Here is a 72089-nt window from a genome sequence, read left to right as displayed (position 1 = left end):
GGACAACCCATAAATCTGTCCTCTCTGCAGTAATTTTTAATCTCATAGAAATATCATGTGGTGGTTCACTTAATCTAAGCAACAGAATACTTGTCCTGCAGAGGCACAAACTATAGCATGTCAGCTTCTTTCATCTTAATTGCTCTCTTTTTTGCTGCATGGAAATGAACACTTGAAAATGCAGTGACCTCTTGAACTGATCTGCAGGCCTATATGGAATATGCATCTCACTGTACTTTATGTGATATAACAAAATGACCCTGAAAAGGAATCCAAAGTAGATTGTGTCAATGCTATAAAGGAAGAAATGCCTAGGATAGAGGTAGTAGGTTTTGCTCAGTTTAATTCCATTTCTTGGAAATTTGTTTTGGATTTCTCAAAGAATCCCTCTTTACAGAATGTTTGCACCCTAAAGAAAGAGGTGTACTTTCGAAGTAAGGTAATAATGATGCATAAATTGCCTGCTTTGAAGCTTTGTTAAAAACTCTTTGAAGCTTGGGGCTAATCTGGATAAAGGTACTACAGAGACAGGCAGAGTTGATCAGACAAAATAGAAAAAAACCAGCTTTCAAGTTCTTCTGCTCATTCCTATGCACCAGTGCACCTAATTCACATTTCTTAAGCAGTCTGTAACCTGTGTCAGTCTCCAAGAACAATGATGCTTCTGTAAGAGCTGATTTAGCAGAATGAGAACTAGCAAGAACAGCCCTGCAGTATTTAAAGTCGTGAATACAAAAATCAAACGAGGGCTTGAACTAAACTCCCTGCTCTGAACTGCTCCAGTGCAGAAATACCTTTGTTTTGCATATACTCTTACCAATGAGCTGTGTATAAACAGTGTCAAATTTAAAACATTATAAATATTACAAATGTCTTCAGCACTTAATTTTTATACACTGCTGCTGTAAGAGTTCACCTCAAAAGAAAATGTAATCTCAAAGAGTACATGCTAATGAAAGGAGGAGAATTCTTCTTTATTTTACTCACACTCGAGTGTCTTCTTTACTGGGCCTTGTCACTTCCCTGCAGCTATAAACCGATGTCTGATAGAAAACTGTAAAATCTGAATGACAGATAATTATGCACTACCATAACCACATGGGAGAGTTCTTTTTGCCTTCACAAAACTAGTGGGATGCTTGTGTCCTAAGTATGGGATTGTCTTTTGCACTCTTCTTCTGCCATGTATATCTACTGACATTCTTGTAAGTATAATAAATTTAAAATGAAAATAATAAAAATGAGAATATACACATTCCTTAAAATTCTTTTAGCACATTAGAGATGCTGTCAAAGCTGTGAGCAAAAACGAGTTACAGTGATTGTATGTATAATTCACATGACCAGATGCAGATATTTAGAATACAGACATCTAATGTGAGCTAATCATCTTAAACTTCCTTTATAATGGGGACAAAAAACCCAGTCTTCGGTAGGATATGACTGATCTCATTCTAAAGTAAGTATCTCAAACTGGTCAGAAGAGCCAAAACCAAAAAGTTGTTTGGTTTGGTTTGTTTTTCTCTATTGATTACGAAGGATTTTGAAGGTGACCAGCACAGACACTGCCATTTTCCCTGCAGGCATTTTAGCTTGGGTAAGATGAAACTTTCTTTGGCAGTGTGTCCATAGATTTCACTGAATGTAAAATAAGAAACTATGGAAAATTAAGAATTAAGTATGTTTCTGTTATATTTTGTTGATATACCTTTAAGGCATTTACTTTTAGAACTTTGTTTCATTCTAATTATTGAATGATATTTTCTAGAATAATTAAGGCCAACATACTTCTGTGAATGTCGCTTTCTCTCCTTTCCATATTATCTATATGCATATATCCAGATTCTTTTACCAAAGTTAACAGGATTTTCTCATGTCTCTATTATTTCAGTAGTTTTGTTGTCATTATCTGCATTTAAACTGACAATACATTTTTATAAATACTACATTTCAAAAGCTAAAGTCACAAGAAAAATAGCCCTATGAAAAATAACTAATTATGCTTTGGTGTTAAAAGTATTTATATGCCTAAATTTTATTTTTTCTGCATTGTAGGGAGACAGATTGCTGTACTTAAAGAGATATGAGAAGGACAATGCTTATGTTCATAAGACCTAAATCACTCATCTTCAAGTTATCTTGATGATTAGTTCACAAAACTATACTGATGGTACTCTCAGGTAACTGGCTATATTTAAATTCCCAGATGGATTGGGAAAAATTTGCTTATTATAAAAAATAGTAACAAAATGTACACGTAAGTTCATCCTGTCTACCTCCGGCCAATGCACTGTACTTAAGTTCACAAATCAGTGCTTTCTCACAGATATGTCCTCTCCCAATTCTCTCATAGGGAAGACGGGACTGGCAGGGAAACTGTACGGCAATGAAATCATAGCATATGATGATGCATTACCTGCTGTATGATCTCATGAAGATCTGAGGTGTCCTCACCTGCTGCATGCTACAGCTTCTCTCCTGTTGTGCCAATCTAGTCACCATGAAATTAAGGTCAACATGCCAGTGAGCTGTGTCTAACACAGAAGCAGGGAAATGTGAGCTATGTGGGGAGGGATGATGGCTAACACCCCTTTACTTCTATTGTAAATCCACAGCTGTGTCTGGGAGTTTCCCTGGAGTAATTATCATTACTTCTTCAGCCTTAAAATGGTTTTATCTCAGATTTTGTGATTCATGGCCCTGTTTTACCAAAAGGAGAGGACAAATTACAGTTATCAGTGTTATCTTAGTAAGCAAGAGAGCATAAAAAAGAAGAAATACAGAAAAAACAAAGGTCAGACTGGCACGTTAGTGTGCTTTAGATCCATTTCAGAACATAAGGGATGCCATCCAGAGGGACCTTGACAGGCTTGAGAGGTGGGCCCATGTGAACCGCATCAAGTTCAACAAGGCCAAGTGCAAGCTCCTGCACATGGGTTGGGGCAATCCCAAGCACAACTACAGGCTGGGCAGAGAATGGATTGAGAGCAGCCCTGAGGAGAAGGAATTGGGAGTGTTGGTTGATGAAAAGCTCAACATGAGTGTATTGGGTTTGCATGGCAAGGTTTTGGTAGTGGGGGGGCTACAGGGGTGGCTTCTGTGAGAAGCTGCTAGAAGCTTCCCCTGTGTCTGATATAGAGCCACTGCCAGCCAGCTCCAAGACGGACCCACCGCTGGCCAAGGCCAAGCCAATCAGCACCTCTGTCATAACATATTTAAGAAGGAAAAAAAAACAAGCTAGAGAGAACTTTTGCAGCCAGAGAGAGGAGTGAGAAGATGTAAGAAACTCTGCAGACACCAAGGTCAGTGCAGAAGGAGGGGGAGGAGGTGCTCCAGGCACCGGAGCAGAGATCCCCCTGCAGCCCGTGGTGAAGACCATGGTGAAGCAGGCTGTCCCCCTGCAGCGCATGGAGGAAGGATGAGGGGGTGTGGAGATTCCACCTGCAGCCCATGGAGGACCCCACGCCAGAGCAGGTGGAGGCACCTGAAGGAGGCTGTGGCCCGTGGGAAGCCCGCGCTGGAGCAAGCTCCTGGCAGGACCGGTGGACCCGTGGAGAGAGGCGCCCAGGCCAGGGCAGGTTTGCTGGCAGGCCTTGTGACCCCGTGGGGGACCCACGCTGGAGCAGTTTGCTCCTAAAGGTCTGCACCCTGTGGCAGAGACCACACTGGAGCAGTTCGTGAAGGACTGTAGCCCGTGGGAAGGACTCACGTTGGAGAAGTTCATGAAGGACTGTCTCCCATGAGAGGGACTCCATGCTGGAGCAGGGGAACAATGAGAGCAGTCCTCGCCTGAGGATGAAGAAGCAGAAGAAACAACGTGTGATGAACTGACCGTAACCCCCATTCCCCGTTCCCCTGTGCTGCTGAGGGGGGAGGAGGTTGAAGCCGGGAGTGAAGTTGAGCCCGGGAAGATGGGAGGAGTGGGGGAAGGTGTTTTAAGATTTGATTTTATTTCTCATTCCTCTACTCTGTTTTGCTTAGTAATAAATTAGATGAATTCCCTCTCTAAGTTCGGTCTGTTTTGCTCGTGACGATAATTAGTGAGTGATCTCTCCCTGTCCTTATCTCGACCCACAAGCCTTTCGTTGTATTTTTTCTCCCGTCTAGTGAAGGAGGGGAGTGATAGAGCGGCTCTGGTGGGCACCTGGCCCCCCCCTCCAGGGTCAACCCACCACAGTCCAAGAGAAGGACTTGGGGGTGTTGGTTGATGAAAAGCTCAACATGAGCCAGCAACGTACGCTTGCAGCCCAGAAAGCCAACCGTGTCCTGGGCTGCATCAAAACCACCATGACCAGTAGGTGAAGGGAGGTGATTCTGCCCCTCTATTCTGCTCTCATGAGACCCCACCTGGAGTACTGCGTCCAGCTCTGGGGTCCCCAGTACAAGAAAGACATGGAGCTGCTGGAGCAAGTCCAGAGAAGAGCCACAGATATGAGCAGAGGGCTGGAGCACCTCTCCTATGAAGACAGGCTGAGAGATTTGGGATTGTTCAGCCTAGAGAAGAGAAGGCTCTGGGGAAATCTTACAGCAGCCTTCCAGCACCTGAAGGGGGCCTACAGGAAAGCTGGAGAGGGACTGTTTGCAAGGGCATGTAGTGATGTGACAAGGGGTAATGGGTTTAAACTAAAAGATGGTAGATCTAGATTAGATATAAGGAAGAAATTTTTTTATTGTGAGGGTGGTGAGGCACTGGAACAGGTTGCCCAGAGAAGTTGTGGATGCCCCCTCCCTGGAAGTGTTCAAGGCCAGGTTGGATGGGGCTTTGGGCAACCTCATCTACTGGAGGATGTCCCTGCCCATGGTAGGGGAGTTGGAACTAGATGATCTTTAAGGTCCCTTCCAACTGAAACCATTCTATTATTCTGTGAACATAGATGTGAAATCATCAAAGACAATAAAAAAACCCCTACACTGTCTTGATATGTCCAAAAACCCTCAGAGGGGAAGAGAAGTGCAAGCTGGCACCTCATTAAGGTTGCCAATCAGGCCATTCTTGCGAAGTGCGAGGTCACAGCTTCAGCACCTGACCATGGACTCGAAGCATTGTCTTTGCTGATGACATCAGGGTCACAGAACATAAAAGTGGCTTCATCTAGAGCACAACCCTCCCAGCCCATTAATGTGCATGTCAGTGAGTAAATAGCTATTTACTCAAGAGCAATTCATACAATCATGCTTTTAAGTCTCTGGGATTAGTAAAAACCATGCAAATCAAGTGATTCCAAGATTGGAGGACTACAGACCTTCATGAGAAAGAATTTTTTTTGTAATTAATTTTGCTGACCTTACTGAGTTACATGAACTAGGCAGAAATGTATAACTGTAGTTATATTTACAGAAGCTACTCTAAATTCTTAATTGACCTCATTGATTAAGAAAAATAAAATTGATATTATTTTATATTAAGAAGACTATTTATGTTGCATACTAGGACCATTCTTAATTCTTGACTAAAAAGAAGCTAAGTCAAACTTGCTACTAGTAATAGGTTAATACATATCGAGGGTATAAACAAAATAATTTAATAAGCATTGATGCTCATTTGATTTCTGGGAAATATAACAAAAATAATTAGATATTTCTATATCAGCTAACTTCTTTACAAAATGTTTATACAGAGTTGGTAAAATATAGTATAAAAGAAATGTTGAAAAGGTGGGTTTGGGGAGCATTCCCAAAGTAATGTTATTTTAGAACCAGGCTAGTCTGTTTCAGTTAGGCCATGTCAACAAAGCAAGATAAATATTTCTATGACTTATATGATTAATATGCCCTGTTTCTGATACATACTTTAAGATTAAATTAACCTTCTATCTAGAGGCCCTTATAAAGAGGAGTCTAGACATGTAAGGCAGATGGAATGATCTGCTGTTAGTCATAGAGGCCTTCAATCTTCTTTCCATAGCCTCACATCACTTACATAAGGTGTCTGGTCTTGAGATCCCTTAGCTAGTGCTGACCAAACCAGCTCCAGAACTGTTAAACCTTATCCAAATGATTCTGCCTCTGAGTTAACTAGCCCTGGATTTTTTTGGTTTGGACAATTGAAACAGTTGTGACCAAAGAGTTAATATTTTTATGTAGAACACATACAGGTATGGTGCTTGATCCAGTGCATCAGGTTAGGCTTCCAAACTAGAATTTAGATCTCTTGCATGAGTGTTTTTTTTCTATCATCAGCTGGGTTATACATACTGTTTTTCACTATTATGACTGTTACGGATTTCATTTTCAGATGTTCAGATTTCTTCCAGTGAGTTGGGAATTTAGAAATCTTAGATATATAATTTAGTATTTAACAGTTAATTACACTTACAACCCAAAACACATATGCAGTACATACTGTGTATCTAAGCCATACAATATTTAAGTCCCTATTTGGAATTATCCATTTCTTCCTAATGTAGTAACAGTTGCTTTTTTAATGTGATATTTGGTGAAATGGTAAGTCTGATAGCTTTTAGGTTTATGAAGTAAAGATAAACACGGAAATAAAAGATGCCTTTCTCTTAATGTGATTTTCTGTCTTCTGTTGTCCAAATCAGAAAATCTTTTATCCTTGGAAACTTCTCCTTACATAGATAGTCTACATTTTGATAAATGTTCATGTGAATAACTACTAATTGTATATAATCTAAGATTAATGCCAGAGACATTAACCCCCCAAAAGATGAAAATTAGTATAAGCTTAAGTTTTTAAAGCACGGAAAAGTACAAAGCAGCCATGAGCTATATTGAGATAATCTTGTGTTTAAACTGAGACAGAAGACATGCAGAGTTGGTGTCTCAGGCAGTCTTACTAGGGAGGTGATAAAACTCATAAATATTTCAATTACTACCTAACACAAGTGGCATTCTAGAACTGTCTGATTCAAACAGACTAATTATAATTTCAGGGTATTTATATAGTCTGCCAGTATCTGTACTAGACTCTCCATAAGAATCATTAGTTTCAGTGCATAAGCAGTGGAGTTGACTCATGACAGTTTATAAATAATTTTCCAGTTCTAGTCATAAATATTAAGTGAAACATAAAGAATCTCTAAAATGTAAATTAAATTAGATTTGAATTGAGCTGAAATACCTACAACTATTGCTTATAGATATGAATTAAAAAGAAGAAATCTTGAACTGCATGGAAATTAGGGTCAAGTTCAGAATTGTGATGGTTTTGGCTGGGATAGAGTTAATTTTCTTCATAGTAGCTAGTATGGGGCTGTGTTTTGGATTTGTGCTGAAAACAGTGTTGGTAACACAGAGATGTTTTAGTTACTGCTGAGCAGTGCTTACACAGAGCCAAGGCCTTTTCTGCTTCTCACACGATCCCACCAGCCAGTAGGCTGGGGGTGCACAGGGAGTTGGGAGGGGACATAGCTGGGACAGCTGACCCCAACTGACCAAAGGGATATCCCATACCGTATGACATCATGCTCAGAATATAAGGAGCTGGGGGAAGAATAAGAAAGGGGGAGGAATGTTCGGAGTGATGGCGTTTGACTTCCCAAGTAACCATTATGCATGATGGAGCCCTGCTTTCCTGGAGATGGCTGAACACCTGCCTGCCCATGGGAAGTGGTGAATGAATTCCTTGCTTTGCTTTGATTGTGTGCGCAGCTTTTGCTTTACCTGTTAAACTGTCTTTATCTCAACCCACGAGTTTTCTCACTTCTACTCTTCTCTCTCCCCCATCCAACTAGGGGGGGAGTGAGCTAGCAGCTGCGTGGTGCTCAGCTGCCAGCTGGGGCAAAACCACAACAGTCCTTTTTGGTGCCCAACGTGGGGCATGAAGGGTTTCAGCTAACAACAGATTTGATTGGAATATGCTAGATCAAATTTATAGCTATTACTGCTATTATTGCTATTTAGCTATTAATTGGCAGGCTCCTGTGCTGCCATGGGGCTTGCTTGCCTTGCTGTACAGTAGAGCCTAGTGCTCGTTAGTGGCTGCATTTTGCTTTCACCGCTCGCTGTACTGCTGATCATCTGACTGTGCTGTGCCTGGGAACACTTTGATAACAGCGATGGTGATGTGTCTGGGCTGGCCCATGGCCAGGGCATCGCTGCTGTTTCTGTGCTGCTGTCCCGGACGGGCTGGAACTCCAGCGTGAACTCAAGTTGAAGGGACTGTGACCTGTGGATGAGTTCATGTGGCAGCAGGATGCCCTGAAGCGTCTGTGGCCATGAATAAGTCCACACCAGAGCAGGTGTATCTTGAAGTGTCTGTGACCCAAGGTTATGTCTGTGCTGCAGCAGGTATACCTCTGCAGGGATTGTGGCCCAAGGCTAAGTCCACACTGGAGAAGGTACACCCGGAAGCATCAGTGGCTGTGCATGAGGTCATGCTGGAGCACCTCAAAGCGTGTGGCATAAGCCCATAACAGAGCAGGTACGCCCCTGGGGGGACTGCAGCCATGGGTAAGGCCATGTTGGAGCAGGTTTATGTCTGAGGGGACAGCGGCTGTGGGTAAGCCCACGTGGGAGCACATATCTCTCTGAAGGCATTGTGGTCCATGAGGAAGGCTACGCTGGAACAGGTGCACCTCAGAGTGGCTGTGGATAAGTCTCTGCTGCAGCACGTATACCCCTGAAGAGACTGTGCCATATGGATAAGGCTCCACTTGGAGCAGGTACACCCTTAAGGGACTGCAGCCTGTGGATAAGTCCAAGCTGGAGCAGGTGCAACAGGAGGAGTTCATTTCAATGTTAAACCCAATCATCTGTTCCAAAGGGACCAGGGGTGGAGATTGTAATGGATATACCTTTAAATTGTTGTAACCCATGATTTGAGTTGCATGTTATAGGAATTACTATAGCAGGAACCACCTGGACCAATGGAGGACAAGCCTTACAAGAAGCAGTGCAAGTGCAGCAGTAACCTGACCTGAGCTGGCTTTGGTGCCCCATTATTCCATGCAATGCACCACCTCTCCTGCTCTGAGTGACTACCATAACAGATGGAGCCCAAAGTCATGGACTAAAGTAACTCAATGGACATTCTGTGGACATTTTATGGATATTTGTGGACATTTTATGGACATTTTACAAGGGTTGTCCATAGACCAAGGGAATGATATCTGCATATTATATCAAAGAATGAGAAAGGGGGTGGTGGTTAATGAGGTTATATTGGATAGTGTAGGACCTGAGCATGACGTAACTGGAATGGAATAAGGGGTGGACAATGTCCTGGTTTTGGCTAGGATAAAGGAGGGCTGTTGTATCTGATTCTCTTATTTTTTTTCTGTCTCTTTAGACCAAAAAAGTGATAACATTTATATATGAGGTCAGCTTCATTAATTGTGTAGAAACTGCAAATAGTTTTTCAGTTAAGATAATTTGTAAGCATTTCCAGGTTTGAGGACTTAAATTATAAAGCTTTTGGGGATAAGTGCCGCTTTCTGTGCTTTTGGGCTGCTAAGTGCAATGGAACCTTGATCTTGATCAAAGTTTAGACAGTATTTAATATAGATCAAATTCATTACGTTGATAGGTATACCAATCAGCATTCACTTGCTAGGGAAAGTTTCCCCTTTTAAGCCTGGCATTATCACAAATTGGACAAATACCAGTCATCTTACCTTGATGCTTCTTGATTCAAGGACTATTAGTTGCTTGCATTCTGATTTTTGGAGGATGACTTTTATGTCTTCGCTGAACAAAGATAATAAGTTAAATACATTTATGCAGCCTTAGCCACTCAAAAACCTATAAATATTATGGACTTAAATATTGTGAACTATTTAAGAGACTTAAGATAAAAGTGCAGTCACTGAAGATAATATAATTACACAAATGCTATTTGCATAAGTGGTAACAACAGAAATCAGGGAACTACACACCTGAACAACTTTTGAAGATGTAGTGTCCCAACAGGCAGAACAGCCTGGAGAATAAAATGGCCTTTGTAAAATGAAGACAGTGGGGGAAAATTATCAGTGAACCTGTACCTGCATCTGTCAATCTGCATATTCATCATTTCTTTAAAAGAGGGTAGCAAGATTTACAGATATTGATTGGTACAGTGAAGCTTACACAGATCACATAAATGTGTAGATGACCTAACAACATGGGGCATTAAAATGAGTTACCAAATTCAAGTGCTAAGTAATATGTACGGGAGGGACTGAAAGAAATTAAATTACAAAGAAACTGTATTAATCTCCTGAATTAATTATTAATACTCAGGCAAAAAAGAAAAAAAAAATCTTTAAGGATCAATGCCTATCCTTGCTTAAAAAAGGTAAAGGAAATCTAACAATTGTTAGAAAAAGCAGTGGAGAGCAAATCAGAAAACATCATAAAGTGTTTTCATCAATCAGTATGAACCCACATCTTGACTATGGAATAGGTTTATTATCATGTCATTGCAAAGCTAATAAAAAAAAAATGTGTGAAGAAAGGAAAAAGAGAGTCAGAGGTATCGAAAAGCTACCACTACCAGGAGAAACAGAGGAGTTCAGAGCTCTTCAATTTGGAATATATGCTACAGACAGGCTTAAACAGAGGATATTAAATCATGAATTGCATTGAGAAACTACAAAGCAAATAATTTTTCCTGGTTTTGATGTACTAAATTCAGGAACTCCTAACTCACCTAATGGTGAAATTACTAGGCAAAACCAACAATATTAAAAATCATAGAGTGGAAATTAATTTTGCCAAAGGATAAAAAGATAAAAATTAAAAAATGCATTAGGTAAATTCAAGAAATACACCTCATTAGGATAGTAAAAAAAGGACAATAAATAAATCAGGCATAACTTCTCATTCTGGAAGTCCTTAAATAGTGATGAAACAGCCAAGACTTTCTGGCTTTTGACCTGATTTGTTATGGCTGGTTTTGTCTGTTTATATCATGCAAAACTCCACATGTATCATGAGAGTAAATACTTCTAAAGTTGTATCTATAGTGCACTGAATTAAAAGAAGATGCCCTTTAATACTACATGAATATTTCTATAATAAACAACTCATTTGTCTTAAGGCATTCTTAACATAGCTATTAACAGATAAATATTCAAAAGAGATCAGCTACATTTTAACTGCATGACTCCCGTTGAAATCAATTAGTGTCCTTGAAGGATGATGATGAGAACTGTTGTAGAAATAGAAGAAATAAATCAGAAGAAACAGCTTAGAAATAATTCTTGCTACATTTATTTTTCACTGGGCTTCAAAAGTCTTGCTCTCTTCTCAAGCATGTATCTTAAGGCTCTGGAGACATAGGAGGGTATAGAATTAAAATACCACTTACTAGCCAAGATGCTGCCCATCTAATTAATTGCAATAAGATGGGGGTTTTTTTACTCAAAAAACACCTTACAGAGCTAAGGTATTCATCAGAAAATATATTTGAACCCTTAAGAAAAAAATAAAACTCATGTCACATTAAGCATATCAGGGTCTTGCTCTTTTAAAACAAAGACGATGTTTTCCAAGGCACTAAATCGCTACGTTTTGGTTTTCCCTTAAATTCAACTCATTTGAAATATATATGGTTTCTAATATGTTAATTTTAAAGAAGTGAGTCTCCATTTGGGAAAAGACAACGACATCTTATGTTTTATTCATCCATTTCCTAGTGTGCAGAATGGATTTTGGAAGGAAAGAGCAGGAGGAAAAATCACTGGTCTAGAAGATATATTACATGTATAACATAAGAAATGAAGCTGCCAGCAGTGGAATAACAGCAGCAACATTCCGATTTTCAAATGCCAGACCATATTCGCCTGTGGTAGACAGGTGTGAAGAAAAAATGTATTTTGTTAAAAAAAAATAATTGATTACACCTTGATTTATTTTAATTATTTTTCCCCAATCACCCTAACAAATTTCTAAAGTATTGTTTAGTAAACTGTTTTACAAAAGCATGAAAATATGCCAGAATTTGAAAAGGTGGTTGTTTTTTTTTTTTCTTTAGCACTTTAACAGGATTCTTTCATTCAGGAGACCCAAGCCTGGGCATTTTTGGATTATCAATATTTTGGCAGCTTTTCTCTAGACCAAAAGGAAAAAAAAAAAAAAAGAAAAAAGAAAAAAAAAGACAAATCCTGGTTGAACAGCACACCTCAATTTTTCTGGAATTGGATGTCCTTATAGGACATTAATGAGCTTGTCACATATCCAACCAACTTTATTTTTAATCTCCATTTCACCCATCAGATTCCACAAACTCAATCAATAGCACAGTATCCAGAATCCAGAAATCAATAAATGCTTAAAAACAGCTGTTGAGAAAAAAAGATTATCTCTAAGGGAAGTAGTGAAGTCATTCACAGCAATGAAGGTGAGGGAAGACACCTTACACTATTTCCCCAAGAGCTACTAAGTGTAAAAGGGGAAGGCTGCACTGACATTTATGTATACTAATTTCCTGCCTTTTATTATACAGCGACATTCATCGCAGTGAAGAATCCAATCTTCCTATTAACTGCACTACAAACTAGACTGTTATAAAAATCATAGGGGGAAAAAAACCAACAACCCTCAGATACAAACAACTGTTACCTTAAACAAAAAGATATTATTTTAACTTGTTTTAACTTTCTAGATCAGAATACCTATCTGGTATCTATAAATATCTATAGTAAGCATTATTTTTTTTAGTTTTGTTTCGGGTTTGGTTTCTGTTTTTAAGAAATAAGGAATTTTCAGGAAAACAGGAACATGGCTTGTGCTATGTTTCTAGCATTAAAATTCTCCTCTATTATGACGACTTATTCATTTTAAGATTTTACAAATTTTCTTTCTATAAAACATGATTAATAAAAAAAGGTGACTCCTGTGTGTTGGTGAATGCTCATCTTCAAGCCTGCCTTCTCTGGATGATCATACATGCTGAAATTCTTATCTTCAAAATCACTGCGATGATAGTGTCTGCTCTGGAAGGAAAATAAAAGTTTTCCCTATTAAGGTAGAAAAAACTTTGATTGGATAGTGCCATTTCTTTTTTCTGGCTTGGAGAAGTTCAAAGATCTAAACTGAATCTAAAAATGGTTATTGTTGGTTTAACCCAGAGCAACTGTGCCATTTTCTTGTAGTCAATATAATGCTGGATCTTGGAGTCAGAGCTGCTTTCCAAGCTAGGAAAGATTTCCCTCTAGGGTCTTTTGGAGGGTATTGCTGCAGTAATAGTCAATGGGAAAAACAGAAGGAAATGTCTGAAGCTAAAACCGTATTTTAGAAGTTCAACTAGTCAGTAACTTAAATGCTTGCTCCTGTCTAAGATCTTAATCTAGTTCATTGTTTTTAAGTTGACCTTTAATACAGCAAGAATTACTTTGACATAAAAATTGTTCAAAATGGTATCTCATCCAAAGAAGAAAATTACTAAGTAAAAATATCACTTTACTTGAATCTACATTTCTTAAAACTAACACATATTTATGGAAATTACTTACTATATTTAATCATTCCACAAAGGAATTTTAAAACAGGAAGTCTACAAGTACATTCCTGAGAAAATGAATTAATTAGAATGTGTTAGAAATTGCTATCAATTACAGAAAATCATCTCTATAATAAAAACAATTATTTTACTAGCATTAACAACTTTAAACACCAATTTTATGTGAGAGTATTGTACTCATGTATATGCATAAAGTTATAACACTGAGAAAATTCAGCTGTTTTTTTCTTTTTCTTTTTTTTTAAGCTTCTGAGCGTATATCATTACTGTAGAAGTCAATCAGAATAACAGCACTTTTTTTTCCCCCCGTTATCCATACTTGAGCTTCATTCATAAAAGAAACATTTCTTTGTTTTGCTTTTTCTTAGGCTTATTTATAGTTCAGAGATAACTCTTAGAAGACACATAAAATAAAGTTCCAAGAAGGACTGTATGAAGACTGTATAAAGTTCCAAGAAGGACTCTGAACCTTGGCATTCCAGAACATAAGTTCAAGCTCAAGTAGCCCATATTATGTTTTGAGAACTAAAGAAGAAAACATTTCAGCACTGTTTTATTCTCTGTGGACTATAACAAAGAATCTGGGGCTAAAGGAAAGGAAGGGAAGGAAGGCAAGGCAAGCAAGGGAGAAGAGAAGTGTTCCTTGCCAAAAGTGAGCTTTGTTCATACTTTATATCTGTATGTTCTAAAAAATAATCAGGTCAGCGTTAAGTACTCAATTTCTGAAATTAAAAGATGAACACACTCCTACTGGTGGGTGAGCCCTGGTGCATTCTAAGCAAGCAAAGTTACAAAAGAAGTCATGTCTACTTATGGTAAGATCATTCAAACAAGCCTAAAATACATTTTCAGCTTGAAACCTGACATTATTTCCCAGACAGCAGTTTTCCTTAAACATTTAAAAAAAAGATCAGAGAGTCATTAATATTGCTTATGATCTGAACCTCCAGAGCCAAACTTGAATTAGCTTCTTTATTAAAAGGCATTCAAGCAACTTCTGTGATTTCCTGCTAAAATGGAATAATTTGTTACAGAATTACACAGTTGGTGTACAAAATTATTTTATGTAAACCAATGTCACAAACCTACTATGCAGGGTCACTGATGATTTTCTAGAGGAATGATTCTCAGCCATTCTAAGGTGGTGATCTATTAGTTGAAGAAAAAAACCCAATAAATTACATTTACTATGAAAGCAAAAGTATATTGTTAATAAGCTCAGTTAATTTTCATATATTTCAAGAAGCTGGCAAAGACTAGTTGAACTAGAAGAATAAAATGCAATGAAAATGGAAGGCCTGGGGTTTTCTTTGCTTGCTTTTTATTTTAGTTTGCTAAGTATTTTTGAAACCCAATTATCTTTTGTGATCCACTGCTGTCATGTTTTTGACACGAGAGCTAAGAAACACTGCTCTAGACGTAAATTTTTATTAGTAGTTTAGGGTATTCCCTTTTGAATGTGCAGACAGTAGGAAATCTGTGCCCATAAGAAACATAAAGATCCATTTCTGCAGTATAAAAAAATCTCAAAGTTAATTTCAGTAAAACAAAGATCACGTCCTCAGACAATGAAGAACAATACAACACGTTTATAAGATTTGTATTAGAGATAAAAGACAAAAAGTCAAAAGGCGGATGTAGGTATGAGAAATAAAAATTTTAGGTAGTAGTTTCTCCCTGATTTCAAAGTTTATTTTACTCCTGTGAAAAGCACTAAACTGAGCCATCCATCTTTACAGACACATAGCCTCACATCCTTTTCAGAGAGGAATTTAATTAAAATCATTGGCATGCCCCCCCCGTAAACAAAAAAACAAAACTCCACAGTGCAGAATCTAGCAGTTCCTTCATCAAATCAAATTTCCCACAGGAAATGCATTACTTCTGTCATTTGACTTTCTATCTACCGGCTGATTTTAGGTAACAGTTTAAGGCATTAAAGCCTTGAATGGTTTCCTGTATTTGTTTAGACAACCAGCATAGCATTGATCTAGGTTTACCTTTCTGAGTGGCCATTTTCCATGACTCCTTGACAGTTCTGTCCAAGTAATTGTTGAATTGATGAATAAGGATTTTCTGAGGGGTTTTTTGTTTGTTTTAGTGTTTCTTTTCTCCTGCCACATGCTGCTTCTTTCCCACAGCAATTAAATCATCTATGACACTTGAGCTAATGGCTCAGCAGATTAAATGGAGTCTTTACACAGCCCAGCCTTTTTGAGGTATAATCAGCTCTAGAAATTGGTTTGATTAAAGTCTGATTGTCTTCAGACCATGAAGTAATACTATACCTTGGAAAAAAAAATCTAGCATATCTGAAAATGAGTAGTGTTTCCATGCAATTTGGTCTAATAAATTTTATTTTTCCCATTACAGACCTGCTCTTATTCAGAACATCACTGCATCCAAATATGACTGACAGCATTGTATTTAGATTTAGTATGAAACTACTGCAGTCTCATAGATGACAGACCATGGAGCTGAGTGGCTGGTAGAGTGACTTGGTACAGCTTGGAGAGTTTGATTTTGCGTGGAATTTCTGTGGGCTAATGTGCACAGATTGCTTTTAACACATTCATATGATCTATATCACAAACACTCTCATGGCTGTACAAGATTCTTGAGCATGTTTCAATCCTGCTCTCAAGCAAAGCACCTCATCAAATGAGATAAATATCATCTAAGTTCAGACTTTCACTTGGCAGTTTAGCTTCTCTTCAGAGCTGGTGGAGAAAAACAGGCTGTTTCAACAGATGATACATATAATCCTACATATAATGTAGGATATTTGCTCCAAATGAATAAAATGTAAGGAATCACGTATCTCAGGCTGCTAAGCTTAAGGAAGTTAGTAGCTTTTTATAAAGAATCTCTAAAATCTTGAAGTGTCACCCTATACATTGACATAATGTCTAGTTCAGATATGATTTTTTGATGGAACTTGCAAAAAGTACTGCAACATCAGTAGAGATAACTAATCAGTAAACCCTCTGGAAAGCTGCTCATCACCTTCAAACACCAATTTTTAAAGAAGATTTAAAATTATTTAAAACCAAGCTAAGGAGGCCAGAAGACAAATAGTACAAAGAATGATAATAGAACCCTTTTTCTACATGTCTTTAAAAGTCTTGCTTTTTAGAGTGTTTCTACTTAGCAATATTCTATTTATCTACATTGATTTATTCAGTATTTCAGTTCTAAATTGTACAAATTGATTGTAACTTCAGTTATAACTTCCAGTTATGACTTGGGTCAACTACCTAGTGCAATTTAATTGTATTTTCAGCAAATTAGTTTCATCCTCAAATCAAAACACTTCCATCAGCTGTGCTGTTGCAGACATGTTGCAATACTTGCAGCGAATCTACTGAATGTTCTTCTATACTACTAATAAGAAGGGACGTTCAAGTTATATAAGCTTTATGAATCTACAATGTTGTGAAGATCTAATATGTCTTAAAACTGGTTTATATCTTGTAATACAGGAGTTATATAGCCTCAACTAAATGGGACTTGCATCAAACATTTTTAAAAATGTATAAATACTGAGGGAGGAAGAGATTAGAATTAGGGGAAAACTGAGAAAACTGTTTCCTGGTATAACTTGCATCATCCAGTGGCAGCTGTACATATGCTTAGAAACCCAAGAAAATGCAACTGGAATCTTGCTGACTGCATGCTGTCATCAAACAGGAAATAATAAAATATAATAACAAAAATTAAATATAATATACACAAAATACAGGGGAAAGAAGGAAAAGAAAAATAGACCTGTTGCAATAAGAAAAAATGTGGGGATAAAAAGAAAAATAAAGAGAACAAATAAAAAATTCCAACAGGAATACAGCACGACAGGCTGCCAACAGGATGGAGAAAAGGTAATGCAGTGGATAGTCTTGAAAAGTGGTGTCAGACAAGAGATACAATGGTATATAAAGTAGAGAGAAATACCTACTGGAAAGATGAATAGAATCCATCTAACCATGACTAGAACATGAACTGCAAAAGATAGAATTGGAAGATGTACTGTATCCATCCAGCAGTGAAATCAAGGCAGCTTCCCCTTTGCTGTTTCAGATATGAAAAGATAATGCCATTATGCACCTTTGAAAAGGAAGTTTTAGAGCAGGTCTACACTTTGTGGTCATGGTATTCATTATATATTAACTGCCATTACATGGACTCTAAAATTTCCATTTATTTCTCCTGCACATCTGTGCTGCTCCAGCTCTCAGAACACGTTTGCTTCATTCTTTCCAGGTACTCTGCTTTTCACTCTAAGTGAACTGCATGCAAAAAAGGAAAAGTAATGGTGTGCTAATATTGGGAAGCAAGATACAAAGTAGAATGCAGCGGATATAAAAAAGGAACTTTGACAAGATAAAAAGAATGGCATTGTTATAAATTGCATCTAATTTTCAGAAACATGAGTAAACAGAGCCTTAGGCTTGATCTACAGAATGAACTGGAATAATTCGTATTGACTTAATTTAGCAGGACTGTGGGGACTTTATTATATAATGCAGAGATACTCTCAAATCTTTAGGACCCAAAATTCCTATTGAAGCATGACAAAAACTTGCAGAGAAAATGCTAAAAATAGTCAAAGGGGACCCTGAAAATGTACACATTTGCTATAAATTTCCAAGGTACAGACTTCTTATTTAAATAGTCTCCAAGAAAAATTAAATACTGTTATTTGTACATGGTGGAATTAGTTATGATTTTAAAAGATGTCCTGTCATTGTCTTTTAAGTGGGTGGCCTCTGTCCCCTCTGTAAAGATAGATATGCTTTTCTGTTATAAGATTTATATTTTAAAATTATTTTTAGGCAGGGACCTTCTTTTCCCAAATGTTTGTAAAGATCAAGACACAGACAGGATTGCATAAATTGTAATTAATAATGATGTACCTCATTACAGGGCCCAAAAAACTTGAGCTTGTTTTGGTTGCAGAGAAGGACATCCCCTTCAGAAAGAGATATTTGGACTTCATCATAGCAGAAATGAAATGACAGAAGGGTCATAACAGCAAATAATCATATACAGAGAGGGAAGAGAAAGACAGAGGAGCAAGCTCTAAACTGGTCTAACTATGGCAGTTCATACCAAGGCACTGTGGTGGGTTGACTTTGGCTGGACACCAGGTGCTCACCAAGCCGCTCTATTACTCCCCTCCTCAGCAGGACAGAGAGGAAGAAAATAAGATGGAAAAAACCTTGTGGGTCAAGATAAAGGCAGTTTAATAAAGCAAAAGCAAAGGCCGCATGTGGAAGCAAATGAAAACTGAAAGATTTATTCTCTATTTCCCATCAGCAGGTGATGTCCAGCCACTTCCCGGGAAGCACACGGTATACATAGTGGTTGCTCTGGAAGACAAACGTTGTAAATAACAAATTATCCCACTTCCTTCTCCTTTCTCTCAGCTTTTTATTGCTGAGCAGACATCATATGGTATGGAATATCCCTTTGGTCAGTTTGGGTCAGCTGCCCTGGCTGTGTCCCCTCCCAAGATCTTGCCCACCCCCAGCCTACTGGTCAGGGAGGGGGACTGTCGTAGAGACAGCCTTGGTGCTGCGCCAGCACTGCTCAGCAGCAGCCAAAACCCTGGTGTGTTATCAACACCTTGCTGGCTACCAACACACAGCACAGTGCTGTGAGGGCTGCTGTGGGGAAAATTCACTCCATCTCAGCCAGAGTCAATATAGGCACATATTCCATTTCTGAAAATGAGAACCGTCTAGAAGAGGTGCATTTGAGTCAAAGGGAAAATAAAAATGGTGACCATGCTGCACATGATTTTTAGAGACAGGGGACAGGGAGTCGAAATCAGTGGAGATGCAGTTGTGCACATATCAGTTTACATCAGTTTCTATCTGATTTCTAGGACAAATTACTGCCTGAAGCTGATGTACACAGGGCTGCTAACTAGTTTCTTTAATTGGTTGCTTTACGCGGAGTCAGATAATATTATTAAGCAACAGAATGTTATAATGAACTGAGAATTGCACTTGAAAAATAAGCTATGCTATTTTTTCAGGCTGGTGAAACACAGATTGCTTTCAGTTATTTTTCTTGGCAAGACTGTTGTTTCTGTCCATAGCCTGTCAAGCTAGCATAGTACCCAGATGGTTTTAAGGCTCTAGGGCACCTGTATAATTCACATTAGAGTTTAACAGAAATGTAGTGAGTAATATTTATATATTTACATTTTAGATCCTCCTCCATTCACAGCAAAACACATCTGTTAGATTTTCACCCTGACCATTACCCTGTGATATCCCACTCAGCCAATATCTCCATTCGTTGCCAGTTTGTAGTAACACTGCTGCATTTCCCTTCTTTCTAACCCTTGTGTGAAGCCTTCTCTAAACTAACGTATCTCCTGTAGCCCAAATAAGAAACAGTCTGCCAGAAGATAGTTTTGCTGTGTAATGGTCTAGCATAATTATTTTTTAAGGCATTCTTTTTTACACCACTCACACTTACCAATGAGGTGTTATTTCTCTTATCTTCAGACCTGCTTTCTGCCTGCCTTCCTATTTGCCATGTGCGTCATTTGCACCATCTGGGGTGACCTTTCTACAATGACTGAGAGCACAGCACTAAAATGTCTGAATTCCCTTATTGAAAACTGACTTCCCAGAGTTGTTAAATGGTTTTCTTTTTCTTATTTTGCCAATAGTAGAGACTTAACATATCAAAATTATGTGGTAAGCCTAGCATGTACATAAAGAAAACATAAATATTTTTTTTATTTTGGTAAAAATACACTTGCAAAGAAGATTTTTTTAGTAACTCCTCAGATAAAGAATGACTTTTCAGTAAGTATACTGTTGATTGTGAAACAGTCTCCCAAAAAGGCTGTGTTTCATCTATCCTTATCCTCAAGTAAGCATGACAGAATCTATATTTAACTTTGATAAAAAATTTTAGGAGCCCACAGTTTATTATATTCACTGACACTATTCATATTAGTCACACAATTTAAAGAAAGAATAATGTGCCCGAGTATTTATACAAATAATTATGAATCTTTCAGGGGAAAAAACCCCCAGTTGTTTCAAAAGTGAAAGAAAATATACATTTAGCTCTAGGGGGTAGGTCATCAAGGAAATGTTCTATGTTGACATGTAAAATGTGTGGTATTCTTTAGAACCATACTGAAAAGCAGTCTGAAAATGTGAGTTATGAACTGGACAAAATCCACAAAATTAAGGTCACGAGACATGGAAATAATTGGTTCGTTTCATGTCATTTCATGTACTGCATTTAATGAGACCACTTCTCAGTGTTCAATTAGATTTTGAAGGTGATGCTTGAATACAAAACCTAACAGAAATATGTTACTTTCAGGACTTCTTGTTGCTTGAAGGTTTTCATTATGAAATGCTATGCTGCCTTGTATTACTCTGATAAATTATGTTGTTAAGATTAGATCTCTGTTTGGGAGGATGCTGTGGTAAGTAGAAAATGCAGAATTTGGATGGAGGATTTCTGCATGTAGCTATATTTATTTTAATATATTAGAATATATGTGTTAATCACTTCTTGTCCCTATCTGTTCTATTGAATAGACTCACAACTTGGATCAGTCTGAGAACTGTACTGTGCATTTATCTGCCAGTTACTATTTAATAAGCAAAGTACCTGAGGCAGTTTTACTCAGAGCTTATTTTAATCGCTTTGCTAGAATGACAATAACTTTTCTAGTACTTTCAAATATACTTTTTTTTCCTCCCATTTAAATGTTACAGTACCACAAAAGATGAACAGAATTAATCCAGAAAGTACAGAATTAAAAGAGGACTAAAGACAAGGATCTTAAGCTTAAGGTTACTGAACATCAGTCTTATTTTCTTTGGAGTACACTTACCATAGATGTGGAGCACAATGACTCACAGCATAACACTGATATCCCATTGGGTCCACGGAGATCTTTTTACAACTTTCCTAGGTCTCTGACCACTTCTCAGTGTTAATGAGTGAAACTGCAGAAGAAAATGGAAGACACATTTGTAATTTTAGGGTAAATCTTAGACCATTCTCTTTAAGAGTCAGTGACATAGATCATTTTAAATACAACATAATTATAAAATTGGAAGCAGTTCTAAGCTTTAGGGAACAGTAAAAGCTCTACGTTGTCATGCAGGTACATGCATGCACACACACACACAAACAAGAAAGCCGTAAGTGCAAAAATCACTAGTGTGGAGGCTCAAGAACTGACATCAAGTTGAGAAAATAACTTTCATCAAGCAGTACATTTAGTACCAGATACATTATTATTTCTAAAAATATTAGCCATTCATAATTAATTTTCTAGTCATCATTTTAAAAATAAAGTTTATAACAACAGAACCCTTGCAGGATGGACTCAATGTACAAGAGAATGATTATTACCTCAAAGAAGAAAAATTATTCTCTGATTGTGCATATAAAATAATATAGTTAAAATAATTCTTATATATTAATTTACATTTTAGAGTGTGTGTGTGTACATATATGTATGTGTGACTGTATTTTAGAGTATGTATATATATTTACACACAAAATTAGGTTACTGAAATCAGTCCCAACTTTATGATTCACTTTATTTCAAATGTAGCTCTACAGGATATGATAGTTTGTGTCCTTTTTACTTGTTTCTTAAATATTTACTGTTAGCAAGAGCTAAATGTTATCTTTCTGTTGAGTTGGTCAAATGGCTAAACAAGAAATACTTTTTACTTTAGAAACTCCTCAGCTGTCTCTGAGCATACAAATTTTGGAAAGAGATTTTTTTCTTTCATAAATAGGAAGAAATTCCAATTTTAGTAGATGGATATAGGTGGGAAAAATAGATCAGCTGCCAACACAAAAGTTCCTCTCCAGATCTGAAACAGAAACAGCAAATCAAGCTGATTACGGATTGGAAGTAGGTGTTTCAAGTTCAAATTGTATTGTAAATTCAACTATTTAAACAAAAAGTGCATTTAGTTTAGAACAAAAAGGATGTTAGCAAAGAGACTAGTGTTATGTCATTATCCTGTGGGCTCATAAGGAAAACAGAAAGTGGAATAGCAAGATGCTAGGAGGAAATGCAGGTAAAAGGGAATAAAGCAATGCCAGCATTCATGGTACAGCTCCACATGAAGGTTTTCAGGGGTAACACTGATTTCAGAGACCGAAGCCTTTTGTTTTCTACTGGGTGCTTGTTCTTGCACTTCTAATTCACCTTTCACTTTTCCAGCAAAATTTTTTGTGCAAGCACATACTGAACTAGATGAAGAAACTGTCAAAGCTTTCAAATTCTGATTTTTTTTTTTGTTTGGTGGGGTGTTTTTTTTTTTTGGGGGGGGGGGAGGTTGGGGTTTTTTGTTTTTTTCTTCCTTTGGCTGGTTCAGTTCCCCAATCCAGTTCAGATGTGACTACAGAAACAGCTGATGTACTAGCAGTATCTTGCAGTCAGATGAGATGAAGGAAGGGGATACTAAAACCAAACCAAAAGGTGGAAAAATTCACTGGAGGCCCCATCCTTAACAAAGGTATTCTTTCTTAACAGCACATGACAATTTTTCCCACAATTTATCTCCTTTCATTTAAAGTGTAGTTGTAACTTTGCTCATAGTTTTTCATCTCCAGTAGAGCTGAAAATTTTAGCGCAGTGGAAATAAAATAATTTAGTATAAATTATAAGAGTTTTAATTTCTTGTAAGAAAGATGACGAGTACTTCATTAAATCAGCTAATAAAACAATTATGGACTAACAGACAAAACCATAGTTAAGTTGAGAAAAAAAGTCATGGAAACAAAATGCAAAAAGGATGAGTATGTAAGTAAATAGAAAGATCAACCTGCTCACTGCCAAGGAAAAAATTACTCAGAAGCTGATGGATTTTGCAGATTTTTAGTTTTGTCTTCAGTCTTACATAGAGAACAAATTGGAATGTAACAGTATCTTTTGACCAGAGTCCGGTAGTTCTAACTGAAGTGCTAAATGGGGTCACGATGAACCTAAATGTCCAAAGAAATCTACAGTGAAGAACTAAATGACTTTTTATCCCATGAAGAAAATGTTTCTTTCATTTTACTTCTGCACAGCATGATTCTGATAAATTTTCTCAATCATTTCAGTGGTAACAAACTGTAATATTTTTAAATTATGCTAGACAATAACCTATTTATGGTAGTAAAAAAATGTGTTCTGACAAAATAAGACTCCTGAAGGATCTTTGCCCAATTGTATAAATTAAATGCAACTACTGTATTCTTTGAAAAGTTAGTTGTTTAAATTACTTACTTCTTATAAAATATTGTGTTCCTCTGAGAATATAATAAAACCTATTATTCTCTAGCCTTTTAAACACAGAAAAGGCCTTGAAATTGCATGTAATTATCTAGCCTGAACTTTTAAACTTTTTAACTAGTTAATGCAAATTAACATAAGACAACTCACCACATCATTTAGAATACATCTTCAGGGAAAATTTTTATTACCTTGGGACTAAGGGTTGTCATCAAATTGAATTTTTCTACTGAACTAGGGCATGACAAAAATACTCTGCCATCTAGAATTGTCTGTTTTTCTTGCACTTAAGACACCTTTGGTAAGATGACATAAATCACAGTAAACAAATTCTATTTCATTTAAGTGACTAAAATCCTACAGAAATCTACTGCAATAGAGAAAGTCTCCAAATACAGCACTAATAAAGAAGACAAGATGGAAGAGGTAATGTTCATGCTTACACATCATTCTTCAGCTACTAATAAAGAGTCTGACAAAATGAATGCAGTGTAGAAGGAAACATCTTTTTCCATCTTTATTCTCTGTTTTTGGCTTTCTCTCGTAGCTCTTTTTTCCATCTAACATGTAGCTGAGTAAATTGAATTTCCTAAAGAATGAGCTGATGGACTCTAAACTGAAGTCTGCTAACATTATGGCTAAAAGAAGTGGCATAATTCTAGACTAAATGTTGGTATATTTTTATGACCATTAAGATTATTTGACCATTATTAATTACAATAGTAGTCTTCATCAGAATGTTCTGCTGCTGGGTAAAATTTTCTCATTCCACTTACTTCAATTCTTGGAGTTCAAAGCCGTAGAAAGTCAGCTTTTCATCTTGTGAAGCTACAACTCTTCCTCTCTTGTTTCTTTTGATTTTTTTCTTCCTTCTAAAATGCCTCAGAAAAGACGCTTTTTGTAAGCAGCCACATGTGTCAGTGTCCTAGTGCGGGCGCCCGCAGCAGCGGGGGCCGCAGGGGCCTCTGTGAGGAGAGGCCGGGGCTGCCCCGTGCCGGACACAGCCGGTTCCAGCCGGCTCCAACCCGCCCACCGCAGGGCACGGCTCAGCCCCACAGACAGCGTGGGGGTGTCTCGGGGAAAACGTATTTAAGAAAAGGAAAAACCACTGCACACAGGCAGTGCCTCTACCCGGCGGCAGTCTCACACCTCCATCTCAACGGGACTGCCGGGAAAGTAAGATGAAGTCAAGATAAAGGAAAAGAGATCACTTACCAATTACTATCACGGGCAGCAAAGACTAGACCTGGGGAAAATTAATTTACTGCCAATTAAAATTGAGTTGGATAGTGAGAAACAAAGAGAAATTAAACCAGCACCTTCTCCCCTCACCTCCTTTTTCCCAGGCTCGGCTTCATTCCTGACTCCTCTGCATCCCCCCTCCCTAGGCAGCACCGGGGGTACAGAAAATGGGGAATTACAGTCAGATCATAAAAGCTTCCTCCTTCACACCTTTCCCCTGCTGCAGTGTGGGTCTTCTCTATCTATGGGCTGACGGAGGATCTCTGCTCCAGCACCTGGAGCCCCTCCTCCCTTTCCTTCTTCTGAGATGCAGGATTGTTTCTCACACTTTTTTTCTCACACCTTACACTTTCTGTGCGAAGTTTTGCCCTTTCTTAGACATGTCTGCTAGGAGGCACCGCCAGCTTTGTTGATGGGCTCAGCTTTGGCTGCAATGGGTCTCTTACAGAGGTGGCTGGAACTGGCTGTCCGCAGCACAGAGCAGCCCCCAACCTTTTCTCACAGAGACCACCCCTGCAGCCCCCCTCACTGACAGGCCTGGCAACCTACACCCAACAGAGTCAGCAAAGTCTCTGTATTTATCTCAACCCAGGAGCTTTCTCATTTCTGCTTTTTTTTTTTTCCCTATAAACTCCCTCGTCTCACTGAAGGAGGAGGAGCAACTGAGCAACTGGGTGTGAGTTTGGCTGTTAGCCAAAACTAACCCACTAACACAGTGGAAAACATTTAACTAAGTAAATCTGACATAACCTTAAAAAAAACAAGGAAGCAGACAATAGGAGAGCATTTTTAAAGTATCTTCAGAAATACTTGATCCAGTTAAAATTCACTTATGACATGGACGTAAGAAGATGACTGTAAAAAAACTACTGTAAGACAAATCTATAGAATGACTATGGACCATTTTGTTTTCTTATCAGACATTTATGCAAGGCAAGTTTTTGTCGTTTCACTTTGCTTTCAGATTCACCAGTAGTTTATAAACTACTCAAGACACAGAAGCAGCTTAGCCAAGAAATCATAGAATCATAGAATGGTTTGGGTTGGAAGGGATCTTAAAGATCATCTAGTTCCAACCCCCCTGCCGTGGGCAGGGACACCCTCCACTAGACCATGTTGCCCAAAGCCTCATCCAACGTGGTCTTAAACACTTCCAGGGATGGGGCATCCATAATGCCCCATTTCTTCCAAATGAAGAAAACAGATCTATGTCAGATGAAATTTAAATTTATTTTCTTCACAGAAACCAAGTAGTATTTCAGTAGAGCTTAAAAAGAAACATCAATAAAGAAAAAGGCAATCACATATATACCAGAAATTGTTCGTCCTTTTCATTGTCAGGATCCAGATATCCCTCAATAGGAACAAAATGATCCTTCTGTCTTGAGATTATATGGAAGAGAAAATTCAGCAAGAAACCGCCCTATGAAAGACATGCTGAAGAGTGAGGACAATCCCCCCACCTCAGCATGAGAACAATATGCCAAATGCTGAAATGCTTTGGTCAATATCCACAGTATTCATTTAGGGCAGAAACATCACTGAGCAGTACCTGGAGACTATTGGCAAATTTAGAGAGATTTCTAATCATGAAAGTCAAGGTTAAAATTCAGAGTTTCATAGTAAGAGATGACTCATCATTCTACTGCCTCATAAAGTAAGAAAGAGATACCCAAAGAGATGAGAATTCACCAGGCAGTCAGTTACTATGCCCAGATCATATTTTTGTGCCAATGTTTTCCTCAACAGAGTTTGAAGTAGCTGTATTCCCTAAAGATGGTTTATCAGCAGAGATTTGCTAAGTGAAGTAAGTTCTTGTTTCTGCTTCTGGCATTCCTTTGCATGTGGTGGTGCAAGGAGTGAGTGAGAGGTTTTATGTATGCTTAATTTTCTCAACAGGTGGAATTCTCAGTCTTCCAGGTATAGACGAGCAGATAGAGAACAAAACCAAAACTGGTTATTTGGAAGTGTCCCTTATATATGAAAGTTGGCATGATCAATTTTTAAACTAATTTAAGAATTATTCTCCTGTGTTTCAAGTGATGAATATAATTTGAAGCATAATTCTATTTAAAATTAAAATATTGATAGCATTCTATTGTATCAGTGTCACTCAATTATTCCTTCATATTACTTCAAGAATAATGCATAACATAATTTATTCTTAAGGTCTGAATAATTAAAGAGGATCAGAAATTGAGTAGTAGTATTCATTTTATAACAGGAAAACTATACTGCAGTTATTGAATATGAGCAATGCAATTGATCCTGTATGAAATAGAATGTTTTATACCTGAAAAAAAGAAACAGTTTGATCGATTAGCAAGTCACTCAGATAATGATTCTTCTCAACATACATCATGTGGCTTATTAAAGGCCTGTACCAGAATTTGTTGTAGTCAGAGGAATAAATACAGCTGGGGTAGGAAAGACCTCGGATTTTATCCCAAAGATACATTTCACAAAGTTTATCTCTTCTGATACTATAAGGAATAGCTATAGCATGTGCAGCTGTTTCATTAATTTAATTTATTTCTTGCTAGAAGAAAGTGATTACTGTGTCATAATTTCAAATCTCAAGATATTTTGAACTGCTTTTGTTTGTTTGTTTGAACTCCTTTTCCCTTGCAGTCACAGCTGCTGCATTCATATGCTTTTAGAGATAATTTTCAGGTTACAGTGTCTGTCTTTAAGAAGTAGTATTGTAGCATTTGTGGCTGCATCTCTAAAGTACTTTCAGTTCACAGAAGGCTCACAGTCCAGAAGACAAAGAGATTTTTATTTTTGTATGTGTGTGTGTCTGGTTGTTTGTTTTGCTATTACAATTCATTGCAATTAGGTTTTATTTGTTTGTTTTAATCTTAAGATTTTGGATATTAAACGTATACTTTCTGTTTCCACATTATATTTACTCCACCACGAGAGATTCTGAAAATAGTGCTCAGTGAAGTATTTCTAATGTCATCTGTCTAGGAATCAAATCTAGTATTTTAGTAGTGTTCCTGTGTGCATAAATAAATAAAAAGAAATAGAATTTTGAAGAAAAAGTATTGTTTATTCAAACCAGACAGAGGAAGGGAATCTTTAGATTTTATAGCAAACAAAGGACACCTTTGTGCCTGCTGCTCTTGATTTAAAATCATTTACATTCATGGCAAAAAGTACTTTCATGTGATACTTCAGAGTTCTCCAGAATTTCACTCACATTGTGGTATTCATGTGGAATTCATGTATAATTCATCTTACCAAAACTTCAGTCGTTAAGAAGTAGGTATATAATCTAAGCCATTTTTCTAGGTTACCTTGTACTAAATGGGAAAGATAGGCATGATTTGTTCCTTCAAGGTAATTCATTCCATCCTGAAATACGTGGGATGAATTGTCATCTCAAAGTGACTTTATTTCTACCAAATATAATAGGTACATAGACACAGTGTGGGTAGAATGAATGCCATTTATTTTAAGCCTCAGAAAAATCCCTGGTTATTTTGCCAGTTCCAAGCTAGTGCGTTTGCACCACAACTAGTTTTGAGCTGTTTTCTAGTCACTCCCCAGTTGTTTGGTTTTTTCCTGGTTCTGTTCGCCAGGTCTTCTAGAGCTCTAGTTGCTTGAGCCACACAGTGACTGGTAATTATAAGGAACTCTCTACTGTCAGACTTGTTGCCAATGTGGAAATAACTTGTTGGGATAACTGCCAGCTGACAATTTTTGTTGCTGCTGGAGTGGACTGTTTTCGAAAGATAGTATTTACTTAAAGAAAAGCAAAAAAAAGGAACTGGGATATTTGATCAATTGTCTTTTCAGATTCAGGTGATGAACCAAGTAACCCAACAGAGAAAGTGGCATCTTAAATTACTTCAAAATAGATTTTTTGTTTAAGGTACATTCTTTTTATCTCTTAAAGCATACTGTCTAAACATTGTGTTTCTATTTAATTAGAACTGAAGTGATTTAACTGTGACTGAGCTTCTGAGAAACAGTGAATTATCAGTTAAAGGAAAGAGGTACTTGAAAAGCATAAAAGGACAGGAAATCAGTAAAAGAGTCTTGAGAGACAGAATTAGCACTTGAGTAGAAGCAATACATATGACACCTGAGAGCCCTGCCAGACCAAGAGGGAAAGCAGGGAACAGAGTGCTTACTACCAAGGCCAACATTGTAAGACAACACCTGATTTTCAAGGGATCATTGTATCTCTAACTCAAATGCCATCTACTGTTGATTTCATATTAGCTGGAAAAACATGCCTGAGAGATAGAAGGAAAATACAGACACAGTTTCTTGCAGAGTCTTTTTAGTTTAACAGTTCATAAGAGAAAGTCTTATTGAGAGAGTGCCATTAGTTCTTCATATTAAGGTCACCCATTACTCTTGAGTGAAAAATTTTACTGTAAACATTCATAATTTTAAAATTGTATTGGAAGCACAGAAGACAAATTATTTTTATTCCAAAAAGAGGAACAACACATTTTGAATTATTATCATCAATTTTGCAACATTATTCCAAGTACTTATTTACCTACACCAGTTCAGTAACAATAAAAAAAAAAAAAAGGAAAATAAAAGAGATGTAATTTGGACAAAATTACTTTACTGAAAATTACTGAAATCGTAAAAGCATCAAAGCATTCAAGCATATAGCTTTTGAAAGAAGACTTGGACACAGGTGGTTTACTGTGGAAGAATGCAGTACTCTTCATCTGAATAATTTTTTATAAAAACAAGACTAAGTATCTCAAATTGTATTTGGGAGTAACTTTTTAGAAAAATAAATTGCTACAAAGTGACATTAAATATTATTTTTTTTTTCTCATAAAGGATAAATGTTGATGCCATAAGGCATAGTAGAACTCTGATGACACAGTATTAGTATACAAACACTGAAAACATAGTGTGGTATAAATAATAATAACAAATTAAAACAAAAAAAATTGGTATTAGCAAAATAAACTAGAAGCAGAAGAAGCAAAAGTGGGATGAATAGTATGGTCACAAAGTAGGACAAGAACATTGTAGGTGTATGTGTGCTGATGATGTAAAATACCTGAGATGATTGGTATGATATACATGTAAGCATGTACACCCAGGTAGAGGAACTCCTCAGTGTAGTGACAGAGCTCTGGGAGGAGGTGAGTGGGTTGAGGAGCATCAGGGAGTGTGAGAGAGAGACAGACTGCTGGAATCGCACCCTACCTTCCTTGGGACAGGCCCCACAGGCAGGCAGGGCACATGATATGGATTCCCTGTCATCTCTCTGCCTGGCTGAACACAGAGACCTAAGGGATAGGGGGGAATGGCGACAAGTTCCTGCCTGGCACAGCAGGCACGTCTACCCTGTGACTTCCCCACCTTCCCAGGTGCCCTGGCATAACAGGTATGAGGCTCTGCAAGTGGAACCAGACAGTAAGGAGGATGATGGTTCATCTAGCTTGGAGGTGTCACCAAGGTTAAGTCGGCCTACGCCCTGTGTCAAAACTACTTCCATAAAGAAAAAGTGATGGGTCATTTTCATAGGAGACTCTCTTCTGAAGGGAACAGAGGCCCCAATATGCAGACCAGACCCACTTCTTAGGGAAGTCTGCTGTCTCCCTGGGGCCTGGCTTAAAGATGTGAAGAGAAAGATTCATACTCTGGTATGGCCCTCAGATTGTTATCCATTATTGATTTTTCAGGTAGGCAGCGATGAAGTTGCAACAAGAAGTTCGAGGGTAATCTATCCTTCCAGTAGCAGGGAATGATGAGGGGAGAAACAGGAAGAGCCAGCAAATCAATCAATACCTGGCTCCAAGCCTGATGCCACTGGCAGAATTTTGGGTTTTTTGATCATGGGCCAGTCTACACAACACCAGCCCTGCTAGCGACAGACAGGGTACACCTGTCTCAAAGAGGGAAAAGAATTTTTGCACAGGAGTTAGCAGGGCTCATTGAAAGAGCTTTAAACTAGATTTGAAGGGGGAAGGAGATAAAATCAGGCTCACTAGAGATAAGCCTGGGGGCAGCACGCCAATGTTTGAGGGAGGGTGTGACAGCGAGGTCCTTCTGTCTGCTGTCTCAGTGGAAGTGGTGATGGAGATCCATGGAGCAGCAAAGACACAAGGGTTATTGGTGTGCCAGAAACCACTTGAGAATGGTCATGTAGGAATTAGGGCTTCTCCCCCCAAAAACGGTGGCAGGATCAATACCCAACTGAAGTGCATCCACACCAATGTACACAGCATGGACAACAAGCAGGAGGAGCTGGAAGCCATTGTGCAGCAGAAAAGCTATGATATAGTTGCCATCACAGCAATACGGTGGGATGACTTGCACAGCTAGGCTGCTGCAATGAATGGTTACAAACTCTTCAGAATAGATAGGCAAGGAAGGAGAGGCAGTGGGGTGGCCCTGTATGTTAAGGAATGTTTTGATTGTCTAGAGCTTAATGCTGGTGATGGTAGGGTTGAGTGTTTACAGGTCAGAATAAGGGGGATGGCCAACAAGGCAGATATCATTCTGGGATGCTGTTGTAGACCACCCAGTCAGGATGAAGAGGCAGACAAAATATTCTATAAGCAGTTGGGAGAAGTCCCATGATCGCTAGCCCTTGTTTTTGTGGGATACTTCAACTTACCAGACATCTGCTGGAAATACAATACAGCAGAGAGGAAACAGTCCAGGAGGTTCGCGAAGTGTGTGGAAGATAACTTCCTGACACAGCTGGTGAGTGAGCCAACTAGGGAAGGTGACCTGCTGGACCTGTTTGTGAACAGAGAATGACTTGTGGGTGATGTGACAGTTGGAGGCTGTCTTGGGTACAGCAATCATGAAATGATATTTTTCAGTTCTCAGAGAAGTAATGGGAGAGGTCAGCAGAAGTGCCTCCTTGGACTTCCAGAGGACAGACTTTGGACTGTTTGGGAGATGGCTTGGCAGAGTTCCTTGGGAGGCAGTCCTGAAGGGCAAAGGAGTCCAGGAATGCTGGACATTCTTCAAGAAGGAAATCTTAAAGGCACAGGATCAGGCCACTTCCATGTGCTGAAAGACGGGCTGACAGGGAGAAAGACTGGCCTGGCTGAACAGAGAGCTTTGGCTGGAACTCAGGAAAAAAAGGAGAGTTTATGACCTTTGGAAGAAGTGGCAGGCAACTCAGGAGGACTACAAAGGTGTCATGAGGTTAGGCAAGGAAAAAATTGAAGGGCTAAAGTCCAGATAGAACTTAACCTAGCTACTACAGTTAAAAACAATAAAAAATGTTTCTACAAATATATTAGCAACAAAAAGAGGGCTAAGACAATCTCCATCTTTTTCTGGATTTTGGGGGAAACATAGTGACAAAGGATGAGGAAAACGCTGTGGTACTTAATGCCGCCTTTGCCTCAGTCTTTAGCAGTAAGACCAGTTGTTCTTTGGGTACCCAGCTCCCTGAGCTGGAAGACAGGGACAGGGAGCAGAATGAACCCCCCATAATCCAAGGAAAGATGGTTAGTGACCTGCTACACCACTTAAATACACACAATTCTATGGGGCCAGATGGGATCCACCCAAGGGTCCTGAGGAAGCTGGCTGAAGAGCTCACCAAGCCACTTTCCATCATTTGTCAGCAGTCCTGGCTATAACAGGGAGGTCCCAGTTGACTGGAAATTAGCAAATGTGACGTCAAACTACAAAAAGGGCTGTAAGGAGGATCCGGGGAACTACAGGCCTGTCAGTGTGACCTCGGTGCTGGGGAAGGTTATGGAGCAGATCACCTTGAGTGCCATCACATGGCATGTAGAGGACAACCAGTCAGCTTGGGTTCATGAAACACAGGTCCTGCTTGATTAACCTGGTCTCCTTCTATGATAAGGTGACCCACTTAGTGGATGAGGGAAAGGCTGTGGATGTTGTCTACCTGGACTTTAGTAAAGTCTTTGACACTGTTTCCCAAAGCATTCTCCTGGAGAAACTGGCTGCTCACGGCTTGGATGGGCGTGCGCTTCGCTGACTTAAAAACTGCCTGGATGGCCAGGCCCAGAGAGTTGAGGTGAATGGAGTTAAATCCTCTTGGCGGCCGGTCACAGGTGGTGTTCCCCAGGGCTTAGTACTGGGGCCAGTTCTCTTCAATATTTTTACCAATGATCTGGACAAGGGGATCAACTGCACCCTCAGTAAGTTTGCAGATGACACCAAGTTGGGGAGGAGTGTTGTTCTGCTGGAGGGTAGGAAGGCTCTACAGAGGGATCTGGACAGGCTGGATTGATGGGCTGAGGCTATCAACTGTATGAGGTTCCAGAAGGCTCAGTGCCGGGTCCTGCACTTGGGTCGCGACAACCCCGTGCAGCGCTACAGGATTAGGGAAGAGTGGCAGGAAAGCTGCCTGGCACAAAAGGACCTGGGTGTGTTGGTTGACAGCCAGCTGAATATGAGCCAGCAGTGTGCCCAGGTGGCCAAGGCGGCCAACAGCATCCTGGCTGGTATCAGGAATAGTGTGGCCAGCAGGAGCAGGGAAGTGATCGTCCCTCTGTACTCAGCACTGGTGAGGCTGCACCTCGAGTGCTGTGTTCAGTTTTGGGCCCCTCACTACAAAAACGACATTGAGGTGCTGGAGCATGTCCAAAGAAGGGCAACAAAACTGGTGAAGGGTCTAGAGCACAAGTCTTATGAGGAACGGCTGAGGGAACTGGGGTAGTTTAGCTTTGAGAAAAAGAGGCTGAGGGGAGACCTTATTGCTCTCTACAGCTACCTGAAAGGAGGTTGTAGCCACGTGGGTGTGGGTCTCTTCTCTCAAGTAACAAGTGATAGGACAAGAGGAAATTGCCTCAAGTTGTGTGGGGGGAAGTTTAGATTGGATATTAGGAAAAATTTCTTCACCAAAAGGGTTGTCAATTATTGGAACAGGCTGCCCAGGGAAGTGATTGAGTCACCATCCCTGAAGGTATTTAAAAGATGCATAGATGTGGTGCTTAGGGACATGGTTTAGTGGCTGGACTTGTCAGTGCTAGGTTAACAGTTGGATTTGATGATCTTAAAGGTCTTTTCCAACCAAAACGATTCTATGATTCTATGTCATGCTGAGATTTCGCAGTCTTTCAGGCAGAATAACAGGCTGATGCATGATCAAAAAATACAACTCAAGAAAGTTGCATTAGTATATCTAAACAGGTATTTCAGAAAGTGTAGCAATAACTATAGGATTTGATATTAAAAGAGGATAATAGCCATCTTACAACCTGATAAAAGAGAGCCATACTTCAACTACATTTAGTGATGGATACAAGTATGTATTTGTGGATGGTTTTGTTTTCTGTATTTGTCCCTGTGTTTCATTTACTACTAGAAATGAACTTTGTTTTTCAAACTGTATGTAGATCTTGTCCATGCACTTGCATGCTTTGAATGACAAAGGCTGTAATGTGGTGTATCACCTTAATGGGAATAAATTTAAAGTATCTCTTTTATTTTTACTTAGGCTGTGAAATAAGCAGTTTCATCATCAGTTCCAGCCCTCACGACCTCATAATTACAAATATCTTGACTGTAGATCTACATTTTCATTCATTCTTTAAAAACCTTGGATGCTACTGAAAGAGGGGAACAGGTTTTGGGAGGAGGTTTTGCCATATGGAAAGCAAGTACAAGAAAAGAGCAAACGTAGAATAAAGCATATGGAAAAATGTCTGTATGGAATAAATCATGTTAGCCTTATGGAAGTTATCTTCGGCCTCTCTTGACTTTTATTTATGTCTCTGACTAGCAACAGCCTACATCTTGTCCTTTACCAATGCTGAGACAAGAGAAAAAAAAGGTATTAAAATGAAGTTACAGGAAAATAAACAAAATGTGCCTGAATGGAGAATTTCCAATTTCCTGATGAGATAACCTTCATATTGAACAGCACAAGAACTATGGTTCAGGTTATGAATATGCTGCCCTTTAAAATGCATGAACTTTTTGAGAACTCTTTGAAATGTATTACCTGCTACAGAAGTATAGTCTTCCCAGCAGTAGCAAGTTAATTTTGCATTATGTTTTAGTACTTCAAATACAAATAATGAAAAGATAAGGACAATATTTCATAAATTGGGTGCTACATTGCAATATTTTTATTGTAAAATAAATTCCAACATTGGCTTTCATATCCATAACTGTTGTTGCTAAAATAATGGGAAAACCAGATAGTTTATTGGAAATGTTTTCAATGCAGCATCTTGGTTTTGCTGTTATTTTATAAAATGATAGAACACAAAAAATCAATCTAACATATTTTCTAGTAACAATTTGGAATATTCTTTTGTAGGTAATCAATCAATACATTATATTTTAGATAGCGTAGGGTCTGAATTATCTGGAAGATTATGTAGCTATTACATTTTGATGTTGAGAGGATATTAGAATTCTACTGCAATAACGGAAAGAAATATAAGAAAAATAAACATCATTTATAGGCTATACGAGGACAAATTAGAACTGAAATAAAATAAAATTTTATGTGTTAACAGATATGGGAAAAACTACTTCAGATTTTTCACTTTTTATTTTCAAAGGAGGAATAGAAGAAAAATGTGGATATTTAGAAGAGAATCACAATGATATTCTTAACTACAGAACTATATTTCAAACACTTTTTCTGTGTGGGGATGAACACAGGAAGTTTCAAAATGCATGAGGAAAGACTACATGGGTTAAAAATCACATCTAATTGTAGCTGTTTAAATATAAGGTCTTTGCACAAGTAGGTGTCTAAGCTTGTATAGGGTTCAGAAGAGCAGATTAACACTGAGCACAGGTGATGAAGCAGAGAATGTTATTCAGCTTATTCTAAGGTAGAAATTAATGTGTGATTACTATCTAACATAATTTTCCAGCTTCATTTGAGATATCCGGAATATCTACTGAGTTTCCACCTGCATTCCAGAAGTACACAAGACTACCACTGGATCAGTGTTGTATTTGCCAGCCTTCTGTGGATTTCTTGGATATCTTAAGACATTTCAGACTGCACTAGATATCTATGTCTAGGAAATTCAATCAAATATCTAGTTGGATGCTGGGACATGCATCTAGAAATCTCCATTTAAATGCCTTAATATATGAGCTGATTTCCACCCCAGTAGACCTGGGGTGACATTATTAACTTGGAAATATGTTGTAATAGGTTGAAATAGGTTCTTGGAATAGAAATAGAATTGGGTGATTACAGACCAAAGGCTGGCTCTGCCATACTGCAAAGAAATTTTCTAATCACCACATTATTCCAGGTTGGCAAAAGCCAATAAATTTCATACTAGCCAAATGTAGAATGTATTCTTCTGATGATTTTCTAACTGTACAGTTATAGCATAATTGCTATAACATTACAACTACCACTTCTACTGGCAATCTTTAACACCTACTTACTTCAGGATGAACATGCAAGTTGTTGCAATGCTAGCTGACAGTCATCTGCCTTAGTTACATTATAAACATAAGTCAATAACTAAGTGCAAAGAACACAAGTAGTTAAACCTACAGAGATGAGTTTCTCAAGTAGATATATCTTCCCCCAGAAATACTTGCAGAAACATGGATTGAAAATAATTTACCCCCAATGGGGACATCAGAAATGTTAGCTAGATTGCAGAACAGTACAATAGGTAGATATTTAAATGTCAGGTTATTTAATTCAGTATTGTAGGCATTATTATTATTATATAACAAGACACCCGAGAGGGGTAAAATCACCTTTGAGATCTGAAGCCAAAGGAAAGCAGGGCATACAAAAAGTGTTTTCAACTTGTATATAACAAATTTAATAATTGCTGCTGATTATTTTTTAAGAGTAGAATTCACAATAATGAATTAGATGTCTAATTCTCCTAAGTGAATAGACAAATGGAAAAATAGGAAAAATTGAAACTAAATGAAGCATGCTTCTGAAATTCTGACTGTCATGAAGACTTTGGTAATCCAGTGCAGCCTGAAGAAATCATCTTTGAGTGGTTAGGAATCTTCAGGCTTCCTACATTTATGTGACTAAGTTGTATCTATAGCAACAGATGACTAGCCCAATCTCTTTCAAAAAAGACAGCAGAAAATATTCTTTGCATAGTGCAAAAGGTTCAACACTGTCTAGATGATGAGAAACCTTAAACCTAGGCATTTCTTGGTTGTAAGTTTTTCAAATCCAAACCTAAGAACGAGGTAACACAGTGAAGACCCTTTCTTTTCTTTTTTTCTCCTTCATTTCCAGTAAGACATACTTTCTTGTCCACTTTCAACAGGAAAATGAGATTTTCATCTTCATCCTCCTGACTCTATTCTTTAGGTTGGTGGTAAAATCTTCTAATTCTCCCTCCACCTCCATTCGATTTGTAAAGAATCCTGGCTTCACATTTTTTTCTGGCTAAGTTCTTATAAGCACTTTTAAGTAAAGATATCTCTATGTGCATTTTCAAATAAGCTTAACAATGCCAAAGGTAATCTTTTAAATGAACCTCAGTACTGCTTGTGATATGCACATTCTGAAAACATCTACAGATACGGACCAGTCAGTGCATAATTATGTACAGTGGTAACTGTCTCACATAATTTTAGATTTCACCAACATAAGCAACCATATATACACTAGACTTCACATCCTTATTCAGAGATAAAAATTTAAGGAGAAAAATAGACCACTTTAGGGTACAATTAAACTGATTTAATTTAGAATTCTATTTTTGAATAAGCTAAATCACTTCCAGAAATGTTATTTTGTTTTCCTCTCACAGGCTGTGGTAAAAGCCAAGGAAGCAAATCAGTGCCTAAAAAATACGCATCTGTTGCCACTGTGGATGGTTGAGGGCACTGGAGTACACCGAGGCTGACCTCATGGAGCCAATACATCCCAATGCAGACTTGCACAGAGAGTTACCCAGTGCTGTTTGAGAAAGCCCAGAGCGTGTGAGTTAAACACCTGGTGGTTATGACATGTGATAGCTCTGCCTTTCTAGAGGGAAGATTAACAGTCAAGCTGCATAGCCAAAAAAGCAATCTCAAGTAGCACCATATTAAGGCAACAAAAGCTTGCTGCTGATCACAGGTCACATGAAGACCACTTTCTCCATATGTGTCCAGGCTACCTCTGTTTTTTGAACCCCAAATGTCACTGAACAAGAAAGTCATGCTCACGTGTTCTGTAGTGTGTGCAATACCCTTATGTGAAAAAAATGGTGTTTTTTCTAGTGAACATTGCATACTTGTATTTTGCAAGAAATATTTGGAAAGTTCTGTTAAGTATGTATCTAAATTCTACCTAAATTATGTAAAACCATTTTATATCTTAACTGAATTTAATTTATTCAATGTTTATCCAAATGTGGAAATATGAAATTCTTATACAATACAGACCAGCTTTTTAGATAGAAAGAAGATATTATACAATAGGACAGATTTTATTGCTGAGTACCAAATGCATGCCATAGAAACTATTCTTTGGAACTAAAGTTATATTATTTAAGTTGGATTCTGAGGGACTGGTTTTGTATAATCCTTATATTGGTATGTGCGTATGTACTTGAAAAAAGTATGTAAGAAGTTGACATGCTAAGAAAGAGAATCTGTTTATTGTTCTGTTAGGCATTTCAGGAATTTCTTTACAGAGAAAGAAATATATATGTAAGCTATAAAAGGAGATTTTCTAATGGATGCCACTGTCCATTGCATACTGGCATGTATACCTGACTCCATTATCATAAAAGAAAGTGGGATATCAGTCATACAAATCATCTATTCATACACTTAACCTTATAGCTATTCTGAATTTCCCTAAAGGTATGTTAGTTTATAGATTTACAAGACTAAAAGGCACCACTGTGATCTCCTACTTCAATCAGACATGGAAATTGATCATGGTATTACAACAAATTAATTCCTATTTATCTGTATTCTTCTATTTTTTAGCAATTCTTCCCCTACTCCCAGGAAAAATAAAATTTAAGAAAGAACAAGCAGGAAAATAATCTAAAAGTTTATCCTAATAATCTTACATAATAAGTTGTTTGACTGGAATTTATGTCACTGTTGAGAGTATTGAGCATGATCTACACTTTCTTAGATGTCCAGGTTTTTGCCTAATATATACATACATACATACATACCTGGCAGCTTTTATATCACATAGTAAATGAGGACCCTTTAAAGAGGTCCAAAGGGCTATCGTGTCTATTTTATCTGAAGGCTTAAATTTCGCTAGCCAGAATCCCTCTATGAAGGCTTTTAATAGCACTACTCTTTTTTCACTAACTAGTTATGGAATATGAACACTTGGGTTTTTTAAACAAAGTACCGACAATTTTAGGGCCAGCCAGGCATGTAAGCTAGACTGAGAGTGTCTTCTACCCAAGGTTTATTCCTTATTGTCTCTGTTTCAGTATCAATTAAATATTCAAGACCTCTGTCATATCTTTCAGTGTAGCACAACTTTAGTTTCATAGCAGCATGAGTTCCTTAATGCTAGCATTTTAACTGCTTGATTTTAAGTGTCTAATGTCATGGTTTATCTCTTGTATCGTTGATATTGATCCTGACTATATAGGTCACTGATTTCCAATTAATTACACATCATTAATAAATCTAAAAATTGCTTTGATCATTATTAGATTTCAGCTGCTTGAGTTGAACAGCTTTTACTTGCAACTATATCAATATTGGTTTACCAAGCATTACCCCCATCAAAAACTGCTGAGTACATTCTTGTCCTTCTCAGTCTACAATCCAGCACAGAACCAGCATTTTCAAATATTTCTAGGGCAAATGAAGCTTCCTTAGACTGTTTCTTTGCCTGAGAAAATGTATTAATTACTTGACATGATTTCTTGGGTTTTAAAGATATTCAGCACTGACTTAGTTTAGACACTAGCTTTACTGGTCAGGTTTTCTGTTTTAGACAAGCAAACCATTCAGTTAGTCACAATACAGTAATACCTGAACTAGATATGTCTCATCTCTTTTTTAATCATGTAAGTGCTTCCAGGTTGTGACAAAGTAATAACTCATTCCGAAGTAAATTAGCTCAAAGAGTCTCTTTTTACAGTGCGCATAGCACAATGAAAGTTAATTTTCCTGTCTCTTCCCTGAACCTTCTCTCAGATATCAAGAGCTGCTCTTGAAATATGGTAGAATGTTTCTGAGATGCTTCCACACCTCAGTGTATCTTACTGTATTGGTTATGTCAACATCGCCAACGTGAAATCAGAAATACCCATTGCAGAGTTTCCAAGAAGCTTACTTTGTGACATCTTCTGGGAGTGACTGGGGTTTCTAATAGTTTGAATATATCTAAGATACTTCTCAAAACTCATTGAAAATTTTTTGCAAAATGGAATTTTCAATTTTATTTATTTCCTTTTGACAATAGATAGCATTGAAATGCTATGAATTTGCCAAATATCCTAAGAAGTAATAAGTGGGATTCATGAGATTGAAAAGTGAGTCCTGCAGATACTTTATAATAATAGAGGCTCCACAAGTTGATGTTTTGGGTTTTTTTAATTTGGTTTGTTACAATTCAGCCTCTTTTCTGTTTGTGAATCTTGTTTTGGACCATTTTTTGGACTTGATCTTATGGTTCTAATGTAAAGATACAGTGCTGGGAACTAGTAATGTCAGTGTAACCAGCACTCGAGTTCTCCCATGATTCTAGAAATTAACAACTTGAATTCAGACTCCTGAACTGAATGGGTTTGGTTTTCAAAGAGTCTGATCATATACTGTTTCCATAACACAAAACAGGAACTGTAGATCCTCAACACTGCTGTTTAGAAGCAAACTTCTAACATTTGCTATATCCATTTTTAGTTCCTACTGTTCAGCCCTGTCCTAATTCATGTTAATATTGTTTCTTCCAATTTCCCCTGTAGCAGACAAAATTAGAAACACTTTACATTCACAGTATATTAAACCATATCTTGATGTGTTTTGCTTAGCTTTCTGTTAATGTACATCAGTAAGCTGTTGGTTTGGGGACAGCTAGATGTATAGAATTCAAACTATGGCAAGACAGCAGAAGCATAATGATATTGTTTTGTTCCAAATTTTTGGCATTGTGTTGTTCTGTACATTTGAGATAAATCAGAGAATAGATAAGGAGTTCGCTGAGGAATATGAAGACTGATTGCATATCCAGCCTTGAAGAGACTCCATTCAATATCCAGAAAGAGCTTTAATGACGGTGCAAGAAAAGTCTGTTTTATTTCACCAGTTGAAATCTGCTGTAATGCCAGAACCTAACACTTTGTTAAAGCATCAGAAAGGCAAATAAAATAAGCTATGTCCTCTGCCAATACTTTCTACCGTAGCAACAGAGAAATGGAAAGAAAATACTAACTGAAATCTAAAGCCAAGGATAGCTGCTGAGAAACAAATTAAGCAGTGTTTTAATTGATTTTGGTAATCAGCTTCCTGATTACTTAAGTCACTTGATTATTTTATCAAACTTGTACTTGAAGTGAGGTGAGGCTGCAGAATGCTTTTTATGACCTCATAATTATGAATTCTTTGCTGTACCTCTCTTAAGCATTATATTGATTCATTCATGAGGGTAAGCAGCCTCTTGTAGTTGATCTGTTAAACATGACAATATTTTAAAATAAAATTAACACATAGACACCCCCAAAAAAACCCATCACAAAACAAAAAAAAAAAAAACCCACATAAACAAAACATAAACCACAAAAAAAAACCCAAAGCCAAAACAAAATAAAATTTTTTTAAGAAAAAAAACAAAAACCAGATTGAAAGGTGTGGCTCAGGTTAGGCATAGGAATTTATTTCATTCTTTATGCTACTTTGATACTTGCATTGTCCACATGTTGTTTAGCTTCTGTAGCAAATGGAGGAGTGTAATTTGTATAACAGGGCCATCTGTTGAGGTTACTGTGTTTACTAGCTCCACTGTCATCCACTTTCGATGATGGCAACAGAAAACATTCAGTCTTTTTGGACATCTGTTTCCATCTTCTAGATATTAACTTCCAAGTCATAGTGGGTTTGGTCCTCTTTTCCCATTTCTCAGTGCTTTGATGGAAAGATTACATCTCTGCTCTGTTACTACTAAGCTGCATCACTCAGATGACACATTCTAGTCTGATGTGGCCATAATCTCACAGATGATATGAAGTTGTGTAAATAACTCCTTCAGCAACTTCTGTGGCACCCCTAAGCATAAATCTTGAGATTAAGGAAATCTCCACCTTCATTGTATGACCAAAAGACCACCAAATAGCATAAACTGTAGATACGTCTTGACATCAGCCAGTTTCCACTCTCATTCAATACCCAAACTCACATGTAGCTTAAAATAAAAAATTCTGTACCTACTGGTCTTTCTGTTTTCCTGCTTCTTCTACTGCTTTATCAGCTGATTCTCATTCCACTCCAGTAATTGCTACTTCCAAGGACATTCTAGTTTAGAACATTGTATTTCATGGGATAGATTGTTTTCAGAAGCTGCAGTTAGGTAATTGTGACTTCTCATAAAGTTATAGGATCAGTTTCATAGCTTTGGATTTTCGGGATCCTATCTATATTTCTAGCAAATAAATGTATGTCAATAATTTTACTCTCACTCCTCCAATAAAATTATGGCAATATAAGTATACATATATGTGTGTGTGTTTGTGAGAATGTTGCAATATGTAATGTCCAATGCAGAATTATATTGTAATAGCTTTTTACAAAGTGCTAAACATTGTGAATTTCCCTATTTTAAAGAGAACTGCCTGCAACGTCACTTAATATTTTGGATTATAGATAAATAATTTTGCATTTTATGTTGGAAATGCTTTACAGAGTAAAAGTGTTTCTTTGCATATTTAATTATAGTATAATTTATTCTCAGAAAATATGCAGAATTTTACATCACCTTCTTACCTTTGAAACCTGGAAAACTCTACTCATTACATAAGCCACACTTTTATGAACCCCAAAAAACACTCCAAAAAAGTTGGTTTTCTTTGGGAAAGTTCTGAGCACTTCATAGGAGTTGTCTTTATGAAACATACCAGTCAAAAAAAGAGCTTCAGGACTTTAGGAGCAATCAATACTTCTATCCACTGGACACCAAAGCAAAACCATTACTCTTTTAAATTATTGTCATATTTAATATTCAGTATCTCACTGCCATATTAACAGTAAAAGATGGCTTGCTAACAATATTCTCCAAAATTTCCTGAATACATATTCTTCTTCGGGCTAAGTCCTGTAGAAAACCTTAACAAAGTGATTGAACACAGGAATAATAAACTTTCCAAAAATCTTTCTCCCTTAGTCTGTAATGTATTATAAGAAATGTTAGATAGTTGGGGTTTTTTCCTAATAACTTTCACAGTATTTCCAGTTTACACTAGGCATATTTTGTATTTAATTTTTCTATAGATGACAAGGGTGTTTCTCATGAACAACCTGTGATATCACACACCTTTCAGAAAAGTCACATAAATAACAATAAAAACATAGTAACTCATCCGTCTGCAGGATTATAGAAAGAAAGCCACATCAAACTGAAATATTAAGTACTAATAGAAGAAAAATAAAGACTATTCTGTCATTAATCTGATCTGACAGCTGACAGCTTATGTTCACAAAGGTTGGCAAAGAAGGCAGCAGCAGCAACAGACTGACAGCTATCTCAGTTACACTTCAGAGAAAAGCTCAATGCTTTTGTGGAATGAAGGGAGCTACATCGATGAAAGAGGATGGAGTGACTTCAACAGTGTAAATCACATAAAGTGTCACAACAACACGACTGTGACCCATTATGAATTTGGTTTTATTTTTATTTTAACCATCTCAAAATATGAGAGCAATTTTAAAGCTCACGTAAGGACAAACAGCTTCCACTGTTAAGAGAGAAGGAGGTGAATGAGTTTTACTAATTCCCTAATCACTTGTTCTCCATTCACTGTAAACACTATGTATCTCCTGCAGCGTGGTTTGAATTTGTTAGAGCTGCAGAAAAACCTCTAGACATGACATGAGAAATTGCTGGACATGACAAATAACAGCATAAGGAGATGAGAGATTGCACAGGTGGCTAATGGAGAAGCATGTGCGAAACAGCCAAATGTCTCAGGCAGCAGAAAGGGAGCACTGGGACCTTCTGGGGAGCAGAGTCCTGCAAGGCCAGCAGTGCCTTGATAACCCCATCTGTGACATCATGAGAAGCAGAGATGATCAGAACTACCAAGACTAGATACAGATGCAGCAAAATTGAGACCAATGGGGAAAATGTAATTAGGGGCATGTTGTTTATTTGGAGGACACTTGAACAGAGAAAGGGAGGTACAAGTGCAGCAAAAAGGATGGTCAAGAAACAGGATAAGAGGATAGGATATACACGTTGGGTGACTGGAGCTTTTGGGGAGTCCCTGCTAGGCAGCCTTGTGCTTGATCACTGCAAGCTGCAGTCTGAATAAATGATAAACTAAATCTCTTGCTCTGAGCATGCTCCAGATGTCAAACCTGCTTCCAGGATTAAAAGAGGGATTAACGGTGTGCTTTGTGTGGCTGCAAGTGGATACTTAAATGACTGAATCCAGTGATCAAATCAAGTACTGGCATCATGATAATAGCTCCTGTTCCAGGTCTGACAGTATCAGCAGTTACTCACCACTTCCTAACTGAATTTACCTATTGAAGTGTTAGGGGAAGAGTCCTGTGAGCTTTGCTTTTTATCTGGCATGCTTTCCAATTTGCAGCTACCTGAATTATTTAGAACTATTCAGCATATTTCCAAGATAATTTTTCCCCTTTCAGAAAGCGCAAAAGAGAACAAAAAGCTACATCAAATGTTCATGGTGTGGTCTGGTGCTTTTGAAACAGGTGAATGCTGTTATTTTTGTGTAATTTTCAGCTGCACAATACAAAATCAACAGTGTTAAATAGTTCTGTATGACAAGACTAATTGTCACTATTTCGGTAAAGCAAAAAATGTATGGTGCTTATTTGCAGAGTAGATGAGAATTAAAGAAAGCTGGAAGCATTTTATGCCTTTTTTGTACACTACCAATGAACAGCTATGACTGAGACAGTAATGAAGAGAGCTTTTTTTTTCATGGCATTCTTCAGAGGAAGCTAGCAAAGGTATTATTTCCAATGTCTGCATAATTCCACAATTAATATTAAATAATTAAGCAGTATTCATTGGTTTATCATGATTCACTAGTCCTTATATGCCATAGTAATTTCAAGTGGGCAGCAAATGATTTGCCATTTTAGGAGGTTAAAATTTCTACCCCACTCCCTCTCAAAATCCACCAATTCATTTTGATAAATCAATTTCATTCTGTTATGTATTAAGCCAGTGACAATATCAAGCATCTCAACTGATGACTGACGTGAAAACTTTATTCATATTTATGCACACATCAAACATTAAAAATTACTCAAATACACGATAAAAAATACACAAACTGGAGTACCATCAAGCACTCAGGTATTATTTTGTGTGTGAGTTTGCTTTGGTATTCTATCTTTTGGATGGAACATGTTACAAAAGAAGACCAATCATTTTCTTCAAAATTCAGGGTTTCCTCTTTCTCCTCATCTTGCCTCCACTAGAAAGTCTATCAAACTAACTGTTACATATATGGTAGATGATCTTTTAGGACTGTGATGCATTTGCTCATTAGACACAAATAACTATAAACTTTAGAAACCTTAAATGTACATATGCAATGATGTGACAGTTTTAATATTGCTACTCGTATTTTATGGGTTTCCCATGACATATATTTCTAACTTTCTTCTTAAGTCCTCAGGGATACTTTCAGTGGTAAAAATCTTAGAGCAAATCAGAAGAAACCCTCCTGAGGTTTATGTGTCAGCAACTTCCAGTAATAGCATCATTATGATTATTTTCCACAATGTTTAACCATGAGAATCAAAATCTATTTTAGTATATATGACCAAGATTGAACTGTATGAAATTGGAAAAAAAGAACTAGTTTTCCCAAATTTATTTAAAACTTCAGCCTAAGATGTGTGATAGCAAGAAAAGGTGAAGGTACAGAGATAAAAACATACAATACTAATCTCCGCAATATTATATGAAGATAACCTAACCATCAGCATAGTCATCACAACAATGACAAGTGGCCTGAACAGCTGCCGAGGGCTTCTGGTAGCTTGCTGGTGGTCGTAAAAATATACTTGTGAGCCTCCATTGAGCCCTGAAGTCAGAAAAGAACAGCACAAAACCCTAAACACATTAACTTGCCTGTTTGGAAGATGAAGGTGATAGAAACTAGTGCAATGGAACAAACGGACCTATCCATCAATTTTTTAAAGTGAGTAAGAGATCGTAGCAGCTTCTGAAGTAGTTTATACTTGATGTGATGGAAGAGGACAGACTGGCAAAATGACAGTGGAATGCAGGGTAATGATATATATTTTGAGGGTTATAAAACTTCAGTTGTGCTTGCCACAGACCTTAAATGCTAGTCTGAACTCTGGATTTCACTCAAAATTTACACTATGTTCAGACTGCAAAAAACTCAGCCATATGTTGTTATACTCATTTAACCCATATCCTGAAATCCTAGAAGTAGACACAAGAAATACAGCTTCCTGGAGTAGTCTGACTGACCTGCATGATCCAGTATCATCTAAGGAAATCTTGTCCTTCTATAGTTTTTAATTTCCAATGCTTTGTCAAGAGGTGTTCTCTCACACCCCTTTCCATTGCCTACGGCTTCAACTCGCCCACAACAAAAGTAGAACAAAATCCACAGATCCCACACATACATGTCCTTATTTCACACTTAATTCAATGTGCCAAATGCCTTCATGGTATCTTTGATGTTGAAATCAAGCAAATCAAAGAGCAGAGAGGAATTTCAAACAATTACAGCTAGGAGACCTCACCCTCTGTCCTCCAAATCCCGATTCAAAGGTGTGGTACACAGTATTCTCAAAAGACAAGCCTGTGAACTAAATTATAGTTCTACTTTTTACTAAAAATTGCAGACTCAGTAGAGATACCAGTTTGATAGCATACTGATTTTGCCCAGCCTTCATCCTCCTCTTCACTACACCAAAAGTAATAATTAACTGCCTTTTTCTTTCCTGTAGGAGCTGGGAATCTCACCCACATCTCCCTCAGCTCCACCAGTGCTAGATGCCTTTTCTTCAATTTGTCTAAATGATTAACATAATGAAGTTAAACCCAGACCAATTTCTCTTACCCAGTATTTAGCTTGAAGGCTTCTGTTTCTATTTTAAACCTGAAGAAGGGCTTGCATGCCCAAAAGCTTGTCGTCTTTTTACCCAGCTATACTTAGTCTAAAAAAAACCGACACCTCTCTAAAAAACCTTCCTCATTAGCTAATACGAACACTTTCAGTTCTATTTTAGAATTAACCACAAGTTAAAAAACAAGGCAAACGCCAAAAATTAATAGCTGACCACATATGTTGCTTTTTTTGCTTAAACAGAAATCATAAACTATCAAATGCACAGTGGATGAAAAAAATAATCTTATTTTAGTATAATAGTTTGTATCTAAGAGTTCTCTGTAGCTTTAGAGTACAGTTAGAGCCATTGATGACATTTCAATTCATTGTCACAGCTGAGAGTTCTGTTTTTGCTTTCAGGAGTTCAGACTTCATTCTGAAAACTTAAAATTACATGTCTTCTTATGAGTTCAAGGTTAGATCCATGAATTAATACTGTAAAAAAAGCACATGGCCTACAGGAAACACAAATTTAATTTATGACTTCATTGCCTAACACAGTAACAAGTATTTCATAGTAACTGTGATGAACACAGAATAGGACCAAACAAGAAAGAGACCAGTGTGATACTTTACATGTATGTGTATGCTTAATTGCTATATGTACTTAAGAATATGTATACCATGAATCGCATTAAAATAGAAAAACATGAAACTATTTTCTGTAATTTATAAAGTAACAGCAAGCATCAGAGAGTATTTGGAGACAAACACCAAAATTTAAGATCCTGAAAACAAACTGAATAAGCAAATAAATTAAACTTAAGAGAGGAAGGCTACAATTATTCTGTGTTACAAGTGGGAATTAGTTTGAAATTAAGCCACTTAAAATTTAGCTGTCAGCATGCTGATATAAATTCAGCTGCTTAAATGGCAAACCTAGTGCCATTAGCAATGCCCCAGGGCATTCTACATCGTCTTCACCTGCCACCCCAAATAAGGTAGAGTTCTTTTACCTGCCTTGAATCACTTCTGTTAGCTCTCTGTAGGTGCCAGCATATAGGGCACAGGGTCAAAATAGAGTCATAGAATCATTAAGGTAGGAAAAGACCTTTAAGATCATCAATTTCAACCATTAACCTAGCATGCCAAGTCCACCACTAAACCATAACACTAAGCACCACATCTGCACACATTTTAAATACCTCCAGGGTTGGTGACTCAACCGCTTCCCTGGGCAGTCTGTGCCAATGCTTGACAACCAGTTCGGTGAAGAAATTTTGCATAATATCCAATCTAAACTTCCCCCCGCACAACTTGAGGCCATTTCCTCTTGTCCTATCACTTGTTAGTTGAGAGAAGAGACCAACACCCACCTCGCTACAACCTCCTTTCAGGTAGTTGTAGAGAGCGATAAGGTCTCCCCTCAGCCTCCTTTTCTCCAGGATAAACAATCCCAGTTCCCTCAGCCACTGCTCCTCATAAGACTTGTGCTCTAGACCCTTCACCAGCTTCGCTGCCCTTCTTTGGACACGCTCCAGCACCTCAATGTCTTTCTTGTAGTGAGGGGCCCAAAACTGAACACAGTACTACTCTTTGGGCTCAGTTATCCAGCCAGTTTTTTACCCGGCTGTCATGGTTTAACTGCATCCATTAACTTAGCCCCACACAGCCGCTCACTCACTCCCCCTCAGTTGGTGGGGGAGAGAATCAGAAAAGTGAGAAAACTCGTGGGTTGAGATAAAGACAGTTTAATAGGTAAAGCAAAAGCTGCGCGTGCAAGCAAAGCAAGATAAGGAATTCATTCACCACTTCCCATGGGCAGGCAGGTGTTCAGCCATCTCCAGGAAAGCAGGGCTCTGTCACGTGTAACAGTTACTCAGGAAGACAAATGCCATCACTCCAAACATCCCCCGCTTCCTTCCTTTTCCCCCAGCTTTATATGCTGAGCATGACGTCATATGGTATGGGATATCCTTTTGGTCAGTTGGAGTCAGCTGTCCCAGCTGTGTCCCCTCCCAACTTCTTGTGCACACTTAACCAATTGACTGGTGGGGTGGTATGAGGAGCAGAAAAGGCCTTGACTCTGTGTAAGCACTGCTCAGCAATAGTGAAAACATCTCTATATTATCAACACTGTTTTCAGCACAAATCCAAAACATAGCTTCATTCTAGCTACGATGAAGAAAATTAACTTTATCCCAGCCAAAACCAACACACCAGTGAAGAGTACATCTGTCCAAGCTGTAAGCAGCCAGTTCCTCCAGGAGAATGCTGTGGGAAACAGTGTCAAAAGTTTTACTGAAGTCTAGGTAGACAACTTTCACAGCCTTTCTCTCATCCACTAAGTGGGTCACCTTGTCATAGAAAGAGATTAGGTTAGTCAAGCAGGACCTTTCGTGAACCCATGCTGACTGGGCCTGATCACCTGGTTGTCCTGTACATGCCACATGATAGCACTCAAGGTGATCTGCTCCATAACCTTCTCCGGCACTGACGTCAGACTGACAAGCCTGTACTTCCCTCAGATTCTCCTCACAGCCCTTCTTGTAGTTTGGCGTCACGTTTGCTAATTTCCAGTCAACTGGGACCTCCCTGTTATAGCCAGGACTGCTGATAAATGATGGAACGTGGCTTGGTGAGCTCTTCAGCCAGCTCCCTCAGTGCCCTTGGGTGGATCCCATCCGGCTTCATAGACTTGTGTGTATCTAAGTGGTGCAGCAGGTCACTAACCATTTCCCCTTGGGTTATGGGGGGTTCATTCTGCTCCCTGTCCCTGTCTTCCAGGTCAGGGTGCCAGGTACCAAGGGAACAACTGGTCTTACTGCTAAAGACTGAGGCAAGGAAGGCATTAAGTTCCTCAACAGAGTGGTTGGGTTTTTTTGCCATCTTAAGAGTGTGGAGGACCATAATGAGATTCAGGTGACCATCTCCTCTGCATAGCAAAGAGCTGGATCTCTCACCAGCCTCTACCAGCTGACCAGACAGGATCTTCAGTAACTAAACTGGGAAACTGAAAGCTGGCCCACTTGTAGACATCTATACTTAGACATGTGAATGAAGGCATCACAGCCTGAAATGGAATCTTTCCTTGCCAGACTCACCTAGTAAAACTTGAGAAGAATGCTGATGAGATCTCCGTTCAGTGAACTACTTAACACATTCCCATGAGGACTACTCAACAGCATTTAATGCCATTTCTCCCTCTGCTAGAACTTTGAAGTCAAGGCGTGTAAATATTTCAATTTTAGGCAGTTCATGAAAAAGTGTTTGTTTTCTGTGGGTGACATCAGTTTCCAGAGTATGTGTAAATCCAGTGAGTGATATTGTCAGGATGTATTGCAGTTATTGTGCTAGCTAAAAGAAAACAGCATACTGTTTGGTTTGTATGGATGTAATTCTTATTTATATCAGATCAAAACTCTAACAGTCCTTCTGTCTCCAAACCTGGACTTTGCTAGGACAGAATCATGCCAAATGATAATATGCAAAACAACACCAGATGAAACAGCTATGAGTCCAACATTTTCTCCGGCTAAAGAGATTTGAGAACAGGTTTCATAAAAATATCTCTTTTTAGGGAACAATTTGCAATCATGAGAAACACAAGTACTTTGCTGAGATAATGGGCTATCATGATGGTGAAGTTCACTTTACATTTATACATTAGTAGTATCCTGGGGCTTATTTATTTAGCAGAAAGTAGGTTAGGATCAGACTTGCATGATCTCTAGCTGATATTAAAAATGGTATAGAGATATACTGTTCCAGAAATAACACTTAAATCCATTTACCTTTAGGAAAACTGTTCCATAAGAGCTTCCTGTCCTATTTTTTAAGACGTTTTGTATCGAAGAAGGCAATTTTATCTTATTTCTTTATTGGTCTCCAAGTCACCAAATGAGTGTTATGTTTAAAAAAACACTTGGGAACTAGTTGTTTAGTATATATTATATATTTATGTATATACATATACTTTTATAGATATATATAATATAAGTTAATATCTGAAAAAGGGGAAATAAAAAATTGCATTGTGGAACATTCCTATTTTTGCATGTAGCTAGAAGGGGCCAGCACAGTCTAATTCATAGTATTAGCAGGATTTAGCCATGCCTGTAAAAGAGAAAATCCTAATTAGATATTCATTTATGTACATTATTCTTAGGTTTTTGCTGACTTGAGTAGCCCTGTGAGAAGAACATCTGCTTTTTTATGAGGTTCCTAATTTGAGTTGTTTCTTACCCAGTGAACACAAAACTCACAATATTAGAGGACAATATGGTTAAAAAAGCACCATTCCATACATGGCTTAAGCAGCTTGTCTGTTTAAGTGAATTAGGAGGCAGTCACTATTAGCTTCAACTAGGATGTAACAAAACCTGCAGGCTAAAACTTTTATACTAGATATATAATCAGATTAGGCTGTTTTAATTTAAGCACACAGTGTATTCTGTGTGCTCATTCATTCTCATCTATAAGACAACAAAAGAATAAATTTTGACTTCTGTGTTGAAGCCACACAATGTCTCCTACAAGACATATGGAAACTTTTTATTCAGACTAAGAACTGAGCAACTAATTGACTTAATTGTAATGCAGCACCATTATACCCAGTCAATGCAACTGCCACCCAGACTCACAGAGAGATACATCCTCCAATGTAAGATATATTTTTGGGGGGAATAGCTGTAAGTTGTGTATAATTTGGAAAGCAGCAGGTGAAATCATAGAATCACAGAATAATTCTGGTTGGAAGGGGCATCTGGAGGCCATTGATTCTAACACCCTCTTCAAATCTGGTCCAATTAGGCTAAGGTTTTCAGGGCCTTGTAAGTTGGAGCTTTGAATATCTCCAATCATGTAATTTCCACAGGTTCTCTGGACAGCCTGTCCCTGGGTTTGATCACTCACATGACAAAGAAGTATTTTCTTATATGTAGTCAGATTTTGAAGTGTTCCAGCTTGTGTCCTTATCACTGAATCTTTGAGAGGAGTCCTGCTTTGTTTTCTTTACATGCTCATATCAGGTAGCTGTAGACAGCAATGAGACCTCTCATTAGCTTTCTCTTCTCAAGCCTGCACAAACCCAGCTACCTTAGCACTTTTTTATATGGCCCCTGACCATCTAGGTGGTCTCTGCCGGACTCACTCCACTGCAGCCATGTCTTTTGTGTACTAGGAAACCCAGCACTGAATGTGATATTCCAGTGCTCAACAGAGAGGAAGAGTAATTTTTCTTGATCTGCTGGCTATACTCTTCCTAATGCAGCCCAGGATGCTGTTGACCTTTGCTGCAAGGGCACATTGTGAGCAGCAAGAGCTAGTACCCTGACGACTGGAAAAGCCTTAGCAAACTCTCAGCAGCATCCCACATCTAAGCACCAACCAAGCATCAAGTCAGGTTGGCAGATGGTCGGTCCCATCCCCTGCAGGACATAGCCTCCAGTCGCTATCATCTGCCACTAAGTTTGGTGCAGACACTTGTTTCAGCCTCAGCTGACACTGGTGCTTCCGTTCTGAGAGGTGTTTCTCCTCACCTGTTTCTAGGGTAATATATCTTTTCTGAAGCTGCAGATATGCAGCTGGAGTGTAAGTCCTCCCTCTACCGCCAGAAGGCACATGCCTCCTGCCTTCCTTGTCATCGTCCCTAGTGCTTCCTTCAGTGTGGTCTCTACCTGTGGCTTATTCCTTGCAGCATGTGTCTCAGGCTTTTGTCTCTGCAGGGTCTCTGCACAGACATTGTTAATTTGTGTGTGTCGTGATTTAAATCTGGTAGGTAGCTAAGCCCCACACAGCCGCTTGCTCAATCCTCCAAAGAGGGACTAGGAAGATAATAGGAAAGGCATAATGTCCTGGTTTCGGCTGAGATACACTATAGAAAAAAGATGTGGACAGGCTGGAGAGGGTCCACAGACGGGCCACAAAGATGATCAAACCACTGGGAATCCTTCCATATGAGGAAAGGCTGAGAGAACTGGTTTTGTTCAGCCTTGAGAAGAGAAGGCTTAGGGGAGAACCTTATCACCATGTTCGAGTACTTAAAGGGTGGCTACAAAGAAGATGGAGAGTCCCTTTTCAGAAGGAGTCACATGGAAAAGATGAGGGGTAATGAGTACAAGTTACTCCTGGGGAGATTCCAATTGGACACGAGGAAAATTTTTCACCATGAGAACAATTAGCCTTTGGAATAATCTCCCCAGGGAAGTGGTGGATTCCCCAGCATTGGACACTTTTAAGATTTGGGTGGATTAGGTGGGGGTGCTGGGCCATCTTGTCTAGATGGTGCTTTAGTCTAGATGGAGGTTTTGCCAAGAAAGGTTGGACCAGATGATCCTTGACGTCCCTTCCAACCTGGTATTCTATGATTCTATGATTCTATGAGATGATAGAGTTAATTTTCATTCTAGTAGCTGGTATAGTGCTGGGTTTCGGATTTAGTATGAGAATAATATTGATAACACACTGATGGTTTTGGTTGTTACTAGGTAGTTGTAGTGCCTACACTAAGCCAAGGACTTTTCAGCTTCTCACTGTGCCCTGCCAGGTGCACAAGAAGCTGGGAGAGCACAGCCAGGACAGCTGACCCAGGCTGGCCAAAGGGACATTCCCTACCACAGAGCGTCATGCTCCATATATAGCTGGGGAAGCCAGCCAGGAGGCAGATTTGCTGCTCAGAAACAGACAAGGCATTGGGTTGAGGTTTTTTCCCTTCTGCATATGGTGAGCAATTGCATTTTTGCTGCATCATCATCATCATCATCATCATCATCATCATCATCATCATCATCATCAATCATCATCACCACCTTCTTCTTCTTCTTCTTCTTCTTCTTCTTCTTCTTCTTCTTCTTCTTCTTCTTCTTCTTCTTCCTTTATTACCTTATTAAACTATCTTTATCTCAGCTGACAAGATTAGCTTGGAGGGGGAGGGGTAAGTGTGGTGCTTAGTTACTGGCTGGGGTTAAACCACGACAAAGGCAAAAGCAAGAAAAACATGTGGGTTGATATAAAGACAGTATAATAGGTAAAGTAAAAGCTGCACACATAAGCAAAGCAAAACAAGGAATTCATTCACCACTTCCCATGGGCAGGCAGGTGTTCAGCCATCTCCAGGAAAGCAGGGCTCCATCCCACGTTAACGGTTACGCAGGAATTCAAATGCCATAATCCCAACCGTCCCCTCCTTCCTCCTTCTTCCTCCAGTTTTTATTGCTGAGCATGATGTCATATGGTATGGAATATCCTTTTGGTCAGTTGGGGTCAGCTGTCCCAGCTGTGTCCCCTCCCAACTCCTTGGGCACCTCCAGCCTACTCGCTGTTGGCGTGGTTTAAGAAGCAGAAAAGGCCGTGGCTCTGTGTAAGCACTGCTCAGCAATTGCTAAAACATTTGTGTATTATCAGCACTGTTTTGGTCACAAATCCAAATAGCACTATGCTAGCTACTATGAAGAAAATGAACTCTATCCCAGCCAAAACCAGTACAATGTGATTCTGTGAGTTTGTCATCACCTGTTCTCCCTTCACTGATGCTACAAGGGAGAAGAGCAAATGAAAGAGTTTAGTTATCTGTTGGATACGAGACTGTTGACATTGTCATTGTAATCCCTGCAATAAAGAGAGAGGATAAAAAAGACAACGCATATTCTAGAAATCTAAACATTCATGTCCTTAGAGCAAATGGAGGTTATTAGTTAACCCTTTAGAAAAATAGATGGGAAATCATTTAAGGCATTACAAAGACAGTAGAAATGGCAGACAGTCAAGAATGTTCTAGCTGGCCATAAATTAGAAGAATACCAATCCCAGAGGGAACAAAAAGAGGGGACAGGAAAATTATAACTGTGAAGAGCTCTCCCTATTTCAATAACAGTAAGAGCTTCTCTAATGAATACAATTGGCAAGGGAAGTATTTAGCAATGTATAGTACTACTTAAGACATATTAGGCACTTGCATTTCCTTATGACTATTCCTCTGAGATATTTTGAAGGACAAATGGTCTCTTGTGGCAGGGTAGGAAGAACGCTTTCATACATTTTTGTCTTTATGTATGTGGCAGAAGTAGAGATATCTTCCTGTGCAGATTCTTTATCAGATTTAAGGGAAACAAAGGCTATCTGTCTTTAGGAGACAGATTAGTACTGAAGAAGGACATTGGAATGTGTAGCAGGGCTAAATTCCACGTTAGTAAGGGAACACAAACAGAATCTGGTGGGTCCATTATATATCTACCAGCATATAATGCATTTTTGTCCTGTATCACTCTGCAGTTCTCACACAGTGGTTAACTTCAATTCTAACAATATCATTACAGAAATCAGAAACTCAGGCCTTTTCAAAGACCTTCTAGCATGAAAGCAAGCTATTATCATTGTACTGCCCACTGCCACTGAAGTACTTAAAAAGCTATCTTTTCTCTCTGTTGTGTGTAAGTACAGGTGAGACTCCTACAGTGAATAATTCTTCATGAGGCAGGAGGGCATCCTATCACCACAGTTTGCACAACCTCTCTGGGTTTTAGGTGAGGATCACCACTTCTGCTTCAGTGTCATCACACTGCCTTACCCAAACCCACGCTAAGGAGTGATGAGGGAATTGCAGGCTACGCACCCTCAAGAAAAGTGAGTCTGCTCTGGATCAGAGTAGGCAGTTTTGTTATCAGCGCATTCATATGCATCTGCACCAATGCAAATTAAGTTAAAAAAAGACCACCGTATCTTGCCTTCTCTCTAAAATCTAGGACAGAGGATGTCATCAGCTGGCAAGAAAGCTATACTGGCCTTTCTTTAGAAAGCATCCAATCCTATTGAAAGGGAGAGAGAATTCATCAAAGCTCTAGGACCTAGATCATTCACCTGATAGTTGAGTAACCCTTCTTTGTATTCCCTGTCTGAATACCTCCCCTTCTATTTTTCCAGCACTGTGTATCACTAGGTCCTGCCTTATAGACATGGGTTATAAAAACTTACCTAAATGACATTAAAGGAATGGTCATGGGACCACCTGAAGAAGGGGTTGGAGTGCAAGTAGAAAGGTTTTCAAAGGAATCTAAAGGAAGTAAAAACCCACTGGAGTTTTTAAATCAATTATACGTACACAAATGCCTTTTTGGAACAAGCAAGTTAGGTTATTACTCTGTGTTCAATAAATCTAGGCAAGTCTTTGCTGATAAATTCATATCACAACAGAGTTTTAAGAGACAAGGTTCATCCTGGAATGTCTGAATATAGATGTGTGGAAATATGGAGTTCTGGGATTGTGACAATGGAAAAATACATGAGTAACTGCAGATGACGCCTAACTCATGCAAATAGAATTCTCAAATGAAATCTCAGTTTTGTTTTGTTTTGTTTTATCTTAATGTAATGGGCATTTTATTTTATTTATTTATGTACTTATTTATTTAACATATTATTTACTAATGTGGTCAGCTTTAACCACCATCAAGAATGCTGTCAAACTGCTGGTGTGACAGGGTCCTTTGGAGATACTGAACATACAGTTCTGAGGTATTGTTACTCTCTTTCTGTCAGTATGTTGAAAAACAATGTTGAGCTACTAAATAGTCATAATTTTTCATTCTATGCAATCACTAGTTCTGAAAATTTAGCTTTTAATATTTTTCTGTGATTTATAGTCTTAAGTAGAAAGCAAAAAAAATTTTTTTTCTTCATTTCTTGAATATTTTTCTAGGCATAACCTTTGTGCTCAGGTCAAGCTGTCTGGAAAGACTCCATATTACTGATGAACTTGCAAGTGTAATCCTTCCTCGAAGGAGGAGGCTTTTGCTACTTTTTCTTCCAACAGTGGCCTTGAACCTCTTGCCATTTTTATCATACATGTGTCAGGTTCGTTAGACACCCATCCAAAATACTTCTCAATCTTGCTTGTAGGAAGTCCCAACAATACTATGAGAAGGTGATCTAACCTCAGAGAGCTGCCAAAATGAAGTTTGGCTGCCAGTCAAGCAAGCATTTGAAAAGAAATATGACTGCAAAGCCCCGAAAATATTTTTAAAAAGTTATTGCAAATTAAAATCTCTCCAGCAGATGGAAAAGTGGGACCACCTGGCAATACGCCAGAAATTATTTTTGGTTTGCATTTAGGTTTTTTTGGATGCGTGCCACCTAACCAAATCCAGCATCTGCTTCTGCAACTGCTGCACAGGGCAACATTTCCTCAGGCTAAAAGTTGCACAACAACAAATATCAGAGTAACGCAATTGATGAATGATTAGTAAGGGACAGGAGACTTCCTAATTCTCACCCTTATGATCTGTGAATTGAAATATAGGTAGTGAATTTAAAGAGAGCTGATTTAAAGCAAATCCCATTCTCCATAGAAGCTAATTTTGCATTCTCAAAGAATATTTTCCCATTTTAATTCAGATATACACAGATGTGTATGTTGAAAGTACTTAGCATATGATGGAAAAGAAAAGCCATCTTTCATAAACCATTCCATCTCCCATAGAATTCCTTTTAATCTGGTTTTAACATACAGCTCAGCACCCTAGAAATTAAAGCTCTGACTGTGAGATGATTAGTTTCATAAGGGTGATATGTTGTTGCTTTCTGTAAACTGATTCAAGAAACAAACTATACTATAGACAGGATCAGTGTGAATGATGGAGTGAGACATCATCCTTATTTTGTAGACAGGACAACTTAGTAACAAATGAGATAATAGGGAACTAATAGCTCCTGCATCTCCACTAGTAAAATTCTCCTTCCTTTCTTGTTACACTCAAAATCTTGTTAAGAGTAAAAAGGAACATGCCTTATATGTGGAACCAATAATTTTTTATTAGTCTAATTAAGGCCTTAGGAGTCTAATCAAAATGCAGCAAGGAGTTATTATTATTGTGGTTACACTGAAGCGTACACTTATAGTCAGTAACACAATGCAAATATATACATATTATATCCACTGGAGTCTTTCTCTTATGTTATGTTTATACTTCCAAGGGTCCTCTGAGTCCGAAGGTCTACAGTTTTGGTCTTTGAAAAAAATCGGGCCAGGGAGTCATTATGACAAGTCACCTGTATCCTGAAGTTCTTGCTCAGAAGAATATGATGTTGATGGTGGAATTTTTTTCCTCCTTGGTCTTGGGCCCACTTTTGAAAAAAATATTATTTATTTTTAATATGTATATGTTTATATATTGGATAGCGATATGAAAAGAAAGAGTTCCGTAACAGCTTTTAGGAGAACTGAAGCTTCTAGAATAAAAATCAAGTGGAGTATATTGTGAGAGATGTATGTGGAGTTTTTAGTCAATGCACTTTAAACAGAGTTATACTCATTTTCATTTAATCCAATTGGCTGTCCGTTCACACTGTAGAGTTTTGCTGGCATGTCCCATTCTATGTGCCATTTTTTAGTCATACCTTATTTTCTGTTTTTATTTTGATATCTTTCAAAGCCTTCTTATTAATATTTCAAACCTTTTCAGATCTGTTTAGTTCAAAATGGTACTCATTACAACTTTTAGTTCCAGTTTCCTGCAGTTACTTTTGCAAGCTTGGAATCACTGCTGCTATCAGTGAATGAGTGAGACACCAATGGGAAGTAAATACACTTCAGCACCATCTTGGCTTGGGGATGGAATGTTGCCAGTCTCCTGCTCTTGCCTTTAGTTCACTGAACAGTAACTCAGCCAAAATCTGTGATTGAGAAATAAATTTTTCACCTTCATTTATTCAACACTGTTATAAAGAGACTACACAGAAACCATCGTCAGACTAAATCAGCATAAATTAATACATCAGCTTCACCAAATGGCAGAATAGGAAAAAAAACATAGCATCTCAGTTGAAGAAATTGAAGTCTATTATTCCCCCCATACTTGACAAAATAAAGATCATACTGTTGTAGAATAACTTTGCATTTTAGTAACCATGAAAATACTTCAGTGATGAAACTGTTTCATCTGTCTACATTTCTAGATGGACATGAGCAGTTGGTCCACTTTCACAGGGGGACTGAGAAGAAAACAAAATGGTCAAACTGAAATGCCATTGCCTTGAGGGCAAGATTTATGAGGAGCAGGTGAGGTCACTTGGGTTGTTCAGCTTGGAGAAGAGAAGGCTGAGAGGTGACCTCATCACAGTCTACAACTTCCTCAAGGGAGGCAGTGGAGAAGGAGGTGTTGATTTCCTCTCTCTGCTGACCATTGTTAGGACGTGAGGAAATGGAATGAAGCTGCCTTAGGGGAAGTTCAGACTGGACATTAGGAAAAGATTCTTCACTGAGAGGGTGGTCAGTCACTGGAACAGGCTCCCCAGAGAAGTGGTCATGGCACTAAGCCTGTCAGTCCAAGCTGGATGATGCTCTTAGTCATATGGTTTAGTTTTAGGTAGTCCTGGGAGGAGCAGGGAGATTGACTTGATGATCCTTATGGGTCCCTTCCAACTTGAGATATTCCCTGATTCTATGATTCTCTTCCCTGAAAGAGAAAAAAATATCATGGACGAAAGCTGTGATATGATGAGTTGCTAGACCTTGGCTGGGTTTTGAAATGTGCCTTTTTTGAATTTTTTTTGGATCTAAATGTAATTTTTTCCACTGATCTCTGTATTGGGTCAGGTCTGAAGAAAAGTGAAAAAATCTTTTTACAAAATGATTACATGGGATTTTTTTTCTTTTTTTTTTTTTTCTCCCCAGAAATCTTTATCTCAAATTCCTCCCTCCCTAATATTCTGCAAATAATCTGTAGATTATGGAACAATATGGCAAGTCTTACATTCAAAATAATCACTTCATTTTAAGATTCTAACTTATTAGAAAAAAAAAAATCCATATTTTAATTCTCTCATTTCCTAGAAGTTAAAGTAATGAGATACTCAATCTGACATTAATAAGAACCCACTTGTAGTTATTGTTCTAACAGGAATTTTATGAATGAAATTAAAAGAGCAAGATGGTTAAATTCAAATAAAAATTTGTATTACAATGTGGACTAATGAACATTTTCATAAGTCTCGATGAATTCATTATCGAAACAATTAAGTATTGTATAAAATGGAGTAGTTTCAAATATTGGAAAAAAGATTTAGTACAGGCATTAAAGCTGAAAAGAAGATATCCTTTACACATCATCAACTTCTTTATCTGGATAAATTGCAAAATATTGGCTTTTGCTTACTATAATATACAACCAGCTTTCTTCAGCTTGGTTGTAGGCACAAAGAGCAGATGTTTGATTTAAAACAAGGATGTAATGCCATGCCATAGCAGAACCAGGGTGGCTTAAGAAAATGACAGCACTAATGTTCTGCTAGCTTACACTAATGAAAGTTGGCAACATAACAGTGTATGTCATTATAAGCTGTCATGATGAAAAATTATAAGAGACACCAAGTTGCCAGAGTTGCTACATTTACTGAGGCCTTTACTATTTAAGTAATTCTGCTTGCAGAAGGGAACAAAACAAATACAAATCAGAAAAGTCTTCTAGCAGCCATTTAAAAGCAAGATTTTTCTTTTAATTTTTCTGTTTCTTATACATTCCTGCATGCCGTACAGCTTATACACTAAACAAAAACATCAGATTTTCTGGCGTATGATGCACAAGATGAGCATATAAGTTTTCATATAAGAAAAACTTATATTGAAAAAAATTATATGTAATGGAATCTATGGTGTTCTCAGCAGTATACAAGAGAGCATTGTTCACAAATGCACAAATTAGGTCTAGATTTTTTAATTGTAGAACTGGAAGAAAAGCAGAAATGCCAAAACACAAATCCACTTAAGCTAATTAATCCTGTTGCAACAGGCTCCTGAGACAAAGCTATTTTCTCTGCCATGGTATTATGCCATGTAGACATACCTGCTCACTTGGTGATAATGTGGATATTTCTAGAGCAGTGTTATAAATTTATCCGCTTTCTAAGATATTCAGAAGAAACAGAAATTCAGGATAAGAATGCAGAAATGTGTTCTACTTCCAAATAACCATTGTCCTTCAGGGGTTCATATTGGGACTGGTACTGTTCAATACCTTTATTAATTACATAGACAGTGGGTTTGAGTGCACCCTCAGCAAGCTTGCAGATGACATCAAGCTGAACCATACAGCCAATTCACTTAAAGGAAGTGATGCCATCCAGAGGGACCTTGACAGGCTTGAGGAGTAGGCCCATGTGAACATCATGAAGTTCAACAAGGCCAAGTGCAAGGTCCTGCACATGGGTCAAGGCAATCCTCAGTATCAATACAGACTGGGAGATGAATGGATTGAGAGCAGCCCTTCAGAGAAGGACTTGGGAATACTGGTGAAAGAAAAATTGGACATGACACAGCAAAGTGTGCTTGCAGCCCAGAAAGCAAATCATATCCTGGGATGCATCAAAAGAAGTGTGGACAGCAGGTTGAGGAAATGATTCTTCCCATCTACTTTACTCTCATGAGACCCCCCTGCACCTGGAGTACTGTGTTCAGCTCTGGGGTCCCCTGCACAAGAAAGACGTAGAACTGTTAGAGGAGAGCCATGGAAATCATCAGAGGGCTGGAACACCTCTCCTATGAAGAAAGGCTGAGAGAGCTGGGGTTGTTCAGTCTAGAGAAGACTCCAGGGAGACCTGATTGTGGCCTTTCAATACTTAAAGGGGGCTTACAAGAACAATGGAGAAAGATGTTTTAATAGGGCCTGTAGTGACAGGACAAGGGGCAACACTGTTAAACTGAAAGAAGGAAGATTTAGATTGGATATAAGGAATAAATTTTTTACAATGAGGGTGGTGAGGCACTGGAACAGGTTGCCCAGAGAGGTTGTGGGTGCCCCATCCCTGGAAGTGTTCAAGGCCAGGTTGGATGAGGCTTTGGGCAATGTGGTCTAGTGGAGGGTGTCCCTGTTCATGGCAGGGGCGGTTGGAACTAGATGATCTTTAAGGCCCCTTCCAACCCAAACCTTTCTATGATTTTATGGTTCTATGAACACTAGCTTTTCTAGAGTACTGTGCCAACGATGCTGTGTAATTGTACTCCTACAAAAGGAAATTCTGATGTAGCAGCAAAGCATGGCTTTGGCTCCATGTTTTGTAAGTATGAAGTCTTGTATGGATTCATACTTATTTCTTGTATGTCAACTATTGCACTGAAGTACAGAGAAAAGGAGAAAGGTTCTATGCTGTGATTTGTTCAATAAAGTCTTTGTATATTTTTAAGTCTGCAACATATGTCAGAAGAAATAGGAGCCTGAGGTCTTAATGCTGTGTATGTCTTAGTGCTGAACACTTTTTAAGGTGCATTTCCCCAGCTGGAAAAGTAAAGCTTACTTACTTATTACTGTAAGAAAAAAAACAACCACAACCAACACCAAAAATAAAAAAAAATGACACAGTGCTGGATAAATGAAGGTCATTTCTTCCAGATTTAAAAAATGTTCCAGGTGAAACATATTTGGAATGATAGCCAGGGCTTAGTGCAATTTATGAATACCTGTGCCTCAGTGACAGATATTTCAAAAGATATCTTTTTCATGCTTATTATAAACTGTAAAAAGATAATCAAGAATCTTACCACAACATGCATAATGCAATCCTTACATATGATTGTGGAAAATAGCTACCAGAAGTGTTAAGAAAAAAACCCGAACAGCACCTAAACTGAAAATATGACAAGATACGATGTGATGTGAAGGACTTACCTGTAAAGTAGTATTCAGTGTACTGCACTTACAAAATTACGCAGCCACATTTCCCTTGATATTTTACATGGCAACTATAAAAAGCTCCAAAATCTGTGCAAACACAGTACTCATCAAAATATTATGTCAAATTGTCCTCTTCTTAACATTATGAATCTCAGACCCATGCAGCTGATTATCTGCAGATCATTATTAGACAAAGTTGATAGTAATCAATCATTTTTGCCTCTGGCTGGTTTATGGATGACAAAGTCTACACATTGTTTTAGTCTTAACAAAAGAAAGAAATTAGAAACTGAAGCTGTCAATCCTATTAACTGAACACCCTAAGTTTGATGGTGTACATCTTCAGTGATTTTTTGTAAAATTTGAAGTAGGATTAATTTTGCCTAACTTTAGATGGCCACAGCATAGATGTGTCTATGTCTGAGACAGAAATCCAGTCTTTTCAGTCAGAGGAGAAAAAAAGTGATTTATCTGAGCTCTTTTAAATGTTATTTAGAAATGACTTGTACTCTGGAAGTGACTGTGTCAATTTTTTTATTATAAGGAGAGTGAAGACTCCTAGCTCATATAGAGAATGAATAAAGAAAACACTTGAACAGAAGTATAAATGCATTCTTTAAATTGCTGTTCAGTACTGAAGAGAGTATTTAAGTATTTACTTATTACATGTATTTACTTTTTGTAAGATGTCCAGCAGGGAAAACATTATCAAAAACCACAGACGTTAAAAAGGAAGATATCTCCAATGCTCTAAACCTTTATAAGTGTGCTTACCTTTACAAACCAGAGTCCACCAAAACCTTAAACATCTTACATAGCTGTATGCAAAAATGTTGATAAAACTAAGTCACCTCCCCTTCCCCAAATCCAATTAAACCCAGGAATTTTACAGCATTCAAATCTCCTATCATGCCAGTGAAGAAAACTGAAGAATGCTGTCTTTCTGTAAAAAACTACAATGTGTCATTAAATTAAGTTATTATAGTAAGTATTTGGAGAAGACCATTATATCTCTCTAGTAAACTTCTTAATAAGTTTCAATAACTGAGTGAAGGCAGAAAAAGAATGTTCTGTTTCATGTAGGTAACATTGAAAATGAATTATACAATATGCCTATCTATTAAAGCATTTTTATAAAACTATCTCAGTGAAGGAACTCTGTATGTGTGTGTGTGTATTTAAATCACATAAATAAATGAATGTCCTGCCTGTAAGTAAAGGAATGCATTGAGAAATATTTATGATGACATTTTCAAATTTGTAAAATTCGTGTTTAATTGCCAATGGCATAATATAAACAAAAACATAGTTTCTAAATAAAACAGAACAAACTGTTTGATGCTTGAACCAATAGTAATGAGAACCAGCAGGTTTGTTTAAGAATACAGAGACTTTGTAGGTTTAGATATTGACGTATCAGAAAGAGAAAACAAAAAGCAGCAAAGTTCCGTATGGACTTATTTTAAAATAATTTTCTTTTCTCAGTAAATGAGATAAACAGTCCTTGTGAAAATTAGCTTAGTTTTAATGTATCACATAAAGGTCATTGGGGGTTTTCTTGTCTTTTTTTTTTTTTCTTTCTCCATTTGATTGCCCCTTTAACTTCTGTCTCAACAGAAAGATATACCACTCGATCACACTAACAGGATCAGCTAGCTGAGTTTCCCTGGACACCAAACAGCACTTTCTTTAACTGACTGGAGACACCAAGCACTTCTGAGACTTCAACATGACTCACAAACTTATGAAGAAGACAGGACAGATGGAGAGGAGTAATGGCTACAGGCACTGCTCTTCTGCTAGGGCCCTACAGATTCATCAAAACATATTTTGGCCTTCTGTAGCCTAAGGCATCAGCCATAACTTATCTCTCTGTGACAGAAGACAGTTTCATAAAAAGCAGAGCTCAGATAACCAAAGGGGATTATTGGACGCACCTGTCTAAAAAAAGGAAACGAGCAACATAGTTGACCTCTGAGACTAAGTATACAGTTCTCAAATCAAAACAAAATACAGTGCAAAACATTAGGTTACTTAGGCGTAGGAAAAAAATCCTCTTGTTCTGCCTTCTGGGCTTGGAAGAGCTGAGCTCCTCATGATTCCTGACCTTCTGCATAATCATAGCTTGTGAACGTGAACAACTGTCAGTCTGGAAAATACAAAATGGGAGCTGGAAGAAAGTTGACTGGTAGTCTCTGGAGTTTCAAAACTCTCTTTAGAAGCACTTAACGAAGGTAGGACTGTTTCAGTTAGCTTCTGCAAATTTTCTGTTAACACCAGCATCTCAAAATTATTGAACATTTTTTAACTATTGGATACTGAGTTTTTGGGGACTTTGATTAGACACACATTTCCCTATGTTATTTATTATAAAAATGTTTCTATTGACACCTTTTTTTTTTTTTTATTAGCTTGTTTTCCTATAGTGATTAGCAATAGTGATCACTTTCTTACCTAGCCTGTTGCATCGAAGATTCTGAGATGCATTGCTTTTCTAGGCTATGCATTAGACACAAAAGAGTCTCTTTGGCCATGAACTCAGCTTTGTCCTGTGCTCTTTTTGAGAGACTCCTGAGGCCCTAAAAAATCTTTTCAAACTTTTCCTTACTTGTGTTGGATCTCTGAACCTTCAGGAGTAGAATCTTTTGCTGAGATGCTCTTACAAATTGTTTCATTATGTATTTTGATACATATTCTAAATATAGTTTATATGTGCCTATAGCAGGGATAAACTTATTCTAAGCAATGTATTTTACCCATTTACTCTTCTTCATTTACTATTTTTATTTCAACGCTACTACAAAAACTCCTGACAAAGACCAGCTTGTGCTGGTAAAAATAATTAATTAAATAAGATTCCTATTTTTATTCAGAATAATAAACCATTTATCTTCTAATGCAATGATGTTCACTAGTCCTGTGGGAATTTCTGTGGAGCTTCATCCTTTTCCACAGTTTTCACTATCTTTTTTATGGTTCTTGCCCTATTTCTAGACTGGAAATGAGTCATTGTCTTATGCTGTGTTATGTATCAGAAATATACTATACCTACACTAGCAGATAAAACAGGCCAGAGACCATTGGATACCCCTCCAGGTCAGTAGAATGGTGTGACTCATATCTGAAGAGCTACATTTTATGGCAGCATCCAAGTTGTCTACCACAAATGAAATCGCCTGTGGGAGACTGCTAGTTTGTCATGGGCCATAATGGTACCGATGTCCATGCTAATAATTTGATAAGATAAACAACCATGTGCCAGTGCTTTGACTGTGATCTGGTCTTTTTAATTCACAGATGTGACTGAAATCTACCACCATATGTGCTGTTTTGTGAACCCAGTGTATCTTGCTGTCTTAATACTTTTGATTCTTTAGAGCACTATAGCAGCTAATGCACAATTTTCAGGGTAGTCAAGCTAACCCTCATCCAGAAAGATTTTCTCAAGGACTAATTTTCTAGCTGGCTGTTAATTAGTCTCAAATATATTTAAGATCCTTTCAATTTTGACTGTTTTTTTTTTCTTAAGACTTAATACTTTTTAATTTTTTTTTCCCCCCAGATTAAAATCCTCTGTTGTTTTGTATTCCTTATGTACCATGGAGTCATAGTTAAACTCCTCTGCCAGAATTAGCTGAAACTATTAAAAACATTATCTTGTTTTCTAGTGAACGGATGCTTGTCAGAAATTAAGTTACCTTCCAGCTGTTGTCTTTCCTACTGGCTCCCACTCTTTACTTAGTGAACTGTTTTTTCGTATCTTTTGGATTATCCCTGATTTATCTAAAAATTTGATTTTTTGTGAGTTTTTAAACTACTTCTTCAAACTCCTTTGAGTCTCATGTTTATCTGTTGAGGGTTTTGTTTGTTTGCTTGCTTGTTTGGGTTTTTGTCTGGTTTTGTTTTGGCTTTGGGGTTTTTGTTTGTTTGTTTGTTTGTTTGTTCTCCTTTTTTTTTTCTGGTTCATTTTAGTTCTGGTACTTGATTTTGTTCAGTTGCTCTTAAGACTTCTGAAAGCTGCCAGGTCTACCTTCATTCAGTGTCAGATCCAGCTAGTAGGAAGGACTGATACAGAGAGTTCAAATAGAGCCTGATGGAAGTGGAAGGGGGGTTAAAACACCCGTGAGAAGATACTTGAATGCACTTTGAAATAAAACAATACTATTTTATATATAAAAATGTAAAGAGCAGGAAATAGAGTCAGAACAGAAAAAACCACCATATGCAAAATAATTGCTGGCTCAAGATGAAGACATTTGTGGGAAATGAGAACAGAAGTCAGGGTGCCTTAAAGATTAATGTTATGCTGAAATTTGCTGTGAAAGAGTAGGTGTGGATCCTATGCTATTTCTCTCTGAGAAGTGGAGGGAGAAGAGGAATGAGGCAAATACATATTGTTTTTTTCCAGATAATAGTATGTCTCCTATTGTCTATGTAGTGATATCCCAGAAGCTGGACTGATATACACCACCTACATGCAGATGGCATCCCTGATTCTTTTATATGTGTTGTGACATACCAGTATATCTCGCATACACTTCTGGCAGCTGTAACAGCCCATTAGCTTAGCTTGATAGGATTTTTCTTATAGTCAGATACCTTAACAACTTCAAATGGCTTGTGTATAGAACAGTAACCACATTGTCAAGAGAACTTTCATTCCGTGTCAAAAAGCAATCCCTAAACTGTTGTCTTGCCATCACACATGAATGTGTTTCAAGCTTAGGATAAGTAAAATTAATATCTAGGTTTTGTGATAGATATCCTTCCCTTCTTTGCTGGTTTGTTTGTTTTCTTGAGGTACAAGTTTTATATCTTTTGGTTCTGTAAGGTCATAGTGAACCACTTTGTTCCACTGGGAAGAAGATTGTCCCCTTGAGACTTGCACACACTTTTAGCCTGCAGAGATATGAGATACTGGACTGTAAAGCTGTGACAATTTTATGAATAGAAATTCTATTTTAGGTCATTTAAAGACATTTTTGTGGCTCCCTCTGGGCAATGTACAGTCAAACTAAGATTCAAAAATAGATCAAATTAAATTTTTAAAGACTGAAACATTTGCAATTTCTTTGCTTATGCTGAGAAAATCCAATGTCAGGTTGTAAATACATGTGGGAAATGGGCATCTCAGCTGAACCAAAATAAAAAGAGAAATAAAGAAAATAATTTTTAAAAAAGTAACTTTAAAATCTATCCCAAATGTCAGGGTGAAAATAGTTCTTAAATTCCTTTATATTAGAGTGTGTGTATATATATATATATTTTCTTCCTTTATAGTACAGATATAAGCCTCCCTCCAATCTGTTTTTCAAGGTCAAAAAATCTGTTTGAAAGAACATGCAAAAAGATACTATAAAGGTGGCTACTCTTGAAATACCAGCCCAGCTATTATCCACTGAGGACTAGTCCCAAAAGACTATTGAAGGGCCAGAAACAAAAATTTTAGGAATACATTCACATCTGTAGTACAAAGCAAATAAACAAACAAGCATGCACCAAATTCTTCTGTAAAACTCAGTATTTTTCTCTACTCTTTGGCCTAAATTAGAGTAACATCAACCTAGTCCTGTACCAAGCATAGTACAGGCTAATTCAGTTACATGCATTGATAATGCAACAGTCCAAACACACAAGGTCCAAAATCCAGTTGCCTTCATCTGAGCAAAACTAATGAACTAGAGCAAGCTCTTCATAAAATATGATAGGAACAGATTCTCCCTTTTCCTGCAGAAGACTGGCAGTTGTACCTTTCACTGAGAAAGTGGAAAATTAAGATTTAAGGACTTCTGAGATCTGAAAAGAAAAAAAAAAAAAAGAAAAAATATTTGCTTCCCTTGTAGTTCACTCATATATGAGAGGAGAGAGATATAATTACTAGGTTTTAGGCATTTCTGGTTAGGAGCTACTTTTCAAGACTTCTGTTGAATCCCAGCCTTAGAGCAAAACCACAGATGAGATCAAAGTGAAGGAGGGAACACAACTGTCTACTGAAATGGCTAGAGCATTCAGCCATTCAGATGCGAGGGCTCCAGTCCCTCTTTTCAGTACCTTTTATGCATTTCTTCTGAAATAAAAATGATTGAATAAAATATATCTCTAAAAAAACCCAAACTCAACACTTCCTCCCCAAAAATAAGCAAGAGAGACAGGTAATCCTGAAAGCAGGCACTGGAGGATTCCTACATTAATGCCCCATACACTAAAACACAGATGCTTACAAAATTTTGGTTTTGGTTTACAAACCTTGCCATTTCTGCTGTACTGTGCCTCATATTCATTTGTTGGAATCAAGGATTTTCTGACTATCCAAAAGGTCCTAACCCATGGGTAGGTCTGAAATTCTTTAGGTGGAAGAGGATCTAGAATCAAGATATTTGTTTCTAATGTATGTACTCCTGCCCACTGAATTATGTGAAAGATGAATGTTAGCACTACCACAGTCTTTTAAAATGGATCTGCTTGTGTCTTCCCAATTCATGTACCAGTCCTTGGGGGAAGATTCGAGTTTATGTCTCAAGAGTGGATGCAGAAGGCTAACACATCATTCCTATGCAATCCTTAGCATTTTCTTTGCACCTCTGTAATATTAAATCTCTTCTCTTCTCTTCTCTTCTCTTCTCTTCTCTTCTCTTCTCTTCTCTTCTCTTCTCTTCCCTTCCTTTCCCTTCCCTTCCCTTCCCTTCCCTTCCCTTCCCTTCCCTTCCCTTCCCTTCCCTTCCCTTCCCTTCCCTTCTCTTCATTCAGTGGGGAGGGAAATGGCCTGGAGAAAGTATATGACCTGCACATAATGTCTACATGCTTAACACTTGCTTCTATTTACCTTTATGAAAGGAATCTGATATTTAAAGTTTCAGTACTAACTTGGACATTAAACTTATTCCTCACATCCTTATATTCCTGCTTTGTTTTGTAGCTCCAGTCAGCTTCCCTGTAATCCTATTTTCTGTTAAAGTAATAAATTTCATTTGCTTCTGGTTAAAATTTTTAGTCTAGTTTCTAATAGCTAAGTTTTAACAGTCCTTATATGGAGTAATTAGCAAGAATTCACTGTTATACTTATGGGTAAAACAATTCCTAAGCATAGCCAATTAAATAATGTTGGAAAACTGTCACATTTACTAGTACAGGTACAAAAGCTACACTTGCTCCATTTTTTAATGATGGACATGATTATGATAGCATACATTAACTGACAACCTAAAATATATGTAATAATTATTTACTCAGAATGAGCCACCAATGTAAGTTGTGAAACACACATGTTATCTATATGAAATGTAAGTAATTATAAAACTCCATATTATGTAAGAGGTTGTAAGATTGGAACTGACAGCCCTAACAACTATGCTAAAATTCGTTCCGTAGCTATAATAGGGTCACAGAGCTGAAACTAGAATAATAGCCTGAAAAAACAAATGAACAAAGAAAATTCTTTTGATTACTATTTACTATAGAATGGAATGAATGCAAAACGATGATACAATTTCTTCTTTTTTTTTTTTTTCTAAATATATCTCAGTACTTCTAACAGGTATTCAACAACAGATAGTATACATGTAAAAATCCCATTACAATGCATTGTATTTCAAATAATTGTTCTGTTTTGTTATCCTTGTACAGTCCATAAAAAGCTTATTTTGCAATACTGTTTCCCTCAGAGGAAAAGAAATAACAACCAATAAATTAAAGAGACTTTAAATTCTTAGCAACTTTTACAAAATAAACTAGTAAGTTACTATATCCACTTTTAGGTGCATAAAATCTAAACCTGAATTTCTTTCACTTCATGCAGGATTATGTTCTTTCCCTTTAGGCTACAAAACCCATTGAGATCAATGGGAAACTTGATAAGGTTTAGCTCAGGTCCTTTTTATGAACATTATAGCAATAAGATTTTATAGTGCTTGCACAAAAGCTAATAAAAATAAGTTTTGAACTTATTTTCCCAAATGATCCACAAACCCTTCATCTGATCCATGAGAAAGCAACAGTTAAATCAGCCGAGAAGAATCTTACTACCTGCTTTTTATCCCAGACTGCATCTGTCTATACAGTGAGCCAGACATGTGGCTTGTGCAAATAATTGTATATCAAATAAATTCAGGGTAGCTAAGTCAATTATACTAGCTGAGGATTTGGCTCAGTAACTTGCATTAGCATTTAAGTGCAAGAGGGGCTATACACATATAGTACTCCACTCTGGTGAGACCCCACCTGGAGTACTGCGTCCAGCTCTGGGGGCCCCAGTACAGGAGAGACATGGAGCTGTTGGAGAGAGTCCAGAGGAGGGCCATGAAGCTGATCAGAGGGCTGGAGCACCTCTCCTATGAGGACAGGCTGAGAGAGTTGGGGTTCTTCAGCCTGGAGAAGAGAAGGCTTCTGGGAGCCCTCCCTGAAGGGGCCTTCAAGAAATCTGGAGAGGGACTGTTTACATGGGCATGTAGTGATAGGACAAGGAGCAACAGTGTTAAGCTGAAAGAGGGTAGATTTAGATTAGATATAAGGAAGAAATTCTTTACTGTGAGGGTAGTGAGATGCTGGAATAGGTTGTCAGAGAAGCTGTGGAGGCCCCATCCCTTGAAGTGTTGAAGGCCAGGTTGGATGGGGCTTTGCGTAACCTGGTCTAGTGGAGGGTGTCCCTGCCCATGGCAAGGGGATTGGAACAAGATGATCTTTGAGGTCCCTTCCAACCGAAACCATTGTATCATTCTATGATTCTATGATTCTATCATATTCACTTAAAATAATTTATGATTCTGGCTGATCTGTGTTTACCCTACATAATTGATGTAAACACTTTTTCAGTGATTTTGTTTATCGGTAACGAAATAAGTTATCTTTGACAATACATGTGGATTGAAGGGTGCATTGGGTTTGATAATTTGGTCACTTATTTGATGCATTAGCTTACTGGTACCTGACAACAATGGGAACTATGATGTCTTAGGTGACAGATTTTTCCACACTCATTTCAGACCCTTGCAGCTGGAAGCACTCTCAAATGCTTGTAATGTTAACAGTTATTCATATTTTCTTTTTGTCTCATATTAAAGGCCATAACACACTCAGAGGCAGGGCTATGGGTTCACTGATACTGCTACTCACTTCGCAGGGAGAGTGTTCATCTCATGCTGACCTACATCAGAGTCACTCTGTTCTTTAGCTTATTCCCTCACGAGATAAGAATTGGTCTTGCAAGTACCAGCAAGCTGCGCTGTCATGTGACATGCATTCTGACATTTCCCTCCTAGGGCAGTCTTTATACTTTTCAGAGTCTCTCACTTCAATTCAAGCTGCCTTTTCAACAGCCAGAAGTGCTGGTTGACACTTCTGTTTACACCTTT

This window comes from Grus americana, chromosome 1 (genome assembly GCF_028858705.1).
Source record: "Grus americana isolate bGruAme1 chromosome 1, bGruAme1.mat, whole genome shotgun sequence".
Classification (NCBI taxonomy): Eukaryota; Metazoa; Chordata; class Aves; order Gruiformes; family Gruidae; genus Grus; species Grus americana.
This window is presented reverse-complemented; position numbering follows the sequence as displayed.